The following is a 70,086-nucleotide window of genomic DNA, read 5'->3' as shown; positions in this document are numbered from 1 at the left end:
CTTATAGGCTTTGGCTGCAGTATGAAACTCGTACAGATGACATTACTGTGATAGTTGTACATACTAATGGGTTGACTAATGTAAGAGATCTTATTGTCCAAAAATTTTAGTGAATCATTTTTCTGTTTTCCTGCCTTGAATCATTTTTCTGTTTTCCTTTGGGCCAGACGTCTGTTGGCCAGGCAGCGAGTCCAAGTGCCGTTTTACGTCCACCTGTTCCACAAATTGTGGAGGCCACAGGGTCAGAGTCTCCTTCAACACTAAGCTGGAGTTCTAGGTTCAACCGTGCTAGGCATGATTTATCACGGGCACGGCTCCGTGTTATTGAAAGTTCTCTAGAGAATGGGCAATTATGGGTTCCTCCATCTCCAGCTCACAGGAAGACCTGGGAAGAAGAAGTAAACCTCCTATCCACTAATTATGTTTTTGTCTTATACACGACATAGATAATTCAATAATGGTCTCTCTCTCTCTCTCTCTCTGGAAGCAATTCCTATTGGTAACCTTTAATGGCGCTCATTTTGATGACATATATTGCAGGCACACATAGAGCGGGCATTAAATGATCACTTTCTATTCAGAAAATTAACTGATTCTCAGAGTCAAGTTTTGCTGGATTGTATGCAAAGAATCGAGGTTCAACCCGGAGCAATTGTAGTGGAACAGGTCATTTATAACATGATCCTTATTTTGGTTTGTAACATGATAGCTTTCTTTTGCTCTTTACTTGGTAAATAAGGACACAGATGTCATATTTTTTTTCTGATCTTCCAACAGCATATATAATTCGCAAGGACATATTTATTTGGGTTTATAATTGAAACCAATGAAGAGGTGACTGCTTTGAGAGTTGTGACTAATAAAATTCCATTGTGATGCGTAGTAGTGTTCTGCTCTATATATGTTAGTCAACATGTGGTTTTGTGTTCAGGTTTCTCTTACGTTCTGTTATCGAGCTCCCGTGTTTGGGCTTTCTATTATTGAAGGAAACTTGACTGTTTGTTTAGTTTCAAGCGTAACATATACCAAATTTTGCAGGGCGGTGAAGGTGACTGTTTTTATGTTGTTGGTAGTGGAGAATTTGAGGTCTTGGCTACTCAGGTTATCACTCTTCTTGTTTTATTAAGCTGTTACATTTACTAATTTAGATGTTGGCTTCGGGTTCTTTTTAGGGTTTCTAAAATTGTTGATTGACGCTAGAAATGTCATTCCTTGTTGTCTTCTTAGGGCCTAGTACATGTTTGTGGTGGAGAATACTTCTTATTTTATTTTGAAGCTAATTCCCTGTAAGTTCCTTCAGTTACAAATTTACAATGCTTATTAAGATGGTGTAAATCACAGGAAGAAAAAGATAGAGAGGTTCCAAGGGTTCTGCAACAGTATACAGCAGAAAAGCTATCATCCTTTGGAGAACTTGCACTAATGTGAGCTCTCTCTCTCTCTCCAGTTTAGTTCTCCTGAAGCTAGATTAAGTGTCAGTATCATATTTATTCTGCATTTTAAGATTTGATAGTCTAGAATATTTCGAATGACAGGTGATTGCAGACCTATTTTGACTGGTACAAAGTCTAGTGTGTTCACATAAACTCGACTCTGGTGAAGATTTTGGTGTTTTTTCATGTAGGAACATGGTTTGTTTGATGACATAATATAAACATATGGCATCATGGTCATTGATGTTTGGGCATTGAGCATTTTTTAATTAGGTTTTTGGGGCTCCCAATGGTTGATAATCCTAGATTGGAGTCTTTTTTGGGCTCTCCATCAATAAAGGAAATTAGTAATGAGGTTGGAGATTGGAAAGAGCCTTGTTCTGTGGGGGTACACTTATAGTGTAGTTTGTCTTGTCTAGCATCCCTATCTACTATTTGTCTTTGTTTATTATTTCAAATGGGTGAAGGTTGTGAGGAAGGGAAAAAGTTAAATTGGTGAATTGGGAGATGGTCTTGCTTCCCAAAAAAAAAAGGATGGTCTGGCAATTGGAAACATCTTGACAAACAATATTGCTTTCCCTTATTGAGTTATTGTGAGGATTTCTCCGTGAGGGTAATAGATTGTGATATTCCATTACTAAGAGCAGCATGAGGTTGAAGCTATCGGGTGGGATTCTCTTGTAGAATCTCCATGGAAGTCCACATCGCAAATCTTTCAATATTTTTCAAGATTATCATCCTAAGGTGGTAATGGGGACTGGGGAGAGAGTTATGTTTTGGGAGGAACTTTGGGTGGGTTTTTCCTTCCATACGTTGTCCTTATATTTTTGTCGAGTGGTATGCACCCGTCACATTTTGTTTCTATTATGTTCTCCCATGCGGCCTTAATTTCATGGAGTTTTTAACGTCTTTCAAAATCTCGATGACTGTTGGTCTTGTGTAATGGCTTCCTTGTTGGCTATTTGTTGTTTTCCTTCACATCCCGGTGTTGGTGATGGGAGGGTTTGGTGCTTCATTCCTTTTTTGGATATGGTTTTGCAAGTCCTTTTCTGATAAGATTATTGACAATCAAAGACATTCATCCTCTTCTTAAAACATAAGCAAAAACTTGAAAAGCGGAAGTGCCTCTCAAAGTAAAGGCTTTTACATAGTCTTGGGCTCATAATAGTCTCTTGGCTAATGCCACGTCTCAAAACAGAAGACATTGTGGTAATATTTGTTCCCCAATGATGTATCAAGTGTACTAGGAGTGAGGAATTATTCAATCACCTATCATTTCATTGTCCATTTTCTTGGTTATAATGCAATCAGCTATTGCCAATGCCGGCTAATTGTAGGCTGGCTCTTGCTTCTTGTTCCCCAATGCTAATGTTAAGTGAAGAGGTTTTGGAAGCAACAAGAAAGTGAAAGCTTTATTATTATTTTTATTTCTTCAATCTTTATGGCTAGAGCTAAATGCAACTTTTTGAGGGCAAGTTAGATGATATTGATTCTTCGTGGAATGTACTGTGTTATTTGTCTTCCTTTTGGGCATTGGTTTCTCCAACCTTTAAGGGGATTTTGTTAGTTTGATTAGCAGGGGATTGGAGTGCAGTGTGTGTCAGTTGTTTTTGCTTTGTATTCTATTGTATTGCTACGGGGGACGTATCACCCATTTCTTTTGTACCAAGGTTTGGCTTTTGCTAAATATCAGATTGTGTTTTGCCAATCCAAAAACACACCTTGGTTTATAATTATGCTTACCATGGTAGTATTAATCTTACTGCATGTGTGTCCTTGATATGTTTCACGTAGGTATAACAAACCACTCCAGGCTTCCGTCCGTGCTGTGACCAGTGGAACTCTTTGGGCTCTTAGAAGGGAAGACTTTCGAGGAATTCTTATGTCAGAGTTTTCAAATTTGACATCCTTGAAGTTGCTTCGATCAGTAGATCTTCTCTCGAGGTTGACGATCTTACAGCTGAGTCACATTGCAGATTCTCTTTCAGAACTTCCTTTCTCTGATGGGCAGACAATAGCCAATAGGGTACACTTTCTATTTTCAACAGAAATCATTGTGTTTTCTGTCTTGCTTTTCTCACATTCCTCCATTTGTATATATAGGATGGAGCTCTTTTAGGATTGTACATTATCCAGAAGGGGACAGTTAAAATTTTTGCTGATCAGGAAGTGATTTATAAACCAAACACCGGCAGTCTCAAATCCAACAAATCAAGTCATGACAATGAGATTCAGAGCAATAAAGAGCTGTTGGTAGAGAAGAATGAGGGGAGCTATTTTGGTGAATGGACTCTTCTTGGTGAGCACATTGGCTCAGTGAGTGCAGTTGCTGTGGGTGATGTAATATGTGCTGTTTTAACAAAAGAAAAGTTTGACTCTGTCGTTGGCCCTCTGTCAAAGCTTTCACAAGAAGATCACAAGTATGTGGTAATCTCATGAAGCTATGATCTAGTTTGTAAATATATGTGAAATAACCTAAATTGAGGAACTCTGTAAATGAAACCTTTTGCAATTTTTATACTTATTTTCTTACTCTTTGTCCTCCTGATTTGACATTACCTAGGCCAAGGGACTATGCCTTGAACTTGTCCACGGAATCCAAAGGTATTGATCCTTCTACCCTTGGGAAGGTGAACATTTCTGATTTGGTAAGGGTTCAAGACTTCAAGTCTTGCTATCATGCATGTTCTTGTAACCTTGTCACAGAAGGGGACTGGAAATTGATTTAGGATGCTGGTAATTTTGTGTAGGAGTGGAGGACGTGTTTATATTCTACTGACTGCAGCGAGATCGGGCTTGTAGTTCTCAGAGACTCAGGTTCGCTTTTGTTCCGTATACTACGAATAAAAGTTATATTGTCAAGGACATTGTGTGGTGAACGTTTAGATGCTGAAAGTAACCATGGAAGAGTCTATTAGTGTGGTGGTTGATTAAAACTGATTACTTTTTGTTCCTTTTTCCTACTTTCTCTATCTATCAGAATATTTGCTTAGCTTAAAAAGGTTTTCAAAGCATAAAATCAGAAGTCTTGGAAAGGAATCAGTGGTTCTAAAAGAGAAGAACCTAATGAAGAGTATAAACTCTTCAGCTGGTGTGCCACAGATCTTGTGTACTTGTGCTGATCAAACCTATGCTGGCATACTTTTAAATACACGCATTGCTTGTCCACTTTCTTCAATTCTTCACACCCCACTTGATGAAGCATCTGCTCAATTCTGTGCTGCCTCTGTTGTCACTGCCTTGCAAGATTTACACAAGGTTTGATGCGTGACTGTATTGCTTCCGTTCCTGAATATGCCAACGTTACGTCTGTACTTATGTAGAAATACTTCACCTATTTGTTTGAATTTCAGAATGAGGTTCTTTACAGAGGTGTGTCTCCAGATGTTCTAATGTTTGACCAGGAAGGACATTTACAGGTTGATCTCCTATCCTTTTTATGTTTTTACTGACATCTGCAGTTATGCTATGTGATACTAACTACATGATGCTTATCCTTGTTCTTTTAAAAGCGGAGGGGTAAATTGAACATAATTGTGCTTATGAATTGGTTATCTTTTGCTGTATTGTAGTTAGTGGACTTCAGATTTGGGAAGAAGCTGCCAGGTGAAAGAACCTTCACGATATGTGGCATGGCAGACTCTTTGGCTCCGGAGATAGTCCAGGGGAAAGGTCATGGTCTCCCTGCTGACTGGTATGCTGTATATATACCACATAAGTTTTGTTCAATCTATATGCTATAGTTTATCAAGTGTGGTTTGCATAGCGTTACTAGGTCTGTTGAGTTACTGGCATTGAATCTTGTCATCTCTTCATCAATGTTTGTCGTGCACTTGCTGGAAAGCTCGCCCTCTAATAGTTCCCTCCCAAATCTTTGCTTATTCAGATCCTGATCATGAATAACATTCCTTTCTTCTTTTGTCTAAATCATAAAGCTTTTGGGGTTGGCGATTTTCTGTTTATGGGGGGTAGTATGTGATCTGTAGTTGGGGCAAAAGTTACCGGGTTTCTACCTCTTATTTTAGTGTGTGCTACTGGGGCTATGTGCCTCGGCCATTAAAGTTACTTCCACCACACATTTTGAATGAACATATCTTATTGGATCATCATCTTACTCCCCTCAAATAGTTCAGTGTCTTACTTTTTTAGTTACTTCTGTTGTTTTGGGTCTTAAATATTTTTCTCCTCTGTATTCCTGTCCTGGTATATACGGAGTAGTAGTGATTGTAGTTTAGTCGTGTAACTTTGAAGCCGTACTGGAAGGTGCAGCTGGACCATGATCCTGTAGGATTTCGTTCAAGAGACTTCCGTCGCTGTACTAATCGATAAGGGAATTCCCGCTGGCAGGAAAGGGAAATGGAATTTACGGAGAGAAAGAAAGAGAATGAATATGGTCGTGTGAGTGTGGATCGTGGCATTATAGTTTTCACTTTTCATCATTTGGTCTACCCAGGGGCTCTATAACAGTGTATAGCTAAGGAGCTGACTTCAGGTCCCTCGACTTGCACAACAGACAGCTGCTGGAAAACCTGACTTAGCAAAATGACATCCTCTCTGACCAGACTCAGCCGGAGTACGACCCGCTTGTCAATGTCTTGAACCAGCCACAGTCAGAAACATTGCAGGGATTCTGAAGCTTAGGACAGGAGAAAATTCCACTGTTCTTAGATTACTTCTCTCTCTCTCTCAGCATTAGATTACTTGTGTCTCTGTCAGAGTAACAAGTCCTTGCAGGTGACTTGTGCTTCCCCAACATAACAAACCAACTATTTCTTTTCAACAAAAAGATTCATAATTAGGCCTTTCAACTGTCATTTGTATCCATGCATTTGTTTATTTCCCTTATCCTATTTCTGATCTGGTATCTTAGTACTAGTAGAAAACATGCAGGTGGGCACTGGGAGTCTTGATCTATTTCATGCTACAAGGTGAAATGCCATTTGGTTCGTGGAGAGAAAGTGAGCTCGATACATTTCCAAAGATTGCAAAAGGACAGCTAACTCTGCCCACGACTTTGAGCCCTGAAGCTGTTGATCTCATAACCAAGGTATTAAAACACTTGCATGTTTTTAGCACAGTTGTGGTATTCTCTGTTTCCCTAGCCTGTTTTCTTACGTGGAGATAGATCCATTCGTTCAGTTACTTGAAGTTGATGAAAGTACAAGACTTGGAAGCCAAGGTACACACTATGTCAAAACTCATCCTTGGTTTCATGGTGTCGACTGGGAAGGTATTACAAATGGTAGCTTCCCTATTCCGCTTGAGATTACCTCTCGTATAGCTCAACACCTGGAAACACATTCCGAAGACTTTGGAGCTTCTCCTTCGCCAAATCCATATGTAGAACAACTCAATACTCCAGAATGGCTTGAAGACTGGTAGAATAACACTCACAGTTGTTTCGACTTTTCAGACAACGGTGTAGCTTTTCACCACCTTCAGCATGGCTGATTCGAGAAGGCTGCTCCTTTGAGCTAATTTCAATGCAAGAAAAGTGGTGTGAATTCGACGACTCGATTTTTGGTGGCTGGGTTTTTGTGGGGTCAGTGATAATGGTACATTTCTTCCGGTATTTGCTTCTGCTATTTAGCTGATTAAATGGGTCAGTGAATAGAACTTTTATTTTTTCATTTCTTTCTCGTTTACCCTGGCTCCTGTAAATACATAATTATGTAAATGAAGGTTTATTTTTAGTGTTTTATATATGAAATTTTAGTTGGTTGGAAGATTGGCATGGCAAAACCGCCCCAGTTTTGGTTTGTTGCGTAAGTGGGGTTTTCTTGTAACTCGATTCACAAAAAGAAAGTGATAATTTTAAATAAATCGGATAAGTTGTACCAAAGATTCATTTAAAGGCCCGTTTGGCAGGTGGAGAAGGGTGGGGGATAAAGGTGTTGGGATAAGCTAATTTGGGTCCACTCTTATCTGGTGTTTGGTTCCTCCCTCCGGACCCGGATGGATAAGAGCATCTAGTGCATAAGCTAGCGAAACCCACCCCACCTCATGGATAAGCTTAATTATCTAAGTGGGCGTAATTACAGGCATTTGCCTCTCAAACCTTTCAAAACTTTTTTTTTTGTTGGAAAATGATTTTGTCACTTCCTTTTTTGTTAACGCCACTCCCCTACAAGTATATTTTTGCAACAAAAATACACTTGTAGGGGAGTGGCGTTGACAAAAAAGGGAGTGGCAAAATCAACAGCCTTTTTGTATTCTCATTACAAAAGACAACCAAGTAAAGGCTCACATTATGTTTTATCCAATCACTCTTATCCATCTATTTCAACTATCAGACAAACTTTTTCTTAATTCCTCGTTTAGTCCTGCTATGTGTACACACCATTTTGGTGTACACTAAATTTACACCGCTTTTTGTGGGATCCACTTCGAAATCTCACACAAATAATTAGAGCCGTTCAATTTTCTTAAAACATTTTTTAAGGGTTTCTGTAAAAAAAAATCAGCTCATTTCACATCATAAAATAGTTCCCGTCAAGGTTATAAAAAAATTGTTTGGATCAAGTACTTACAGATATTCGTTTGAGCTAATTTTATCCTGGTACCCTTAAAAACGTGTTTTAAACAAGTTGAACGGTGTGGATCATCACAATATAACCCCAGAAATGTGAGTCCGCACCTTAGGTTTGCATTTAAGGACCTTAAAATACCTTAAGATCCTTACATGAGCTTCTAATAAATACCTTAAATGTGGACCTCATAGTTTGAGGCCTTCCAGATCATATTTTGATGATCCAAACCGTTCAATTTGTTTAAAACATGGTTTTAAGGGTAATCGCGAGAAATCAACTCAAAATAGAACCGGAAATTGCTTCATCCAAACATTTTTTTTACATAGAACAGCTCCTCTCAAGCTTTATAAAAAACTATTTGGATCAAACACTTTTCGATTATATTTTAAATTGATTTCTTGCAGATATTCTTAAAAACATATTCTAAATAAGTTGAACGGTTTGAATCATCATAATATGACTTGGAAATAGGAAGTTTGTATTTTTCTTCTACTAGGACAAGTTAAGTTGTTGTAACTAAATGATTTTTTTTTAAAGCACCTCAGAAATTCTTTAGAAACTACTAGTATTCCAAAAATTCAGAACTTGAGAAATAACATGTGCCCCGCACGACCTCGAAGTCACACTATACATGCATGTATGCTGTTTACACGATGTATATATACCCCAGTCCGGTTCAAGTCAGAAAGTCCGGATTTGGGGGGGGGGGGGGGGGGGGGGGGGGCTGCCTCCTCTCCTCCCTCCTCCTCCCACCTCTCTTTCTCCTCTCCTGGCCTCCTCGCGCCTCCCCTCTCTCTTCGTCATGTTCTCCATGACCACCAGGTTGCGTGGGGCGGTTCGTTAGGACGGCGAGGGTTCCTCAGGCTTGCTCCACAGACGGATGGTGGCTCTTCTGTCCCATTGCTCTTCCTTCATCTGCTGCAGATCTATTGTTCCTGGTTCAGCGGCGAGCTTAATAAGGTGTGTGGTTGGTGTAAGGGGGTTTTCTGTTTTTCATCTGCTTTTTCCGTTTTCTCTTCTACCGGCGGGTTTCCCCAGTCTGATTCTGTATCAGTCTGGATGCTTCAGATCTGGTGGGTGATGGTGGTGGGCAAATAACCCGGCGCCTATTGAGGAATGGTCCGGTGTTGGTGGTCTTTGTGTGTCTGGATATCTGTTTTTGGGGCTGGTGGGTGTCAGTGGTGGTGTTGTTGGGGTTGGTGTGGTCTGGTGGTGTTTGTTTGGGTTGCGTAGCAGTTTCAGCTAGAAGAAGACAAGTCTTCGATCGCCGTGGTCCGGTGGTGTTCGATTCTCTTCCTGTTCAGGCCGGTGACCCTTATGGGTTTTGTCCAGGAGACTTGTTAGATTTTAGTTGATTTGTTGTATATAATTGTTTACGGGTTTGAGCTGTGGATCTCTTTAGATCCACTGTTATCTAGACCGAGATTGGTTCTTATGGACTGGCGTTATCGCGAGGCCTGCTTCGGCAGTAGGTACCTGAGATCGACGTTTATGTTGCTTTGTTCTTTCCTGTATCTGGTGGGCTTGTGATGATGAATGACTCTTTAAAAAAAAAAGACCATTGAAAATACAATCCAATGGCTAAGAGCAAAAGTCCGACCTAACACAAAATTCGTACGTCCTAGCTTATGCTCCTTGTATATCCCCATTAGTACTGAAAATTCAAAGGCGGGAACCAATTCACTCAACAGTTCATCTCGTTATCGCCAAAACCCCATACCATGGAAGTGTAGAGCCAAAGTTCGAAACCAAATCCGAGTATGCCGGAGGACGACGAGCTTTCCCTCGATGATAACATTTCCTTCTTCGACAGCCGCAAGCAGATCGATCTCATTCCCAAAATACTCATTCAGGTCTCTCTTTCTCTTTCATGAGTTGAGTTGTAGAATGTAGTTCAATAAATGATGCCGTATAGTCTGACGCTCATAATTAATTTCAATTTGAGCTTCAATTCCTTGAGTAGTTGTCTTACTAGTGTTGAACGATCATTGTCTAAGATCATGAACATGAGATCTAGACAAGGAGTTAGATCGTTTGAACAAACTAGTCCAGACTTCTAAAACAATTCGAAGCCCTAAAATATGAGTTTGAAGAGATTGAGAAATTGTGGCAGTAATTCACGAGAGAAGCTATCCATTGATCAATTTCCATTTTTCAAATGCAGGATTCACAATCTTGTTTTGATTTGTATCAAGAATTTCTGCATGTGGTTGAGAAATTGAACCATCGATGTAACCTAGATATCCATTCGCACTTAAGGCATTTTGAATCTGATTGTTCCACAACATGTAGTTGTTTGCATCTAGTTTGATAGTAACAAATGACTGAAAATTGGAGAATATAAATACCAAGGAAGTAGGCATTGTGTTGGAATATGCCATCGTTGAACGATAAAACTGTGCTCGAAGCTGAAGAAATGCTGAAACTGGTTTTGAAACTGAGGAATTCTGTAGCGAAGAACTGTGGGAAAAACCCTAGGATCGATGATGATCAGATGTCTGTCTTTTGTAGCTCTGATACCATAAAGAAAGATTCAAATCAAACACATTTACAGAGAGAAAGAACCAAAGAAAGACAGAATTTGGGTGAATTTTATTTCCTTTGAATTGACTTCCTTGATGTTAAGTTGCTGTTACAAAGACTACTTATACTACACCAGCTCACAAATGGAGAAATTGACTAGAGCTCAAAACAGACTAACGGCAGCTCACCGAAAACTAACTCACTAATGACAAAAAAATATACAGCTGGAAAATACCACAAATACAACTGGACAAACACAACTTTAAGCAACTGTCTTCATAGAACTAAGGAAGTCTCACAAAGCTTGTGTCCGTAGTTGTTCATTGATAAACGGACTGTAATAAGTTGTCCTTTAAGGCCTCTCGTCAACCTTTAAACGAGACTTTCGCTATCTGTTGCTACTACTGCCTTTAATAAGTCTCGATAAGAAGCTCTCTCTTAGCTAGTAGGAATAAGCTATGAAAGCATGGAAGAAGTTATCTATTTCTAGACGGAGAATTGATAGATGAAAACCGTCTTGTATGTGAATATCAATCCAATCTATTTCAGCTTCAATTTCTTGTCAATCGTGGTCGTTTTTCTGCGCTTATTTTTGAAAGGATGAAATTGCAGGAGCCAAATGAATTGAAAGCACGAGATCGCTAGATGAATTCGAAGGATATATTGCAAGCAATTCAGACTAAAGAAATAGTTAATTCCTATTTTCCATGTTTTCATTCTGGTTATAACTTGTAATTCATACAACTTGATGTTTTAAATCGCATTGAACAGGTGGAACTAATGTCTAACATGTATGCTTCAAGCTCTCAGTTGGGACCAGTTCAATTAGTTCATCTGAGGAGTATCCCGCTGCAGCAACTGCGGGTAAGTTGGCAATGGTATGAAATTCCGGGTCATTTCTTGTTGATGGGAAAGCTGCAGTACCTAATTATTTTGCTTTTGATTTATAGTTAAATGTTGAAACTCCATCAGAGGTGATATTCCAATGATAGCAACAACGAGATTGGCTTGGGGCATAGAGGTGAGGGAGGAGGAGGAGAGGAGGAGGAGGTGGGGGTGGTGGAGGAGGGGATAATGGTGTTGGAGGATGGGATGATGGTGATGGTCTTGATGATGCTGATGATGATAATGGAGGTGGAGGTGGAGGTGGGGGTCCTAGCCTGTTCTATTAACAATTCCTTTGTCCTGTCCTTGAGTGGCTGTTGAAGAGTTTCATAGTTTTGCAGGTACAGTTCATTTGTGTAATCCTTCTTTTTGTGGACTTTCGTTTCTTTCGAGATTGAGAGGTGTTTGAATGTTGCTGGTCTGCTGCTGCTAGTTCAGTGATACATAGTCACGAATGAAAATCGATGGAACTGATACACATTGAATCCCTTGTACCTAAGGACTAGCAGCATTCAAACACCTCAGAACCTTGAAAGAAACAAAAGTCCACAAAGAAAGAGGAATTACACAAAGGAACTGTACCTGCAAAACTATGAAACTCTTCAACAGCTACTCAAGGATAGGACAAAGGAATTGTCCAATTAAGAACAGGCTAGGACCCCACCTCCATCTCCACCATCATCATTATCATCACCAGCATCATCAAGACCACCACCATCATCCCATCCTCCAACGCCATCATCCCCTCCTCCACCACCCCCACCTCCTCCTCCTCCACCCCTACCTCTATGCCCCTAAGTTGATCTCACCGTTGCTATTCTTGGAATATCATCTTCCTCTAATGGAGTTTCAACATTTAACTACAAATCAAAAGCGAAATAATTAGGTACGGCAGCTTTCCCATCAAGAAATGACCCGGAATTTGATACCAATGCCAACTTACCCGTGGCAGCAGCAGCGGGATACTCCTCGGATGGACTAATTGAACTAGTCCCAACTGAGAGCTTGAAGCATACATGTTTTGACATCAGTTCCACCTGTTCAATGTGATTTAAAACATCAAGCTGTATGAATTACAAGTTATAACCAGAATGAAAACACGGAAAATAGGAATTAACTACTTCTCTAGTCTGAATTGCTTCCAATATATCCTTCGAATCCATCCAGCGATCCCGTGCTTTCAGTTCATTTGGTTCCTACAATTTCATCCTTTCATAAATAAATCAGAATCGATAACATAAACAACGAAGAATAGAATCTAAATCAAAATCGAATATCTGGTTGGTATGATTTGGTTACAGTGACATCACGAAAAGCAAAGGAAACCTACGCTTCGTATCTATAGTCATATGGATGAAGCTCAATTAAACTAGAGGTAGAAAACGTTAACCTAACGAGATATCGAAACAATGTTCAATCACATAATATATTGTCTGGCACAAGCGTTAACCTAACGAGATATCGAAGTCTACATTGTTCATTCACATAATATATTGTCTGGCACAAATGAACAAGTTCAATTTTGATGTAATGGACCAGTAGGTATGTACTGAGTTGAAGTTCTTCGAAAATCCTCATTTAATTGTGCAGACTTGTGATCGTAAATTACAAGTTGAAGCACAAGTAAAGTAGAAGAAGAAAATGTTCGCTATCACATGAGAAATTGAACAGCTTAAACTAAGATCTGATCGTCGTTTTATAGTTCATTCAATGAGTCAACATGATGTATCACGTTTATAAATAAATTTTACCGAAACTGAGTCGGTTGGCTGGAAATGAAACTGAAGCATCGTGCTATAACTTGACATAACGCCAAGTAAACCTATGTGTTCCAATCAACAATCATCAGAAGTTTAATGCTCATTTAAATTAAGCGCAGAAAACGTTCACGATTGACAAGAAATTGAAGCTGAAAGAGAAATTAATTGTGATAAGTCTGCACAACATCATTTAATTGAACAGCTTAAACTTAGATTTGATCATAGTTTCGAAGTTCATTAAATGATGTATCACATGCATAAACAAATTCTACCAAAATTGAATCGATTGGCAGAAAGTGAAACTGAAGTATCACACTATAACTCCATAGAGCGCGAAGTAAACCTGTTCGTTCAAATCAACAATCATCAGAAGCTTAAAGATCATATAACTTAGGCGCAGAAAAACACGTCGATCTGCGATCAACAATGAATTGAAGCAAAAACTGAAATTAATCGTGATAAGACTGTACGGCATCATTTATTGAACTACATTCCACAACCAGCCACTGAACTCATGAGAGAGAGAGAGGGAGAGAGAGAGAGAGAGAGAGAGAGAGAGAGAGAGAGAGAGAGCTCAATGAGATTTTTGGTGGTGAGATCACCTTCAGTCTTGAAGGGGGTGTGCGGGCTCATTCTTGAAGGGGGTGTGCGGGCTCATTAGATTGTTTTATTTTTGGTTTTACAATAGTTTCTTGCAAAGTGTATTGCCTACTACATTTCCTAGCGGTTGTGAGATTTTTCTAGGCCAGGTTGTGTTGCCTTTCGGGTGGGTGACTTGCTTGTCTGAGTTTCGTATGTCCTTTTGGGGATAGTGAAACTAACTTCGATGTAAGAGCATACTTACTTCAGAGGGAGAAGAAAAGAAGAACAGAGAAATTGCTGGCTTTCCCCCTATCTTCTTATCAACTTAAAAAATGGTTTGAACACTTGTAATGATCACTCTAATTTGGGCACCAAAACAATCCCATCAAATAGGCATTGATGTTTGGATCAAGAAAATAGGCATTGTTTTTCTGTATATTTCCTATCAAAAGTGTTTCTTTCGTACACATTATACAGATTCTTTCATTAAGACAGCACAGAAATAAAGGAGGTGTGTTTTGTTTTTTCTTCTCTCAAAATGTCTTTGCTCTTAATGTTTTTCATTTTCTTCCTCTATGTTGGGAATTTGAGACTATATATTTTGTGTGGTAAATCTATTGCCTGTGTTGTTTACATTACAGATCGGATATGCAAAAGTTTAGCTTTTGTTTGGAATGATATGTTTTCATAGGGGAAAGATAAATGCAAAAATAGGCAGCAATAGAATGAGAACTTCATTGCTGGTGTAGACGATCAAGCTTGACATAGTGCTGATTGGCTGGTAAAACCACAACGTGTACAAAAGACGCCCTTTACCACCAGAAAAAGGGGTGGACACCAGCTCTCTGGTGTGTGCAGATACTTTTAGAGCTGGTGCTTTTGATCAGTTGAAGCAGAATGCAATTAAAGATAAGATTCCTTTTTATGGAAGGTAAATATACGCTTTCTCTTTTTCTCAACATTTACAAGTTGAAATGTCCTGCAATGTGTTTTTAAATTGTTTGGTTTTCATTTTCTTTTTTGGAAAAAAACGCCTTATATTTTTGGGCAGAACTCGTAGTTATTATTCGTTTGATGGATTTCCCTCTTAGCAAATGTGAACCTTCTATTGTGGTTGTTTGAATAGGTTATGCAATTCCGTGGTTTAGATTTTCAATTTCGGTTGCCCCATTCATCAAAATATGTTGTTTTGTTTACAGCTATGTGGAGTCAGATCCTGTTCAGATTGCAGTCGAAGGAGTAGACAGATTCAAGAAGGAGAATCGTGATCTCATAATTGTTGATACCAGTGGACGTCACGAACAAGAAGCTGCTCTCTTCAAAGAAATGCGTCAAGTTTCTGAAGCAACAGTATTGTGTCCACAGTACTGCAGCCTCCCGTTGTTGTTTATTAGGATTGCTTATTTCTTTTCTTGAATCTCCCAGAACCCTGATCTGGCTATATTTGTTATGGATGGCAGTATTGGTCAAGCCGCATATGATCAAGCTCAAGCATTCAAGCAAAGTGTCGCAATTGGAGCTGTGATTTTAACTAAGATGGATGGTCATGCAAAAGGTGGTGGTGCATTGAGTGCGTAAGTATCATATACTATGCTTTCAACAACTCTCTTCCAAGTCATCATCTTTTTGTCCTTTTTTTGTAAGTTGAGGGATGAAATTCCTCACTTCTATGTTTTGCGCAATCAGTAGAGTTTACCTGTGTGTTTAGTGTTTACCACACTTCGGCGTGGCCTAGTTTTGTGGTTGGCTGTGAATGAATCACAACGATAACAGAAAAACTGTACTTTTTTTTTTTTTGGATCAGCAGAAAAACTGTACTTGCAGTAAGAGATTTTCTAACTGCACGGTATTTTAACTGCAACTAATTTTTCGATTAGGTTAAGACAAATCAGATGAAATTGACCATCCAAACCATTTTGGAGAAAGTGAATCTGCCAGCTAACCGTACCTTGTTTCTTTGAAACATTCACCGGCATGTCCGTCTTGTCTATGGCACCTATCCCCCTTTATATTAAACCATATACTTCAGTGAACTGCCGTAACAATATTCGATGGTGATAAATCATATTTTTTAGGTAGACCTTTCACATTTTTCCCTTCCTACATGCAGAGTGGCTGCAACAAAGAGTCCTCTAATATTCGTTGGGACTGGAGAGCATATGCATGAGTTTGAAGTTTTCAACGTTCAACCATTTGCCAAACGTCTTATGGGTGAGCACCTCCCCCTTTCCATCATAATGCTTTGTTGTTCACTTGAATTTCAATTAGGCACGGGTGACTTGTCTGGTATCATTGACAAAATTCAAGAAGTTGAAGCAAAGGATCAACACCCTGAGCATATGCTGAAAATTCTAGACGGAAATTTCACCTTGCGGATGATGTATGATCTATATCAAAGCATGCTGAAAATGGGTCCAATGGGGCAGGTTTGTTTCAGTTATTTGGTTTGTTCTGAGTTTCGTTGAAGCTTGATTGAAGATAGGCTCAATAATCATGCTCAAAGTGACAAACTCTTTCCTAATCACCTGCTAATTGCTTGACAAAACTTCACGTTTTCCTTGTTATGTGAATTATTTTGCTGCCGTTAGCGTAAGCTTTTGCAGATTAGCAATTTGTGGTGTTGCAAATTACTGGTGAACTTCATGTGATTTATTAGCTCGAGCAAGAGCTTCTTTTTGCCTCGCAGTGCACAGGCCAAATTTCTTGTCCTTTTAGTGGCAGTATTTTTGCCTTTTTACATTCACTTTTTGATAAATGAATTCTGATACAGTGGATATTTGGATCTCTCTCTCTCTCTCTCTCTCTCTCTCTCTCGATTTTGATTGTAGATGATAGATACATTATAACTTTAATGTTCTGTGTAGGCCTTGTCATTGCTTCCGGGATTTAGTGCAGAGTTGATGCGAAAAGGCCAGGAAAAGGAAAGCCAGGAAAAGATCATTCAAACGTTACATGGTTATGATGGGTTCAACGACTAAAGAAGGCAAGTGACCTTTTCTAATGTGGACCTATTGTTCTTTTGGTGGTTAAATAAACTAGTGAAACTCAACAAAGTTCCATATTCAGTCTAACTATTGAATGCTAATACATTACTGTCTTGGGTAGTACAAACTACCTACCAACCTTGCGGAATACCCCGATTAGTCTGATATTTTTTTATTTATTGTTATCTACATATAACAGAGTTGGATAATACCGACCCAAAGCTCATAAAGGACCCGAGGATTATGCGGATAGCCAGGGGTTCAGGTCGACGGGTTGCAGAAGTGATGGAAATGCTGAAGGAGCTGAACGAGTACAGGCAACGCGCCAAGATTTTGAGCCAGATGAAGGAACTCAAGATTCTGAAGAAAGGAGGAATTAATGAGTTCCTTGTCCCGCAACATGAACGCGCAAAACATGAGCCAAGTCCTTCTCCCATAGATGATGAAGCAGATTGGTGGCATGTGTGGTTTACAAAGTTTGATGAAGCAAATGGGATCTGCTCCGCTGAAGACATGATGGGAACGTTCGGATATTATCCAAAAACTACAATACAATGCCAAAACTGATTTTGTTAATGCCAAAAATCTTAGCGCGCGCATGAAAGATTTGTACTGTGAGTTGAGTACAAGGCTTTGATGCATTATCGTTTTTCATTGGAAAACTGTATATATGGAGTTGGATAAAGAAAGTTTCTTTTAATACATGACTACATTTTTGTTTAGCATGGCAATTTCTTAGTTTAGAGAGTTTGGTACATTTTACACATGGTTTTCCTAATTAGTTTTTTTTTTTTGCCAATATATATTGTATATATTAGCAGGAGTTAGTGGAGGTGTAAGAGTTAGTACAGAGGGGTCCAGAAGCTATCCATAGTCCTGGCCCCCAAAGCCCCGCCCCTCGTGGGACTCGAACCTTGGTCACCATTGGGAGGAGGGAGATGAGTTACCAACTTCACTAGAAGTGGTTCTCATTTTCCTAATTAGCTTACGCGGCTTATTCCCATAAGAGGCTCTGGTGGAATTATCATCTCAATCATGGTCATGATCAAAGTATATGTGTTGATATATGCGAACCAATTACACAGTATTTCCATCGCCTCCTTCGGCAAAAATATGATCCGTAAGACGCCTTAGGAGATTTCCATCGCCTCCTTCGGCAAAATGATCCGTAACACGGCTTAGGAGAATTATGAATTACTATCAAATTGGCTTTTTGACCTTTTTGGTCCCCAAAGTATTTCCGCTGTGTCACTTTGGTCCACAATATTTCAATTCCTAACATTGCATCCCCAAAGTATCAATTTTGTATTTAAATGGTCCCTACGGCTCACGCCGTTCATTCCCTCCGTCAAAACTAAGGGCAAAGTTGGTATTTCACCTCAAAACAGTGTCGTTTGGTTGGAAACGGCTTTTTTGGTCCCCAAAGTATTTCCGCCATGCCTATTTGGTCTCCAAAGTATTTCCGTCATGCCAATTTGGTTCTCAATATTTCAATTGCCAACATTGCATCTCCAAAGTATCAATTTTGTGTTTAAATGCTCCCTGCGGCTCACGCCGTTCTTTCCCTCCGTCAAAACCAAGGGCAAGGTTGGTATTTTACCTCAAAACAGTGTCGTTTTGTTGGAAACATAGATTTTTCTTATTCATAATTCTCTTAGGGTTCTCATTGAAAACTTTAAAGTCAAAAAAATAATTATGACTCTTTAGGATAAAATGATCAAAAAATTAAGATCTTCGCACAAGTTCCAACAGATTGAAAATTTGAACACTTAATTTTTTTTACCATATTTTTTAATATATAAACAACCTCAAAAAATCAAGTATTTCAATTTTCAACCCGTTTGAACCGGTGCGAAATTTTAATTTTCTGATCATTTTATTCTAGAGGGTCATAAAAACCAAAACCTCGGAACCCAGAGGACTAAATTGACGGAGGGAAAGAACGACGTGAGCTGCAGGGAGCATTTAAACACAAAATTGATACTTTGGAGATGAAATGTTGGCCAATTTGAATATTGGGGACCAAATTGGCATGACGAAAATATTTTGGGGACCAAATTGGCATGGTGGAAATACTTTGGGGACCAAAAAAGTCAAAAAGCCGTTTCCAACCAAACGACACCGTTTTGAGGTGAAATACCAACTTTGCCCTTGGTTTTGACGGAGGGAATGAACGGCGTGAGCCGTAGGGATCATTTAAATACAAAATTGATACTTTGGGGATGCAATGTTAGCAATTGGAATATTGGGGACCAAAGTGGCACAACGAAAATACTTTGGGGACCAAAAAAGTCAAAAAGCCCTATCTAATTCAATTGTGTAAGAATTACTCTGTGCAAGACTAACCTGCGAGGAGTTACCTGTGAGGAGAGGATTACGTTGATAACATTAATAAATGTTTTGATTTGGTAAGGATTTGTTCTTCGTATATTTTTTTGATTGCATGACGACAACTTAAACAATAAAAAAAAGAAGAAGAAGTGATTTTGCATTTGTATAATTAAACATTACAAAATTAAAATCAACTGTGTTTTATTTATTAATTCCCGTTTGATTCCATAAACTATGGCATGCATTAATTCAACGTACGTAACTTGATTTAAAAAAACAAAGTGATGATTTTCAATAGGCTGGCCAAGTTATATCTAAAATCCATGCACAAAGGACCCAAGTTTCGTACTAAAAGAAAAGGCAAAAATAGTAGGAGTAATAATTAGAAATTAAACAAGTTAAAAAAACAATTCTTCTTTTTTGTGTCATGCAATATGTTGTTTTATTCCTCATATCTTTTTTTTTTTAATCTGAAACGCAAAATTGCATTCAATAAAGCCATACGGCATCTACAATTTCCGTCCAAAACAAAGATACGTATACAACCAATCCGGATCGAACTAAAATATAATCAATAAACACATAAAGCAAAGTGTGTTTATTGATATATCGTACATAACTGTTTCTGATACAAAACTCAATATAAAATAAAGCTTTTTTTTATTTTGGTTAAACAAATTATCAAGCTTGATTTTATTTTTTGTTGAAAAAGATATCCTCTTACTCACAAATTTAAGCAAATTTTTATTTTGCTTCACGTGAATGACCCAATGTAGACAGTACATAAAAGGAATTCAAATCTTATGTCAAAAAAAAAATATTTTTTAATGCATTTTATGAACCTAGCAAGTTTGGTTGAGCCCATAAACACCCTAGTAGAGCCGCACCTGACGTTTGGGCAATTTTGTTGTGATGCAACTTTGATGGGTCTATGAGTTCCCTGTGATGAATCACTCTTGAAAGGAACCGAAACGAAAACAAATCTATATGCATTATTTTTGTTTGATTTCTACATATTTTTCTAATTTGATTTCTATGTTATAACATTTAATTCAGTGATTTGATCATTCCAGTCAAGGTTATGATCAAAACTATGATGACGTATGCAAATGCGCACATGCCTTCTTGTCCCAGGTTCCTTTTGATCTTTGTATCTAATTTCAACGATTAATAAAAATATTTTCGCCGTTTGTATAAATGATGATGTATGCAAATCAATTACGATATTATATACACGACCATCTCTTCCGTGCATTATGTTGTTCAAATTGCTGAAAGTTACTCTGTGCAAGATTTATCGATATCTCTGATGAATAATCTTGACTTTCTTCTGTTGAGATAAAAAAAAAAAAAAAAAACCGCTTAGAGAGAGTGAGCGGTGATTTGGTAGAGATCTCTCCGTTGCGTTTTTTTTTTTCTATTTATCACACGGCTATAAATCGAACAAAATAAAATGATCAATCAGACGACTACAAAAATAAAGCACGTCACGTACATAGTCTGAAACCATATAAAAAAAGTCCACTCTCATGTTATTATATAAACGTGGAAACAACTGTGCCTAAAAACACTTTCCAACAGAGTGTCTGAAAACATGATATGACTAATCTGGGTAGGTTTCACACTTGAGCTTACCAAAACCTAATTCCATATTACATGATTTCGAATTGGCATATGATCATATGCTCCTTGGGACAGACCACTGGCATGACATTATAGTTTACTATACTATTATTAATAAGTTCAGGTCAATGATAAAAAAATTACATTTTTTTTTCTTTCCTTTTTCTATTGCCTGTGAATTCCCAGATTCAGAAAAACAAAAACAAATGGAATTGAGGTCCATGGACCATGGTAATTTGCTGGGACAGTTCATATTACAATTTTTATTATTGTTTTTCTTAATAATTCAGAATGGATTCCAATAACGATCGACAATCTTATGTCGCGTGGTCAGACCGCGCGCAAACAAGAAGTCTCCTTCTACGTAGGACTATTTCGCTGAGAGGGTAACACAAACTTAATCTGCTATTAGTGTTAATAGTTTTCATTTGTATTAAAATGAGCATAAACTAGCGGCAAGGGGTTAGCCTAGTAGTCAAGGCTTCGAACATAGGAGAGTTTGCTCCCTTCTAAGGCTTCAGGTTAGAAACCTCCTAGGAGCTATTCACTCTTTTGGGGTCAGTTCATACTCCATACAGACTGCTCCGACTTTAATTAGACTCCCTGCAAGTGAACTGTTAGATTGAGCTCAAGAATTAGTCGAGGTGCATGTAAGCTGACCCGGACACTTGAGTTTAGTTTTTCAAAAGAGATCATATACTCCCTTTGGCTTGCCTTTTGAACGGCAATATTATTGATTTATCGCCAGGACTGATAGGGAACCAAGTAAAGAAAAGCCAATAAACTATAGTACTATAACATTAATATGAATTAATATGAGAAAAATGATTAAACAACCATGTTAGTCTGCTAGCTTTTAAGGGTTTTTGGTGCTCATTCTGTGCTTTTTGTGGGTGTCTGTGTATGTTCCCTATATTGTTTGTTGGTGGCTTGCCAACCTACCATTCTTTCTTGCTTATTGGTTTGGCATATGTTTTTGTTCGGGCTTGGGCAGCATTCAGCAGCGTTCAATCTCATCATCCGTCTCGACAATCAATGATTCAAATTTTAAAGAATTCTTTTGAAATCCGAACCGTCCAATAGCGTTCTGGACAACAAGATTGAGCACGCGCTATTGAATTCTGCTATCCCTAAGGAACAAAAAGCCCCCATTCCATTTTTGTAGGGGTATGTGCTAACCTAGTTGGGTTATGACTCCCTATCTTTTATGCTTGTGCGGCTAATTATCATTTAACTCGTTCAATTTTTGCATTTTTCGAGTTATTAATTTTTTTTCGTTTGGAAAGAATTATTAATCAAAGAAGAGAGTAGTTTTTTATTTGGTATCTTTGCGTTATGGGTTTACTTTGACCAAAATAAAAATCAAATTAAGTAAATCAAGCCGATGATAATTCTTTTAAACAAAATCAAAGAAAGACAAGCCAATTATAACTCTGGAAAACCAAACCAAACTAATTCTTTCGGTCGGTTCGGTTTTGTCGATTTTTATTTTTCCTCGAATTTTTTTATTGGCTTCTTCTGTAGTATCAAACATCGATTGGATTATTTCGATACGGGACGCGGTCTTCATGCAATATTGTGCGAGACTCCTGTTCCCACGTATAGATTTTGTCTGAGTTATGTACGCATAAACAGGTGAATACTAATTTAATTAGTAATTTGCGAAACGTCACCGATGAGAAAGCGAGACCTGATTTACGTTAATATGCACAAACATATATGTGGATGAATATATTGAATTTGGTATTCAACACGATGTATCAATTAATTCCGACATCAATTTCACCCTCTAGTGATTGTGAGACGATTAATTGGACCAGCACAAGAGTTGATAGCGCAAAGGTGTCGGGCCAAAACTCAAACGGAAAACTTCAAGCAAAATATAGAAGAAAAAAAAATTGAAAACAGAGATATAGAAAAAAAAAACATCCATTTTATGAAAGGATGCTGATTTCTTGGAGAGAGAGAGAGAGAGAGAGAGAGAGAGAGAGGTGGTCACAAGAATACTGGCAGGAACAACCTTAATTATAAGAAACGAAGGATATACCCCATTAGGGGAGGCACATATTAACACACTCAATAAATAACAATCTAGTAATCTCCCAAAACCCTTTCTCTCACATCTCCCCAAGAAAAAGTAATTTCCAACCCCATAATTTCCCTATGAATCAATTGATTCTCCTCTTTTCACTTCTGCTTTCTATTTTCTGCTATGTTGAAGCACAAGCACAATCACCCTCGAACCAGAACAACTCGACTTCTTCGCAAAATACATTCAACAATTTCCAGCCGAGCATTGCGGTAGTACTTGTGATCTTGGTTATATTGATTCTAGTGTCCATAGTCCTGGCTATGTACACGAAATTCGGCCGCAGGATCGGTGTACTTCCCGACAACAATCGACAAACTCTAACCGGGTTAATGAGACCGGGTGCAATATCATCCGGGATCGATAGGATAGTGATCGAGTCGCTTCCGTTTTTCAAGTTCTCTTCCCTCAAAGGGCTAAGGGGAGGGCTGGAATGCGCGGTTTGTCTCTCCAAATTCGAAGACGTTGAGGTTCTTCGGTTATTGCCCAAGTGCAAACACGCGTTTCACATCAATTGCGTCGATCAGTGGCTAGAAAACCACTCCAGTTGTCCTCTTTGCAGGCAGAAAATCAGCGTGGATGATTTAACGTACTCGAATAGTATGAGGTTTATGTCGAGCCAGTCGGAGGTGAGGGGGGACTCGAACGTGGAGCTGTTTGTTCAGAGGGAGGACAGTCGCCGACATGGGTCTTCCAGATTTAGCATTGGAGGCAGTTTTAGGATATTCGAAAAGGGTGTCGTAAAGGAAGATGAGTTGCCAATCCGAGAAGATTGCGAAGGCGTTGAGGAAGATGATAAGTTTTTCCATAAGTTCAATCACAAGATCATTATCTCCGATGCTGTTCAAACGAAAAATACTAATGCTGTGCTGAAGAGCAGGTGGAGCAATCTTAGTTCCTCCGACCTTCTGTTCTTGAATTCAGAAATGCTCGGCGATGTCTCGAGCAATAGGTTTCCTCCTCTGGATTCAAACACGCGAGAATACTCGACTACACGGGCGACTGAAGAGGGTGGAATCTCGAAGATCAAGGAGGAGATGGAGAGGAAAAGGGATTTCGAAACCAAGGTTGGTGTGTTAAACCAGAACGATTCATACCCATTATCAAGTGGAGGTAATACTTCAAATCCAAAGAGAAATTTGCATCCGAACGAGAAGAGATCGATGTCGGAGATAGCCGTTCATTCGAGATTCAAGGAAGCCAATACGAGGGGTAATGGTGTAGTCATGGAATCCTCTGTTCCTGATAATGCTGCCAAGGAGGAAAGATTGAAGAGGCTTTGGTTGCCGATTGCGCGAAGAACGGTTCAACGGTATGCTAATAGAGATAAAAAGTCTCAACAATCGGATTATAACACAAGACAATCAATGAATGTGTAGCATCAATGATTAGCTTCTCAAAATTTCTGTGTTTTAACTGATGTTTTGGAGGTTGAAGTTCTTCAATCAGTCCAAGAAATGTCTCGTTTAGGTCGCGTTATTTCGTTCGGTAGGACTAGACATATACTTTTTGTTGGATTATTTCCAGAATTTCTCATGAACTCCATAGAAAGCTTTATTTTTTATTTTTCCAAGTTATTGATTTATAGACCCATATATGTCATGTAAATTAATTATCAAATAAGATAAAAATCGTTCCTCAATTGATATCTTGATTTCCAAGTTGAAAGAGTCTCTTTCATTGGTGATGCTGTAAAAGTCAACTTCTGAATCCTATATCTACTACGAGAAAGTATCCTTAAATTGTCTTAAGTTTGAATTTTCCTATTTGGTGAGGGTTTTATATATGGGTTTCGGCCCCACTACTAATCTCGGATATATGTAAACCCTCGACTCAATATACTCAAGTTATTTTTCTTTCGATAACAATATGTCCGAGCTGATTTGCGTGCACGTCTATTAATTTCGAGGTCTTGAAGTTAGATACCGGACAAATTCTTTCGTGCCTTTTAAGGTTTGAAATATTTGACCTCCGTAGAGTTCGAACATATAATCTCATGTCAATATATACCTAGTTATTACAGGACCTAGATTTCCTGCAGTATCGTACTGGTTCAGCAAATGAGATTTGCCCGTTAGAAAATTACACCGACCATAGATGACCCTTCTAACGGAAAAATTATCCAGTGGCCACCACATGACCCACACACAAATTGTATTCCCCACACTAACGCGGTAATGTGCATGGGAAGGCTCTTGGAGCATTACTTTAGAAGCACCGTATAATTTCACCTTTAACACACAGTAATTTTTTTTTTTTTTGAAACACACAGTATTTTTCATTTCGCGGCACTTGTTTATTTTATTTTTGAACCACGACACTTATTTATTTTTTGAATCGCGACACTTGGTTAGGGGTGGGCATCGTATCGTGTTATCTTATGTTTGTGTCAGAATTCTCTAAACTATAACCCGATCTGTTTAGTTTTATGTGTTATCGTATTGTGTCATATTCGTGTTCAGTATCCAAAATATCTAATCCCAACCTGCTAATTTTGTATCGGATTCTCGAATTGTATCTAAAATTTCCAACCCTTTACTTGGTGACCTGAGTGATGTACATACGTAGTACTCCGTATTACTTTAAGGAGGCAATTTGCTACTCCAAATTAATTCAATCAGGGGGTAAATCGGTCCAACTGATCTCCCATGATCCACATGAGCAAGATCAACGTCACGTGATCCTGATTTTTGTGAGCCTCTTATGGATGATTAATTTTCAACCTTCTGATCTTCCTTGATCCACAACCTGCCATTTTTGTGCTAGCTACATGAGATAATTAAGTTCTTAAATTATTTTCGGGAATTGCCAATTGCCCATAAAATATTGCAATTTGCACAATCAGGCCACTAATTTATAAAGCATTTTTTTAGTGTCCTATAGTACATAACGTTGACATTTTTTGCTATAATAATTTTCAGATACCCACTCTTTTTATTAATGCCAGTTCACCACCAAACTCAACTTTGGCATTCTATTCTTTGTCAACAATATCCACAGTACCCATAAAAATGTTTTCACTTGGATTTTCAATATCAACCTACCTGGAACATTCCTTGTTGTAATGCCGTCGTGTCCTTAATCCTAATTTTTTTTTATTGAAAGAAATTGCCAGAAGGCGTGTCCTTAGTCCTATTGATCTTTGTTTTTGCATTTTGAAAGATTACTGAATTCTTTTTTCCGCTAATAAAAAAAATCCACATAACTGATCCAAAAAATTAACTCTAATATGTGCAAATAGCACAACCCATTTACACATAGTCAAGAGGGCCTACAAATGGAAGGGAATGTTTTAATCCTTACCAACTTGATCTTGTTGCCCCTAGTAGCAACCCACATAGTCAAGGGGCACTCTACAGTCGATGATCATAGAACTGAAGGGATATTCCAATTCTTGCCAACTTCATTTTGCTATCCCTGACAACAAACATGCGTGAACTATTTCAAGAAGTACATTTCCGGATAGTCAAAAGTCTATCTTCTGGGAGTCTTTTCACACTAATATAAGCAGCTTTTGTACCTCCAAAACTCAAATCTCTTCACACTAATTAAGGAGTTTTTTGTGTCTCATCTCAACCTCTACATATCCGTTTGGACAACATCAATAACTGGAAAAAGCATTTTATGGAGTTCATGAGAAATCCTGGCAACAATCCAGCAATATATGTGTGTGTGTGTATTATGTACAGTAACACTACCTAAACGAGACATTTCTTCGGATGATCGAAGAAATTCATGCAACCGCCAAACTATCAAAAAAACACAAAATTTGTGAGGCCAATAGTTGAAGTCACACATTCAATGATTCTCTTGTGTAAGTCATCTGTCTAAACTTATTATCCCTGTTATTAGAATACCAATGAACTGTTTTCCGCGCAATCGGCAACCAAAGCCTCTTCAATCTTTCCTCTCTGGTAGCGTTCTCAGGAACAGAGGATTCCCTAAAACTATTACTCCTCATGTTGAATTCCTTGAATCTTGGATGAACAACTATCTCCGACATCGATCTCTTCTCGTTCGGATGCAAAGTTCCTTTTGGGTTTGAAGTATCAGCACCACTTGATAATGGATATGAACTCATCTTTTCGACTCCACCCTCTTTAGTTGCCCGTGCAGTCGAGTTTTCCAGCGTGTTTGAATCGAAAGTAGAAAACCTATTGCTCGAGACATCGCCAAGCATTTCTGAATTCAAGAACAGAAGGTCGGAGGAACTAAGATTGCTCCACCTGCTCTTCAGCACAGCATCAGACATGATGATCTTGTGATTGAACTTATGCAAAAACTTGTCATTTTCGTCGACAACATCGCTTTCTTCTCGGATTGGTAACTCGTCTTCCTTTTCGACACCCTTTTCGAGTTTCCTAAAACTGCTTCCGATGCTAAACCTGGATGACGGTTGTCGACTATCCTCCCTCTGAACAAACAGCTCCACGTTCGAGTCCTCCCTCACCTCCGACTGGCTCGATAAAAACCTCAAACTGTTCGTGTAGGTTAAATCCTCGACGCTGATCCTCTGCCTGCAAAGAGGACAGCTGGAGTGGTTTTGTAGCCACCGATCGACGCAATCGATGTGAAACGCGTGTCTGCACTTGGGCAATAACCGGAGAACTTCAACGTCTTCGAATTTGGAGAGACAGACCGCGCATTCCAGCCCTCCCCTTAGCCCTCTGAGGGCAGAGAACTTGAAAAACGGAAGCGATTCGATCACTGTTCTATCGATCCCAGAAGATCGCGGATCCTGTCTTATAATTAGCCCGTCTGGAGTTTCTTGATTTGTTCGAACTGCGCTGATTCGGAGACAGAATCTTGTGTACAGAGCTAGAACTATGGATAGCAAAATCGTTAAGATCAAGAACAGAATTATTACTGTAAAGCTTAGTTGGAAATTGCCGGCTGTGTTTTGTGAAGCTGGGTTGTTCTGGTCTGAGGAAAATTGTGCTTCAGCATGGCAGAAAACAGAGAGGAGAAGTGAAGAGAGGAGAATCAAGTGATTCATTGGGAATTAATATTTGTTTTGGGAATTATGAATTCTGTTTTTACTTGGAAAGTTTGAATAAAGATTTGAGAGAAAGGGTTTTTGACATTGTATGCGGTTTGGCTAACAATCGGTTCGGACGGGATTGTCATCCCTAAGATATTGGCAGGTATAGCCTTAAAATAAATAAATAAAAAATCATTTGGGGTTTCTGTTTCGATTTTATATGATAACCAAATCGAACCAGAATATTATGACATAAATATCCAGATATAAATACCCCTATATACTGAAATACACCCACATATATACCTTTATTATGTTGTTTTGACAATGAATATTAAGTGTCTTTGAACATATGGAGTATTAGGTAGTTTTCCATTTCGATATTTTGTTAGACAATGGATTTGGGGGTCTTTGAAGCTATGGTGTAATAGTGTATTAGTTTGTCAGATTTTTTGGATACTTTTTTCTGTGTGGATATTTTGTGTCGTTCACTCTGGTAAAAATTTTGACCACCGGATTCAGTGAAAAACTATACGTAACAGGTAACCATGGTTTTAGATACGGTTTAGATAAAATGAAAGTCGCCTATTTTGGTTATGATTTTGGTTTCAGGTATATGTTTCGGTTTCGATTTTTGTTTTGCCAATAACTGAACCGAATTGCACCGTTGTCAGTCTCTCTCTCTCTCTAGAAAACCACAAGAAATTAAGTTGTTTTGAATTTTCTATCCCGACGTGAATGACGTGCCTTTGACTGGACGGGAGAAGAGATTAGTTAAGGTGCGTGCAAGTTTGTCTAGACACCCTTAACTGTCAAGAAAAAAAAGAAAAAGAAATACCTAACCACTCGTGCATAGGAACTTTTTCTTATTTGTTCTTGGAACAAAATCACGTCCCATTAGCCCCAACTAGTTGACGCAATACTCGTCACCTAATAACAGAGGAGATCCGTGCTTCGATCGTCGCCTACATTCTATTAATCTCTATGTGGGCTCAGTTCATACGGAATTTTGTCCTGCTTTAATTAGGCCCTCTGGTATTAGCCTTGGAATTGGTCTTCGATTAAATCGAGCCATTGCGCTAGAGACCGAATTATTAAGAGAAAAAAACAATCATGTCTTGTTTTTTCATTGGTGGTTTCGCAAATTGCTAACTAGACTATTATATTCACTTGATGATCTACAAATAATTCTGTCAAACGAGGGAAGTCTATAACTGTCCATTAAAAATAAGGATCGAAATAAAACTGGCCGAAGAATTTAGTTTGGTTTGGTTTGGTTTTCCAGAGTTATGGTTTGCTTCGGTTCGAAACGAACCGATACGTATAATAGTAACACATCACATGAACCCAGTAATCCTAGTAACCCTCTACCCAGTAAATTAACTAACACATCCATTGGCCGTGACCCTAATGCTATCTTTTCCAGATTTTTTTAGTCAAGTATGATACTCTCATCGTCTCAAAAAGATTGTTTGGTCCGTAAAACGAGAACATAAAAATTATTGACTTTTATCAAAAAATTCCAAAAAAGCTCATTGATATCTAGCAAATTGCGGGAAAAATTTAAAGCAATATCTTTCACCCCAACTCAAACATCACGCGTGACGCATTCTGTTGAACATTCATACTGTCTTTCACATTTTTTTTTTATGTTTTCTGCTCTTGATGAGTCTTTTTTCTCTATTGTTTTGCTATCGTAAGGTCCATGTGCTGGATTGTCACAATAAATTAGAAGTTTTTTCATGCTATTTTATGTGTTCACACTCAATAAGGAGTGTTTGTTTCTCAACAAGCATATATGCGTTAAGACGTCGTTAATAACTGAAAATAGCGTTTTATCCAAACAAACGTATATGAAATCCTGGAAATTATCCAAACCAAGGTATATCAATTCCTATTGAACACTACAAAAAAAAAAAAAAGAAGAAGACATTTCTTTGAATGATCGAAGAACTTCAACCTCCAAAACATCAATAAAACACGAACATTGAGAGGCTAATACTAGTTGAAGTTACACATTCAACGATTGTCTCGTGTAATTAGTCTGTTGAGACTTTTTATCCCTATTGTACCATTGAATTGTATTTCGCGCAATCGGCAACCAAAGCCTCTTCAATCTTTCCTCTCTGGTAGCATTCTCAGGAACAGAGGACTCCCTAACACTATTACTCCTCGTATTCACGTCCTTGAATCTTGAATGAACGGCTATCTCAGACATCGACCTTTTCTCATTCGGGCGCAATTTCCTCGTTGGATCCGAAGTATTAGCACCACTTGGTAATGGGTGTGAATCGTTCCTCTCCGTCTCCTCGTTAATCTTCGAGATTCCACCCTCTTCAGTCGCCTGCGTAGTCGAGCTTTCGTGTGTGTTTGAATCCAAAGGGGAAAACCTATTGCTTGAGACATCACCAAGCATTTCTGAATTCAAGAACAGAAGGTCGGAGGAACTAAGATTGCTCCACCTGCTCTTCAGCACAGCATCGGACATAATGATCTTGTGATTGAACTTATTCAAAAACTTGTCGTTTTCGTCCACGCCATCGCCATCTTCTTGGATTGAGAACTCGCCTTCCTTTTCAACACCCTTTTCGAGTTTCCTAAAACTGCTTCCGATGCTAAATCTCGAAGACCCGTGTCGACGACTATCCTCCCTCTGAACAAACAGCTCCACGTTCGAGTCCTCCCTCACCTCTGACCGGCTCGATGAAAACCTCAAACTGTTCGAGTAGGTTAAATCCTCGACGCTGATTCTCTGCCTGCAAAGAGGACAAGTGGAGTGGCTTTCTAGCCACTGGTCAACGCAATTGATGTGAAACGCGTGCTTGCACTTTGGCAATAACCGAAGAACTTCAATGTCTTCGAATTTGGAGAGACAAACCGCGCATTCCAGCCCTCCCCTTAACCCTCTAAGGGCAGAGAACTTGAAAAACGGGAGCGATTCAATCACTGTCTTATCGATCCCCGAAGATCGTGGACCCGGTCTAGCTAACCCGTCTGGAATTCGTTGGTTGTTGCGAACTGCGCGGGCTCTGTACCAGAATCTTGTGTATATAGCTAGAAGTACGGACAGTATAATCATGAAAATCAAGAATACGATTACCGCTGCAAAGCTTGGATCGAAATTGGCGCCGTTCTGGCCTGCGGATGGTTGTGCTTCAACATAGCAGAAAACAGAAAGGAGAAGTGGAAAGAGGAGAATCAAGTGATTCATTGGGAAGTTTGAGAAGGGCTTTGGACGTTGAGTAGGAATAGACAGGTGTTTGACGTTGAAAATTTTTCCGTTCTAAACTCAGCCCCGGAATTCTTAATCCTAGCTCTGCCACTGCACACACTCTGTTTCTCTCCCTCTCTCACACAGTTTCTCTCCCTCTCTCACACACAGAGAGAGACAGCCCGCTGACACACAGAAATCAGCATCTGGAAGAAAATGGCAATGTATACGAAATGGCTACAAAACATTAGTGATCCAGTTCATATGGGATTTTGTCCGGATTTGATGAGCCCCCTGCTGATAGCCGTGGGATTAGTCTTCGATTTAATAAACCATTGGCCTTGAGACCAAATTATTTAGAAAAAAACAATCACGTACGTCTTGCTTTTTTTCATGGGTACGTAGTAGTTCTGCAAATTGCTAACTAGAGTAGTATTCATTTGATGCACAAGGCTTATCTGCAGTCCACGTTTGTACTGCAGAGGTGCGGTTGGAGTGTTCACAACCTTCGGATGGTGTTTTGAATGGTCGAGATTTTAAAAAAAAAATTCCCGTTTTTTAAAATTTGAATCGTTGAATGCAAAGATGAACAGCTGTGATATAACTACATGGGCTCTCTACAGTTGGACTGCAGAGAAGCCGGGGTCATTTGATTATCCATTAATAACTGGGAGATTTAAAAATTCATCATTATTGTCCTCTTCACTTATGAATTCATCCTGTCCTTTTCAGCAACTTATGATTTCATCATTCTCATACTTTTAATACCGATATTGCCCTTTGAGTATTGTTAATTGTATATATTTATATATTTTAAATCATATATGTAATACAAACTTTTCAATTTCATGGTAAATTATTTGTAACATTTACCATGAAATATGTCTGTATGTTTCTATCATTTCATGGTCAATTATTTGAACCATTTACCATGAAACTATTTCATGGTTAATTATTTTGACCCTTTACTATGAAACTAGTCCGGCGAAATCTGTTAGGCCGCTGCGCGGACCAATTCATATAAGGATAGTTTGAGATGTGCAAATAATTATGTTTACATCCCAAAATTCTTGTCTATATAGGCTAAATTTTTTAGGATGAAATTATAAGTAATTTACATCTCAAAATTCTTGTCCATATAGACTGAGAATTTTAGGATGAAATCCTAAGTAATTTTCATCCCAAAATTCTTGTCTATATAGGCCGAGAATTTTAGGATGAAATTATAAGTGTTTTAGGATGAAATTATAAGTAATTTACATCCCAAAATTTTTGTCTATATAGGCCGAGAATTTTAGGATGAAATCATAAGTAATTTGCATCCCAAAATTCTTGTCTATATAGGCCGAGAATTTTAGGATGTAATTATACGTAATTAATCATGTAATGTCATGATAATTTAACCATGTAACGGTTTGAGGATGTTATGTTATATATTTTTTATGGTAATTTAGCCATGTTCCGTTGGCCAACTCGAAGAATGAAGAAAAAATACAAAAATGTGGTCAACTTATCATGTTATATTTCTAAAAATATCAATTCCTCAAATAAGTTCCATGATAAAAAATAAGTAATCAATTATATTGAAATTTACCAAATCCCATTGAATTAGGAAAATAATCCAAACTAATCCCACTAAATTGGGAAATCAATTCAATCCAATCCAACTAAATTGGAAAAATAATATAACATAGTATATGCATATCATAGTGAAAATGGTAAAAAAGGTAATTCACAAACTAAAAGAATGAAATCATAAATATGAAAAAAGGGCGGAATGAATTCTTACATAGCATGAATAAAGAGGATGTATATTTAAATATTCCCTGTCAAACGAGGAATGTATCATGTCTATAACTATGCAAGAACACCTGTCCCAAATCGAAATAATCCAATCAACGTTTGATATTATAGCTTCGTCAAAGAAACTTTTCCTAAAAAATTAGGATTATGAATTTTTTTTATTTAAGTTGAAGTAAATCGCAAGAAACCGCGATGAACCGAAACATATAATAGTAACACATGATCTCAGCAATCTTAGTAACCCGTTACCCAGTAACACCCATTGGCCGTGACCCTAATGTTATCTTTTCCTGATTCTTTTGGTCAACAAGTACGATACTCTCATCGTCGGTCAACAAGTACGATACTCTCATCGTCCCAAAAACATTGTCTGGTCCATGAAACAAGAACTTAAAAACAATCCGCTTTTATCAAAAAGGTCCGAACATTTTTTTTATACAATTAAGAAGAGCTCATTGATATCTTGCGACTTGCGAGAAAAAATTAGATCGATATCTTTCACCCCAACCAAGACATCACGGGTGACGTATTATGTCGATAATTCATATCTTTCACATGTTTTTTTTTTTTTTTCCACTCTTGACTGGCTTTTTTGTATATCATTTTGCTATTGTAAGGTCAATGTGCTGGGTTGTCACGCTAAATAAGTATTTTTTTTGTTTTTTGTTTTTTTATTGGCAAAAAAAGGTTTTCATATCATTAAGATCATATAAAACCCCTTAAAAATACAACAAAAAAAGCTCCGCATTGAGATAGTCTCGAAGAGACCAAAACCCTTATCTTTCTAGAGCTCGCAAGAACCTAATCTGCTTTCTCACCTCCCATTTTTATAAAAAAATAAATAAAAAAACAAAGTTGACAAGAAGACAACAAAAAAAAGAAGAAGAAGAAAAGCCTAACACTAATGCCTGGAACCCCATCCAAAACAAATAAGCAGTCTTTGCTTCTAAACATGTATATATGCATAGGGGTGGAAATTTCTGACACGACATCAGAACACGAAACACGATACATGAATGTGACACTGAACACGAATCTGGCATGACACTATAACACAAAAAACCAAACAGGTTGGATTAAGCTTGAAAAAATTCTGACACGAACATGAGGAAAACACAAAACTACAAAAACAAGACATTTCTTTGAATGATCGATGGACTTCAACCTCCAAAACATCAGGAAAACACAAACATTGAGAGGCAAATAGCTGAAGTTACACATTCAATGATTGTCTTGTGTAATTGGACTGTCGATACTTTCTATCTCTATTACCGTACGATTGAACCGTTTTTCGTGCGATAGGCAGCCAAAGCCTCTTCAATCTTTCCTCCTTGGTAAGCAGTTTTAGGAACAGAGGATTCCTTAACACTATTGCTCCGCGTATCGAATTCCTCGAATCTTGAACGAACAGCTATCTCTGACATCGATCTCTTCTCATTCGGTTGCAAATTCCTCGTTGGATTGGAAGTAATAGCACCACTAGATAATGGGTGTGAATCGTTCCGGCTTAATTTGCCAAACTTTGTTTCGAATTCCCTTTCGCTCCCCATCTTGTCCTTAATCTTCGAGATTCCACCTTCTTCAGTCGTCTGCGTAGTCAAGCTTTCTTGCGTGTGTGAATTCAAAGGAGAAAACCTATTGCTCGAGACATCGTCAAGCATTTCTGAATTCAAGAACAGAAGGTCAGAGGAACTAAGATTGCTCCACCTGCCCTTCAGAACAGCATCAGACATTTTTCTTTGAATGGCATCGGACATAACGATCTTGTGATTGAACTTGTGCAAAAACTTGTCATTTTCATCAACAACATCGCTATCTTCTCGGATTGGCAACTCGTCATCGTTTACAACGCCCTTCTCGAATATCCTAAAACTGTTTCCAATGCTAAATCTGGATGAGCCGTGTCGACGACTATCCTCCCTCTGAACAAACAGCTCCACGTTCGAGCCCTCTCTCACCTCCGACTGGCTCGATAAAAACCTCAAACTATTCGAGTACGTTAAATCCTCGATGCTGATTCTCTGCCTGCAAAGAGGACAACTGGAGTGGTTTTCCAGCCACTGATCGACGCAATTGATGTGAAATGCGTGCTTGCACTTTGGCAATAACCGGAGAACTTCAATGTCTTCGAATTTGGACAGACAAACCGCGCATTCCAGCCCTCCCCTTAACCCTTTAAGGGCAGAGAACTTGAAAAACGGAAGCGATTTGATCACTATCTTATCGATCCCCGAAGAGCGTGGATTCGGTCTTATTGACCCATCAACGGTTTGCTGATTGTCGTGAACTACCCTTGTTCTGTGCCAGAATTTGATGTATGTAGCCAGAAGTATGAATAGTATAAAAAAGAAAGCAAATACTGCTCCGACGCTTTCAAAATTGCCGGCTGAGGAAGATTGTGCTTCAACACAGCAGAAAATAGAATGGATAAGTGAAAAGAGGAGAATCAATCGATTCATGAGAAATTTGAGGATTGGAATTTATTTTTTAATTTTTTTGGAGAGGGGGGAGGGGGAGTTGGGGATTTGTTTGCACCTGGATGGTGTGAATAAAGATGACAGAGAAAGGATTTGGGAGATGATACAGAAGAGGGGCAACTATTGCTTGATACTATTAATTGGTTTGTTATGTGTTGAATGTTGAAATTGTAATATGTCATATGTGCCTTCCCAATTGGGTATCCTTAGTTTCTTTTAAAGTTGATCTTGCCAGTATTCTATTGACTCTCTCTCTCTCTCTCTCTCTCTCTCTCTCTCTCTCTCTCTCTCTCTCTCTCTGTGGTATCAGCATCTTGCAAAAAATGGGAGAAGTTGAATGAATATGAAGTGCGTAGCAACAATACTCATGGGATATTTTCCCGGACCAAGTATTTTATGGCACAATACACATGGTGATGAGTTTAATCCAGAGATAGTGTTGGCCTGGGACTCAGGAGTTTGGTCATTCCTAAAGTTTTAAGTTCAATTTTCGGGACGCTCTGTTCTCGATCTCAACCGGAGCCCGGAACCGGAGCCACAAATGACATACACGGTGTGTTTCAGGCCCTGGTAAAAGGGAATGGGAGGAAACCAGAAAGTATTTATATCCAAACATTATGAGAGTTGATTAGATGCGAGTCAAACCAATTCTCATACGAGCTCCTTGCTAGGAACTCATGTGGTCAGGATTAGCTTTAGATGTGACTCACGTCTAAATCTTGGATGTTGCAGAAGAACCACCTGTTGGAGTTTTTCAAAATAAATTGAATTTTAGTTTGGAGTTTTCGGAAAGGTACTAAATGAGAATTTTGTGAATGGTTGCTACACTTTTTCGCATGAGTTGTGACTTTATGTAAATGGTTGTAACACCCATTAAATTGGGGTGTGTTCATTTGAAAAGATGTGATTGTTAGGAAGGGATGTGAATCATGGGGTGCCTCCAAGAGACATGACTCTTCCTAATTGCTTGTTTAAAGGGTGCCTACTAATAGGCATGTTCTTTCCATTAATAGTCTTGAATAGACATGACCATTTCTTATGGTTGTTTGCTAGAGACACAACCTTTCACATAAGGGTGTTTATAAGTCTATAAATAGGCCATTTGTAAAGTCACTCAAGGGACCGAAAATTCCATATAGAATTGCTCTCTTTCTCTCTACACATTCTCCTCCTAGCAATGGAAACAGAGTATTAGTTCTTGGTTTTACATTTGCTTAGCGGATATTCTGTCTGTCATCGTTTGTGCAAACGCAAACAGAAAGAACCTAGAGTTCAGATTCGATTTATCTTGAAGACGGATTTGCTGTAACCCGATACACACCTTTTGGTGGGGGCAAATACTGTCTTTAGGAAAGCGTTTTCCTAACGTGACTCGAATGCTTCTACAATTCCAAATTTGAAGAGACGACGCCATCACTTTCATCATAATGAAGACCGGATTTCCAACACCACCACGGTAGTTGTTTAGTGAATTTCAAAATAACTAATGGGTTTTCATTTGTTTTTTTTTTTAAGTTTTCTTTTTATATCGAGGGAGGTTTTGTTTGAAAGGTTGCAACACCTTTTAACATAAGTTGTAACTCTGTGTGAATAGCTAGCTATAAGATAAAAATGCTTGGCTGGATACTTGATTAATCAAACTACTTGGCTGGATACTGAATTATTTGAAGGAAAAAAGAAAAACCATGATCATGGCTCGTTTTCTCACTGGTGGTTTCGAAAATCACGTACGTATTAGATGAGTACTCACTTGATAGACTCAGGGATACTGCTGAGCAGCTCCCTATCGAACGAGTGTAGAGCAGTCGATCGGACCGTTCATCTTGGCACGTGTAGTGGCCCGAATAAATGGAGCTCCATTCCGATCCCGAAGACATACCACCGAAGGCTCCGTACCGACCCCCGAGACATATTACCGACGGCACCCAAGGGTTCCGTACCAACCCCGAAGACAAACCACCGAGAGCTCCGTACTGACCCCACCAAGGGCTCCCAAGCAAGCCCTGATGAGACACAGCATCGAGAATAATCCTCACAAATGGCTGACCTGGCCATGTGCTCCGTAACCACCTTATTCGGTGCATCATCGATGACGTCATCCGAGGCGGTTACCCAAGCGTGACCTTCACGCACTAGCTTGGAGGCCAAGCAAACCAAGATCTATAAATACAAAGGGACTCTAACCTAAAGAGGTATGTCGTTCTACCCTAACTTTAGACCTAAACCTCTCTCCTTACATCTAACTTGATCGTCGGAGGGCCACTGGGCTTCCACAACCCTAGTGACTTGTTGCAGGTCCAGCGGCGGAGGCGTGGAGTAAACAGAGGAAGGAACCAGAATCCTCTCACGATCAGGATCCCGAAAGTTGGTGGAAAACGCCGATTTGATCGTCTGAAGCATGAAATAACATTGTTCATTGTACTGTTCATGTTCTTCTCGAGGTCTGTATTCTTCCTGAGGCCTATCTCTTTCCCGAGGCCGTCGACGCTCTTCCCGTCACGGCCAAACAGTCGTTAGGGAGGACGCCGTTTCTCCTTAACGGAGGCCTATCTTCTTCTCCCTAGATCTGACTTGATCGTAAGAGGGTCAATTGGCTGCCACCAGTCTTAGTAACTTTCTTGCAGGTTGAGCGGAGGACGCACAGAGCTGTAAGGAAGGAGCCAGGAGCGAAGCCCGAACCGACTGATCCAAATCTGAACCCCGATAACACGAATGACTCAGATCGAATCTAGGCGCAGAACACTTGCACCATTTCAAGAAGATCTCGTCCCCATATGGTAATTTCGGTTTTGTAAAAAAAGAACTTTTTGAAAAAGAAGGCAATTTCAAGCTCAAAAATTATGTGTTTACACAAATAATTTTCCTACCAATATGGATCTTGTTTGATAGATCTCATTAAGATCTTTTAAACGGTGCAAAAAAAATTGAAAAAATATTTTTCATTTTCATTATATTTGAGTTTGAAATTACCTCCGTTTGAAAAAAAGTTAACTTTTTAAAAAGTGGAACACCTTCTAATCCTCCTTATGTTTGTTGTTCTTCGGAAGTTCAAATTGCTTCTTTGTTTTGTTGAGGCTTGGGCCAGTATTTTTAACATTGTACAAGAGATATGTTGGTGACATTCAAGTTTTTCTCGTCATTCTCTTTAATAAATACCGATGAAATCGAATCGACCAAGAAAATTAATCTGGTTTGGTTTTTTCGAGTTATTGGTCCGGTTCAGCGTTGGATTTTATTTAAAATTAAATTCGGTTTGATTTTTATTTTGGTTGAAGTAAACCGTAAGAAACCAAAGCTACCGAAACATATAGCACTAACCCAAGACACTAGTAATCCAAGTAAACCATTATCCAAATTCTATCTTTCTCCAATTAGGTTTGATATGCCTGTTAAGCGTTGATGGCATTTTGCTAATGATCTTTTTAATTTGTTGTACTTCCTATTCTTAGTAAAAAAAAAAATTATTTTCCTTTGATGGGGAAAATATTGAGCAAAATCCGATTCTGCATAGATTGTCAAGGGTGTGAGTTTTTGAAGAATGTTTTAAGTTTCAACGGGCAATCGACGCGAAAATGGGCTTCATCTTGAACCCAAAATATTATATGAACAGTTTTATTCATAGAGCTCAACGAGTTTGATGTATTTATAAGAGAAAATTTCAAAATAAACTCTAAACTTTCATTTGTCTCATCAACACCTCAATCATAAATAATTTTTAATTAGACACTTAAGCTTTTATACCATTATGAAATTAGTCACCTGCCATTTAAATCCGTCAGACTACTTGTGGTAATTGCTTATTTGAAATATGTACTCCATGTTGACTCGTATATCAGTAACCACATGACCGAATCAAATATATACCGAAAGTTTATTCTCAGGACACTGTTTTCCGGTCATTTTTAAAGGAATAATGTACTTCGATCATTGGGTTGTTAATGTTTTATCAATTATCGCAACAAATGATACGATTGTCGAACTCTACAAAACAAACTGTGACTATTAACGGAATGAATTACATATTGAAGGCAAATCTCTCTCTTCCCTCGCAAGGTGCAAACAATAAAGAATGGGCATGAGCCTGACTCAGTAAAGATCCACGCTTCCTTAGCCGGCATAATTGTAAAGTCAAATTTTTGTTCATGGACCCGGGTGACCACCCTACCTAAGCAAAACATTTCTTCGAAAGAATGAAAAGAATTTCAACCTCCAAATCATCAACAAACGCAAATTTCGAGAGGCGGAAAATTGAAGCTACACATCCAATGATTGTCTTGTGTAATTTGAATGTCGATACTTTTTATCTCTACTAGCATACCATTGAACTGTTTTTCGCGCAATCGGCAACCAAAGCCTCTTCAATCTTTCCTCCTTGGCAGCATTTTCCGGGACAGAGGATTCCCTGACGCTGTTATTCCTCGTATCCATTTCCTTGAATCTTGAATGAACAACGATATCCGACATCGATCTCTTCTCGTTCGGATGCAAATTCCTCGATGGATTCAAAGAATTACCACCACTCGATAACAGGTATGAATCGTTCTGGTTTAATTCGCCAACCTTGGTTTCGAAATCCATTTTCATCCCCGTGCCATCCTTAATCTTCGCGATTTCACCCTCGTTAGTCGCCCATGTGGTAGAGTTTTCTTGGGTGTTTGAATCCAAAAGAGGAAACCTATTGCTTGAGACATCGCCAAGCATTTCTGAACTCAAGAAGAGAAGGTCAGAGGAACTAAGATTGCTCCACCTGCTCTTGAACACAGAATCAGACATAATAATCTTGTGGTTGAGTTTATGCAGAAACTTGTCATTTTCCTCAAGACCTTCGCAAGCTTTGCGGATTGGCAACACGTCTTCCTTTACAACAACACCCTTTTCGAATTTCCTAAAACTGCTTCCAATGCTAAATCTTGAAGACCCGTGTCGACGGCTATCCTCCCTCTGAACAAATAGCTCCACGTTCGAGTCCTCCCTCACCTCCGACTGGCTCGACAAAACCCTCGAACTATTTGAGCCCGTTAAATCCTCAACGCTGATTCTCTGCCTACAAAGAGGACAACTGGAGTGGCTTTCAAGCCACTGATCGACACAATTGATGTGAAACGCGTGTTTGCACTTTGGCAACAACCGGAGAACTTCAACGTCTTCGAATTTGGAGAGACAGACCGCGCATTCCAGCCCTCCCCTTAGCCCTCTGAGGGCAGAGAACTTGAAGAAAGGAAGCGATTCGATCACTATTCTGTCGACCCCAGAAGATCGTGGAATCGAACTCTCTAACACCTCGGGAGTTCGTCGATTGTTGCGGGCGGCCCTGGTACCGTGGCAGCATACTGTGTACATGGATAAAACTATGGTTAGGAAAAACATTATAATCAGGACCGCGAGCACTGCTGCGATGCTCGGTTGGAAATTTTGTGAAGGTGAGTCGTACTCGTCTGCGGGTAATTGTGCTTCAACATAGCAGAAAAAAGAGAGGAGAAGTGAAAAGGGGAGAATCAGTTGATTCATTGGGAATTTGGAATTTTGTTCCACTTGGATGAAGATGTGAGAGAAAGGGTTTTTGGGAGAGATTGTGTATAGAAGAGGGCTAAATAGTTTTGACAATATTGGTTTGTTGTGTATTGAGTGTCTTTATATGTGCCTTCTACAAATTGGTTTGTTATTAAATTCTTTCGACAGGTGACGGAAACGGTGGATTTTCCACTGCCGCCCATTGTTAGTCCCACCGTGTGTTTACAGTTATAGTTCTAATCTGAGTCGTTCATCTTGTAGGGCCTATAGTGTAGTATATTCACTCAAAAAATCAACTTTATAATCCTAAAGATGTCTGATTCTGTCAAGTTAAACGGTCTATGACCATCCATTTTATAAACCAAAATTTAAATTTTGATACGCCTATTAATGTCCGGTGAAGCTAATTTTTTGAAGAGCCCTACAAGATGAACGGTTCAGATTGCCAATTAACGCACCATGGGGCCCAAAACAATGGTGGTGGAAAATCCATAATTTATGCCGCCAGCGGACGAAATTTGATCTCGGTTAGTTTAATATTCTAAGGTTTTTCCTGCCAGTATTCAGTATTCTTGTGACTCTCTCTCTCTCTCTCTCTCTCTCTCTCAAAAAGTCACTAATAGGAATTTTTCTTGTTGTACAAGCCCAAATACGTGGTGACAAGTGTTTTTTATTTTTTATTTTTCTGTTTACAATATACAGTGTATGTCATCAGTTCTAAAAGATAAGTGGCGACGTCGTCAAATCCCTCTTATTTATCCGTCTCGTGCGAGAGATTGTGACATCACGAACATACTAAAGAACTTGGCCGGTCGAACTGTGGACATTAAGCCGGCAACTTTTGGTCACACCGCCCGGCCGGGTGCGTGGTCCGAACCTAATCGCACGGGTCGTGTTAAAGAATCTGCATGTAAAGGAGGTAACTTGGAGATTAAGTCAAGGAGTCCTATATAAGGTAAATTATCCAAACCCTTAGAGGTATGCCACTTTCACCTACCTAATTAAGAGCTCAATTTTACCTTCTTGATCAACGACTTACGTAACCATCGAAATGCCTTTTCAGTCTTCACCGGCCCAGTTAGGCACTGGTGGTGACCGTTCCTTTCCTTTCCTTGAAGGGACTAGGTTTGAAGATGGAGTTCAGGCCAGATCAGGACAAGTGGTTTCAAAGAAGGAATTCAGGAAGAACGCCACCCCTCATGTTACCCCTTCTGTAAGCATCCAGGTCTCATTAACCCCAACTGGATGATGCAACAGTACTCACCTAATAATTCAAGAAGTCTTTGGTCTGAGCTTGGACTCTCACCCATGTGTTATCAATTTTTGTGTCGGCCTAGTTCATACCGGGTTTTGTCCCGCTTGAATTAGGCCCCCTGCTAATAATCGATGAATAACGCTGTCAAACGAGGGAAGTCTAAAACTAGGCAACGGACTCTTGCACAATTGCAGCTTCATGAAAGAAACTTTCCGAATCGAAATAATGCAATCAATGTTTGATATTACAGCTTCGTGAAAGAAACTTTCAAAAAGCAAAATAAATCAGGCCCGATAAATTTTCAACCAAAAGAAATATTGAAAATTGCATTTCATGAGGGTTCATGAGAAACCCTGGCCGGTCATAATCCAAACAGGCGTATATGTATGTTCTTGTTGAACACAGTAACACTACCTAAACAAGAAATCTCTCCTAATGATCAAAGTTTTTCTACCTCCAAAACATCTATAAATCAAAAATTTTGAGATGCTAATAGTTGAAGTCACACATTCAGTGATTGTCTTGTGTAATTCAACCGTCGAGACTTTTTATCTCTATTAGCATACCATTGAACTGTTTTTCGCGCAATCGGCAACCAAAGCCTCTTCAATCTTTCCTCCGGGACAGCATTTTCAGGAACAGAGGATTCCCTGAAACTATTATTAGTCCTCCTATTGAATTCGTCGAATCTTGAATGAGCTACTATCTCCGATATCGATCTCTTCTCGTTTGGATGCAAATTCCTCGTCGGATTCAAAGTATTAGCACCACTTGATAGTGGGTATGAATCATCCTGGCTTTTCGTCCCCATCTCGTCCTTACTCTTCAAGATTCCACCCTCTTCGGTCGCCTGTGACGTCGGGTTTCCTTGTTTGTTCGAGTCCAAAGGCGAAAATCTGTTGCTTGAGACATCACCAAGCATTTCTGAACTCAAGAACAGAAGGTCAGAGGAGCTAAGATTGCTCCACCTGCTCTTCAACACAGCATTGGACATAATTATCTTGTGATTGAACTTATGCAAGCTCTTATCGTTTTCGCCAACGCCATCGCTGTCTTCTTGGATTGGGAATTCATCTTCCTTCACAACACCCTTTTCGAACTTCCGAAAACTGCTTCCAATGCCAAATCTCATAGACCCGTGCCGACGACTGTCCTCCCTCTGAACAAACAGCTCCACGTTCGAGTCCATCCTCCCCTCCGACTGGCTCGACAAAAACCTCATGCTATTCGTGTACGTTAAATCCTCGACGCTGATTCTCTGCCTGCAGAGAGGGCAGCTGGAGTGGTTCTCAAGCCACCGATCGACGCAATTGATGTGAAACGCGTGCTTGCACTTTGGCAACAACCGAAGAACTTCAATTTCTTCGAATTTGGAAAGACAGACCGCGCATTCCAGCCCTCCCCTCAACCCTTTAAGGGCAGAGAACTTGAAAAACGGAAGCGATTCGATCACTATCTTATCGATCCCCGAAGATCGCGGACTGGGTCTAATCAACCCGTCTGGAAAATGTTGATTGCCGTGAACTGAACCAACTCTGTAGCAGAATTTCGCGTACATAGCCGCGATTATGGTCAGTAAAAGTGTTATGGCCACGATTATGATTACTACCGCGACGCTCGGTTCGAAATTGTTGGCCGAAGGTTGCAAGAGCGGGTTGTCCTGGTCCGAGGATGATTGTGCTTCAACATAGCAAAAAATAGGAAGGAGAAGTGAAAAGAGGAAAATCAATTGATTCATGGGAAAATTTGAGCGTTGGAATCAATTGGGAATTTGTTTCCAACTGAAAGTGTGAATAATGATGTGAGAGAAAGGGTTTTGGAAGATTTATATATGGGAGAGGGGATTTTTGTTTGATGTTATTGCTTTCTTATGCATTGACTATCCTTCGTTTCTTCTAAGGTTGTTCCTGCCTGTATTCTTGTGACGGGAAAGGTTACGTTTACAATAAAATCCTACAACATAGTTACAATGTCCTTACACGACAAAATTAGAGCCCTCCATTTGTGGGCTTCAGTGCTGTCGTGTAAGGATGTTGTGGGCTCCAGTGCTGACGTGTAAGGATGTTGTTGGATTTTGTTGTAAGACTAGCATAGGATAGGAATTTTTTTGATAACTTTGGGTGTCCAGACGACTTTACGCACATCGTGATTAATCTCTGGGAATTCAATCTAATCACCATTCACGGTCAGAACATTCCCTATGGACCGAACCCCATATATAAGAGTTGAGTTTTCTAACTTGAAATTTCAAAAGGGAGTGAACTATTAAGTCCCAAGCCACGCATCATATTTGCCGGTTAAATTTGCAAGAACAACGTAGTTTGATCATTCGGTTATCGATGAGCAATCAACTTACTCGTCATGCTTGACAAAATGAAGCTTAAACAAGAATGGGAATGAGCATTACTAAGTGAAGATCCACCCTTTCTTAGCCGGCATCATTGGCAGCTCTTGGCTGATTCTTCTGAACTTAACTTATTTATTTATTTTGTGTCTTTTATTCGTCTTTTCTGAATTTTTGTTAGATTCGGGTGATTTTTTTTTTTTTTGGAATAATCATTGGTCTCGACGAGAGGAGTATAAAAAGTATAAAATTATGACCAAAAGCAAAAAAAGCTCACTAAAGACGAAAAAATTATACAACAGTTGTCTTTTGGATTTTAAGTGTTGTCTTATTTGAATTTTTTTTAACGTCGGCCCATATTTTTATACTTTTTCAATTCGTCTCATCGATACGAACGATTAACCCCTAAAATTGTGTCAAAAAGCTAAACAAAAAGTTGCGAAAAGTAAAATATACCGAAATAAATTCCAAACTTATAAATTTAAAAGAATGCAGTCTAGGTAGCTTTGGCTCTCTCTCTCTAACCTAGGTAGCTTTCGCTATCATCAAGTTGGGTCGATGATCATAAAATCGATTTATTTTTTTCTATTGCCCATGTAATTGGAATATTAAGAAAAAAGAAAACAAAGAAAGAAAAGGAATTGGGGTCTATGATGTCTGAGAATAGACCAAGAGGTGGATGGACATGCCGGCGGAATGTCTAACCTAAGTTTTAAATTTTTTTTGTTTCTCCAAGATGAACCAAGGGGGTTGGATACAGAGGCAACCGTCCTACCAAAGTTTCATTTTTTTTTTTTAATTACTCTGATATTTTTTTGTAAAAAATTACTCCATATTTTCCTAATTGTTAGTCAATTTCGTGGATTCTTGCTTTTTAATTGGACATGTTATCGTTACAATTTAATTTCAATCTCAATGTGTTATTCCACATTATTCTAAGATATTTATGAGGATAGCTTTTATGAGGATAGATATTTATGAGGATAATCATTTGAAAGACAATTATAGATATTTATGAGGATAGCTTTTGCAGATCGGTCTTTCTATTGTCAGTCCAGTATAAGCACATAAGAAGACAAGAAAAACATATATTCTTGTGTATTTTTTTACACCTTTTAATACATATTCACACACTCATTATTGTCAGCCTATTGTGCTGATTTTAGAAATTTCCTTCGAAAATAACCAATTTAAGATTCTTGATTTTCCAAGGGGACAAATTTTTTGGAATATCCCAAAACGAAAAAGGGGACTGGCACTTAGAAATGGAGGGGTATAAAATTATATAGTTTCATAGGGCTATAAATGAACTAAGCCGTTTGTGAACTGTTCGAAACTCGACTCGGTGAAGGTATTTGAATTCAATTCGTCTACTAAATGAACTGAACCCGAGCCTCAATTTTGGGCTCATTTCCTAAATGAGCCGAACATGAACCTAGCAGTGTTCGGCTCGATTAGACTCATGAACTTGGAATATATGTATATCATGGGATTTGTATGACAATTTTTTATATGTACATATTCAAAATTTTAGAACTAGTACAAGTGTAAACATTTACAATTACTAAAAACTTATTTATGTATACTTTTTATCGTTTTACATATGTATGAATGTATGTACATAGTAAAATTTTATTAGCATTTTTGGATCTATGTGAGAGCATAAATATATGATATTATTGGCTGTTTAAGACTCGTAAATAAGCTCGAGTTCGACTCAAACCTAGGCAAGCTCAGGTCGGGCTCGGTTCGTCAAATTTTCATTTAGTTCGGCTCGAGTTCGTGTTCACGTAAAAACTTAACGAACGAATCTGAACATATATTTTAATATTCGGCTCCTTTTTTTTGTGTGGCCAAAATGGTAAGAGATTTCATCAATACGATATAAACATACAACCAAGTAGGATTAACTATCTCAATTAGAGACAATAACCAGGAGGCCTAGATTCAGCTCGTTTACAATCCATACAAGTTGACCAAAAACAAAATCTTTCGGGCATCATTTTTGTAATTTAATTGACTGAATTAATATCACCTTTTGTATCGTACATGTTTTTTAAAAGAAGTAATTCTCCCGCATCATATTGAAATCCTGCTTCCGTCTCTGTGATGATGTCTGCCGTTTTGATGGAACTGTTTGTATTTTATACAAATATGTTCATTCCTTCTGTTTAATTTGCCTTTTGATCGAGACATTATTGATTTTATTGCTAGGACGGTAACAAGCCAATTAAACAGAGGTGACTAGACTATATAACTATTTTCTATAAAAAAAAAAAAAAAAATCCAGAGAGAGAGAGATTCTTCTTCATCATCCAGAATCTTAATAGACAAAGGAGATTAAGCGACTGTAAAGCTAGGTTGCTCTCGTTCGTTCTCATCAGTTTTACGCAATGCCAAGCTTTTAATATCAATTTCTATAGCAAAAGGGACCAAATTGGAATTGGTTAATTATGGAAGTTGGATTAGCATGGACTTGTTAAAACCTATTAAAACAAAAACTATAATGTGGATGTTGCTTGCAAGCAATACAAGGCCAAAGTTGAGTTTGGTAGTGAATTGGAATCAGGTACGGATGCAAGATTTCAAAATCAGGCAGACGAGCATAGACAAAAATCATAACGTGTAAATTGTGATATCGTTTTTCATCAATACTGTAATGCTGGGGAAATATAGAAACTTGACCAGGTCACATGCCGGGGCTCTTCTACCCTGATCGGTCATCCTTGATTGACATTAATAAAAACAGTTTGTGTTGTAACGATTATAGAAAATGTGAACACACTAACGCACTTGCACATGAAAGATGTGGATACTCAAAATCTTGTTAAATCATTGGCTGCCTGATTGTGCAAACTGCAATGCTTAATGGGTGTGTTGTAAAAAAAGGTTTAAGAACTTAAAATATAGTGTTGATGAAACTATTGTAATGATTTCGCTATCATAAAATCATTACAATAGGAAAAGAAAAGCATTGAGAGAGCTTCAAAAAGTACACAAGACTCTTCTAGTGCTGCTACTTATAAATCCCCGACATTGATCTCCTGTCATTCGGATTCAAAACTCTTGTTTGATTTGAAGTACTAGCACCACTTGATGAGAGGGGAACAAGGTAATGAGCACATAATTTGAATTCGCTCTCGAGGTCTGCCCTCTCTGACGCCTTCCGGCTATAAGTTGGGACATGATTCCGCTACATAACATCCCTTTAGTTTCTCGATCTTTGGAGGTATAGAGTGATGGCACACTTTCTTAATTAGAGCAACAATTTTGTGCTATATTGCCATAGAATTGTTCGTAGTTTTTTCCCGTTGAGATTATATGAGTACGGTTACTATAGATAGAGGACTAGTATAAATTTCAAGAAAAATTAGTTGGGGAGAAGTCAAGATATCATCTCATCTCTTCATAAAAAGAATGTGTAAGAGAAATTAATAGTGCTTTCTCTAATTAATAGATATACGCTTAAAGAATCAAGAGTTTTGGCTTTAATTTTCCCCGGTGGTGGTGGTATGCTAGCGGGGTGGTGGCGGTCGGCGATTGGGTGGCTATCGTGGTTGTTGAATAACTTTTGGCTAGCTAGGATTAGGTTGTGGGGCTTTCTTGGGTTGGGCTTGGTCCATTTTTTTGGGATATGGGATTTGTCCTTTTAGGTTTTTCTAGGCTTGGGCCCTTGTGTGTTTTTGGGCTTTGTCTCATTGGTTTTTTTTTCTTTGCAACCTTGATTGGATTATCCTCTTGTCTCCTCATACTTGATGTACTCTTACCAAGTTTTCTTAATAAATTTTTGCCATTTCAAAAAAAAAAGAGCATCTCCTCTCTCTCTCTCTCTCTCTCTCTCTCTCTCTCTCTCTCTCATCTTTGCACTGGTAGTCGTTGGAATAATTCTTCAAAAATTTCATACTCCCTCCTCCGTCTCAAAATAAATGACAATTTTGACATCTGTTTCTCGATCTTTTAGAAATTTGCCTATAATTAAATGCTTATTTGGAAGAAGAAGGGATGTGAGTGAAAAAAAAATATTTAAAATACAAAACCTGTAACTGAAAATCCTTCTTGTTTTTTTTATTCTACAATAGAAGCTATGGTTATTTAGAGGTAGAGGGGGAGGAGATTTTTTCAGAATTTGATTTATCGAGAAGTTGATAAATCAAGTACAACGATCATTTATCTCTTCCGCGTGCTTCCCGAGCAAAATTTTCCGAGCATATATGTATTCAATTATTATATAACCACACACACATACAAAAACACTTTACATTCACATTTTTTGGTGGGTCTCACACACACTGGAGATGTAGTGTGTGTGGATCCTCACAAATCTTATTCTGAGCATTCAAATAAAAGATTTTTGAGACTGAATGTAAATTGTAGGGTTAAGATTAACACAATCAGTACTAGAGGGATGAAGTTGAGAAATCATGCAAATTAGAAGGAATATTTCTAAAAATTACCCACTACAGAGTATGGCAGACGCAATATGGGTGTTGTTCTGTTCAAAGAAACCAAAACTTTGAACACCAATAAAAAACGAATTTTGTGTCTCAACATGTACATATGCATTAGGACTACATCAATAACTGGGAAAATAATTTTAAGAAGCTCATGAGGAATCATGGAAATAATGGAATCAAAAGAATATATATTCCCGTTGGCACAATGCAGTATAACACTACCTAAATGAGAGCTTTCGCGGATTCGTAACGGATATCTCTGGAAAAGGCAGCATGATTGAAGAACTTGAACCTCCAAAACCATCAGCAAACACAAATTTTGAGAGGCTAATGGTTGAATTTACACATTCAATGACTCTCTTGTGTTATTTGGCAGTTGAGGTTTTCTGTCTCTATCCGCATACCGTTGAACTGTTCTTTGCGCAATCGGCAACCAAAGCCTCTTCAATCTTTCCTCCTTGGCAGTATTTTCAGGAACAAAAGAATCCCCATCATTTCTAAAATCGAATTCCTTGAATCTCGAATGAACTGTGATCTCCGACATTGATCTCCTGTCATTCGGATTCAGAACTCTTGTTTCATTTGAAGTACTAGCACCACTTGATGAGGGGAACAAACCATTCTGATTTGGTTTACTGACCTTCATTTCGAAATCCCTTCTCTTCTCCATCTCCTCCTTAATCTTCGCGATTCCACCCTCTTCAGTCGCCTGTGAAGTCGAGTTTTCTTGTGCGTTTGAATCCAGAGAAGAAAACCTATTGCTTGGCACATCAGCAAGCATTTCTGAATTCAAGCGAACAAGGTCAGAGGAACAAAGATTGCTCCACCTTCTCTTTAGCACAACATCAGACATAACAATCTTGTGATTGTACTTGTGGAAGAACTTGTCATTTGCCTTAATGCCATCGCAATCTTCTCGGATTGGCAATTTCTCTTCCTTTATAATACCCTTTTCAAATATCCTAAAACTGTTTCCAATGCTAAATCTGGAAGACTTCCGGCGGCTCTCTTCCCTTTGAACAAAGAGCCCCAAGTTCGATCCTTCTCTGACACCTGCCTGGCTCGATAAAAATCTCAAACTATTCGAGTATGGCATCATAGCAACATCATCCCAGCTGATTTTGTGCCTACAAAGAGGACAACTCGAGTGCCTTTCAAGCCACAGATCAATACAATCGATGTGAAAGGCGTGTTTGCACTTGGGCAGTAACCGGAGATCTTCAACGTCTTCGAATTTGGAGAGACAAACCGCGCATTCCAGCCCTTCCCTCGACCCTCTAAGGGCAGAGAACTTGAAAAAAGGAAGCGATTCGATCACTCTTTTATCGATTCCAGAAGATCGCGAACCCGAGCTTATTAAGCCGTTCGGAGTTCTTTGATTGTTCGCTACAAGACCACCCCTGTAGCAGTATTTCGCATACATGACAAGAATAAATGTCAGTGAAAACATTACAGCCATGATTCCAGCTACTACTGCAAGACTTGGTTGGAAATTGTTGATCCCACCTTGATCTGAAGGCAAGTTGTCTCCATCTGAGGGTGATTGTGCTTCAGCATAGCAGAAAATTGAAAGAAGAAGTAACAAGAGTGAAAACAATTGATTCATAGGGAAATTTTGAGGCCTTGGAAATCTCTCTCTGCTGGATAAGCTTGAATCTTTGTGTGAAAAGAATGGTTTGGGAGATCACATATAGGGGTAAATAGTTTGAGTGTTTGACATTTTTTGTTGGGCATGGAGGTCTTTATATGTGCCTCCCCAAAAGGGTATATCCCTTCAGGTTTGGTAGTTTTTCTTGGGGGGTTATTCTAGAGCCTGTCTGTTCTTGTGTGTCTGTATCAGTTTGAATAAAATAGGACCTGGCTTCTCTGCAGTTAACTGCAAATAAGGATGTTCGGTTCAATCTGAACCATTCATATTGACAATCAATGGTTTAGATTTGTTAAATCTTTTACTGGTAAAAGATTGAAAACAAATCTGAACTTACAAATATTATTCGACGGTTGGGATCACTTGGACCGCAGCTTTAAACCGTATTAAAGCCAGATTCATAAACATGTTGTTAGATTTTTGACATGTACTAACTCACAAGTGCTGAAGAGGTGGAGATGCTAATAAGTTCTGAATATATTTGACTTCTTACTTGGTAGGCATTATTAATCAGAGAGGGTTGTATAGTGAGATAACATTGGAATAATAAAGGATCTCAAACTAGTTTATTTTGAATTGAGCTCCTTTCTAGTCCCTTTTAACAACCTGGACTGTTGTTCTGTTGGACCTTTCACGGGCCTTTCTCGAAGTCACTGTCACGATCGGTTCAGTTTACTTTTAAGAGCTCGTCGAGAATATCAGTCATGCTAAAAATCATGTTCATCTTGTATCAATTAATGCATTTTCAGCAGACATTTATTTTGAACAAACAAAGATAAGAACACTGAATTCAAATCTATTTTCTTAACATAAATGTATTCCGCAAACAATATCAATTGATATCTGATGATCCAAACTTCTTATAAGGTTGAGGTTTTCGACGAGCTCTAAAATGTAAACGGTTTTGATCATTATAATGGGCTCGAAAAAAGCCGTCGGTTTGTTGAACAGGACCCTCGAGTAACCGGAGAGGATCCTTTTCCATTAACTAGTACTTATTCAGCAACTTTGAGGTTTGGTGGTGTATTGACATCATTAATCACGTGATAAACAAAAACTGAGCTGAATAAACCTTCTTGTACAAATTACTGCTGCAGCCTGCAAATACTGACATTATTAAGGCCATGCTTTGCGAAATTATTTAATTTCGTCTTCTCCATTTAGCAAGTGGTTATAACACAACAACAAGTGATCGCTCCTCCATGAGATCACAAGTTTTATTCCCAGGAATGCTATATATTCTAAATCTTGGGGCTACTAAGGGTTATGTCCGTTCGTTAACTTCAAGGCCTCGGAATTAATCGAAGTACGCGCAAACTAGCTCTGACATCCAGTGTTATGAAAAAAAGAAGAAGGAAAGAACAGGCTCAAAATCACGATCAATCCTTTTTCAAATCCTGCTTTTTTCTTGTTGAAAAATATTGCCAGACATTATCGTTGTACTTTTAATGGAAATATAATCAAAAGTCAATGCAATTCTAGCTTCGTACACGAATCTGGTTAATTCATTTTTTTTTTTTTTTTTGGCTAAGATTAGTGTAAGCAATGAAATCACCCTCGGGAAAAAAATGAGAGCCAGTTCCCTAGGGTCAGGGATTAGAAATTAATAAAATGTAGGACGTAGTCGAGCACTTGGTCATATAATATTCCTTCGTAAAGGCATTCACCCCGTTTTCAAACCTCACCTTGCGCTCGCGCTTTTAATTTTTAAATTAACGAATTTTAATAGTTTAGAATGATTTTTGGAAGTCGCTTTCGCACTCACATGAGTAGAAGCGAGCTCTCAATCCTTGCGCCGGCGAACTTCATGAGTAGTTTAGAATGATTTTTGAAAGATACTTTCACGCTTGTGTTCAAACTTGTTATATGCCGGGAAGGATGGGACTTGAACAGAGATTACCGTTTTTTGCCCTTGTCCATACCAAAGAAGACCTTGACAATGACGGCTAGCTCAATGACGATGTCGACAGAACCTGCATCTCACAGAATTTCGTGATCGATTGATGCAGCGCAATCGTTTTTTACAAAACTATTTGCAACAAGAATTAAGAAACAATGTTTGAGTAAGAGGCACTATCTCTTTGAATAAACGAATTTGAGAATTAATCTTGATTTTTTAATAATAAAAAATAACCCACTAACCCTAAGGCTTACCTCTTTATTTACAATAATAACCTAGAAATATTAGAAAGGAAATAAAATAAAGGAAAGCTAAGAATCTAAATCTTAAAAAATAAAAAAAATAATGAAAAAGAAATAAAATCAACCTAAATAAGAAAATCTAATATTTTAGGCAATTTACACTAAACCGGAATGATTCTTACTAAAATATTAAATTCAAAAAAATAAACAAAAAGTCATTTATTTCTAGAATAACTAAAATATTGGAATGTATCATCTAAAATTGATCCTAATGCTTCTTGACAAAGCAACCTACATAATAGAAAATTAGAAATACTATATCGAAACAAACTAGGAAACTTAATACTTCTATCAAATCTTGACTAAAATAAAAAAATTCTACTAAAATACTAAATTTGAAAAATAATAAAATAAAATTCCTAGATTTCTAGATTGATTGGATTAATTGCTTTTAACTCCAAGGGGTTCAGCCAAATGGTTGTAAGAAAACAATAAGTGATCCTCCATGAGGTCACAAGTTTTATTCCCACGAAGGCCGCGCTAAACATTTCAAACCTCGAGTAAAACAGAGAGCCAGTTCCCTAGGGTTCAGGGATTCAAATTTAATAAAATGTAGGACGTAGTCGAGCACTTAGTCATATAATCCTTCATAAAGGCATTCGCCCCTATTTTCAAACCTCACTCTGCGCTTGCGCTTTTAATTTTGGATAGTGATAATGCCAAAATTATTTTTGTTGGTGCCAAAACTCAAGTGTATAGAAGTATTGTACGCTGCATATGGTATAAGTCTTTTGTGCACTAAAATTTTGGCATCAATAAAAATAGTTTTGGCATTATCATTTCCTTACAATAACGAATTTTAGAAGTTTAGAATGATTTTTGGAAGATGCTTTCACACTCGCATGAGCAGAAGCGAGCTCTCAATCCTTGCGCCGGCGAACTTTAGTAGTTTAGAATGATTTTTGAAAGATGCTTTCACACTTGTGTTCACGCTTGACTATTAATAAAAAAAAGTTTTAAACTTTTAACACTGTAAAATACTAATTATTTTGAAAATTGGAGTACTTAACACTTGTACTCCACATGGCAATCTTGCATTTATTTCAACAAATAAAAAATAAAGAAACGTCCTACCTCATCTCTTACGCCTCTCATTCCAACCCCTCTTCTTCCTCTAATTAACCTTCCTCGTCAAGTAGATTTGTTTTTTACATCTTTCTCTATTTTTAATTTTCCAAAAGGCTAGCTATTTGAACTATTTAAATAAATAGGATTTAAACATTCTAAATCAAAATATTCGTCACAAAGGTAATCCATAAAGAAAATTAATGTACAAATATTCTCCCTTTTGTGTTACATTAACTTGGCACGTAAGAATAGGAACAGGAGGAAATTAAACTCTTCTCTAAAAAAATTTCATTAAAATCCGGACCGTCCGAAACGCTTTTGGACAATCGCAATTTATTTTCTTTGTAAAGAACTTATTCACGGTCCCGCTGTGAATAAGACCCCATTCCAGAACACATTTTTAAAAAATAAGTACTTATTTCATATTTTTAAACTCAAAAATAATATAAACAAAAAATAAATTTTCAATTTTTTTTGCACCGTATTAAAGATCTCATTGAGATCTCTTAAACAAGATCCATATTACATATTTTTAGATTTCAAAAAGTTCATTATTTTTTAGCTTGAAATTACCTTCTTAAAAAATAAGTACTTATTCGGCTTTCTGGAACGGGGAAGTATCTCACAAGATATATATACCTATGTATCAACTTATTTAAGTAGGTAGCCTATCAAAAAAAAAAAACTTATTTAAGTAAGTATGACTTACGAAAAAAAAAAAGAAACTTATTTAAGTATGAATTATATATAAACATTTAGGATGGGATGAACGCTGATAACGACATTTTTTTTAATTTTAAAAATTACTATAATAATCACTTATCTGTGTATGACATGCATGGGACGTACGCTTGTATTTAATATGGAGTTGTAATACGTATTGTTAATTATCTTTTCTATGTTTGTCACGAATTGGGGGATAGTGGTGTGCGCAGCACTGTGTTGCGCACCTTCGAGCCATCGGATCGTGATCTCATCTCAGCAATGAGCAATTCTCGATCGTTGGTTGCTGAAATAAGATCCGAGCCGTCAGATGCACAATCCGACAACTTGGAGGTGTGCAGCACGGACCTCACTGTACAACACCAACCGAAATTCCGTTTGTTATTACGTTGGAATTATTGAGTGTAGGATCCATTCAAGTCTAGTTGGTGAATAATAAAGGTGATTACCTTACATGTAGCAATCTTCGAGAATGTTAACCCCAAAAGTCAGCTATGCTTGAAGTCCCAACTTTTCTAGAGAGTACTATATCTCATCCTAAAGGATAAGATGTTTGGAGTTTGTGCGATGCATCGACTCATCACGACGTGCTCAAGGTTCAATTTGCATAGGAGTAACGACAGAATCTATCACATTTGGACCCAATATATATTGTATGACTCATATTCACTTAAAAGGCTAATCCTTACAAGTGGTGAGTCATATCTTTTTTCTATTTATTCAATGTGATACTTAACATTCACACATGTTCTAACAAATCTTTCTCCCATGTGTGAACTGTACCCATTGGACCTTGATCTCTCTTTTTGCATCCACACTCCCCCTTATTATGATCAACTACTCTCAACACCCTATCTCCCGAACTAGACTTATTCCGACCCACTCCATCGATTCAGAGCTACACATCACAACACTCCATCATCGAGCTGCCTTACTTCATCGGGAGTCACCTAGGATACCCACTTCATCAATACATAACCATCCAATATAGCACTCCAATATCGAGCCACCTGAACCATCCAATACAGCACCCCCGAACACCAAATTCTTGAAAAAAGAAATACTTATGTAACGATTATATTTCACGAGTACCACGACTCAAGTTATATTGGTTCGTCAAAGCAACAATATAAGGAACATTTGCTAACCAATTACAGACCTGTTCTGTGTCACTAGACTCACCACTACCATTGTCTTAAATTTGCGGCACTACCATTGTCTTAAATTTGCGGTACAATGTAAGGAACGTATTTTCCGTTAGAGAATAAATTCCTTCCGTCGGCGGCGGAAACTATGGGTTTCCACCACTATCATTTTGGGCTCCGTGGTGCGTTAATTGTTAATCTGAACCGTTTATCTTGTAAGGCCCGTAGAATAGTATTCTCATTCAAAAAATTAGCTTCATCGAACATCGATAGGTGTATCAAAATTTAAATTTTAATTTATAAAATGGATGGTCATGGACAGTTTAACTTGACAAGATTGGACCGTCCATTTTATAAACTAAAATTAAAATTTTGATTGATATATTAATATCCAATCAAGCTGATTTTTTGCGCGAATATACTATACTATGGGCCCTACAAGATAAACAGTTCGGATTGTAACGATAATTGCATGGTGGGGTCAACAATAGGGTATGGTGGAAAACCCACCGTTTTCCACCACCAGCGAAAAGAATGTAATCACTTTTCGTTATGAAGACTTAAGAGGAGTCTTTTATATCAGGGGTATAGAGCGGGGGTTGTGCACCCAATGCGCAACACACATCTTGTCCAGGCATGATATAGACACTCTTGTTCATTTTGGATTTTAAAGGAGGTTTGAGTGGAGAGAGATAGATAAAGAAATTGGGGGACTATGCGCAAAGACTTTAAAGCCTCCAAACAAACAAGCTATGCGACCCGAGGCATACCGGCCAATGGGTTGATCCAAATTGTCGAACCGGTAGTCTAGAGCCGGTCCGTCCAATCCAGCCCACATTAGTAAGGGTTGGTATGAAATGCGGGGTTCTAACTAGCCGGCTTCATTTTGTCTCCGTGTATTGGTTTAGACCCACCCATTGTCAAAATCGTCCCTCTAGTTTAAATGAAACCCCGATTTCATCCATCTGAGAGGGAAAATGACATTTTTGCCTACGAATTTTATCTGTTCCAATCATGCCGTCAGTTAGAGGACCGAACACGAAACATAATATAAATTATAGGGTTAAAATTTACATCATTAGTACTCGAGGGATGAAATTGATATTTCATGCATACTCAGAAAACCTATTTCTAAAAATCACCCATTACAAAATTTGGCAGAATGGGTATCCCAGCTGAAGGAAACCAAATCTTCCAACGCTAAAAATATATATATCAATCTTGTTTCTCAACATGTACATACGCATTAGGAATACATCAATAACTGGGAGGAAAAATAAAAAAAAAAAAAAATTTTATGGAGTTCATGAGGAATCAAGGAAATAATGAAATCAAAAGTATATCTATTCATGTTGGTACAATGTGGTATACCAAACTAAACCGAGCCTTAAGTCTCAATCAATTAGTATAATGTAGTATAACTGTATAACACGACCTAAATGAGACCTTTCGCAGATTCATTGCGGCCATCTGTGGCAAAAGGCAGCATGATTTGAAGAACTTCAACCTCCGAACCACAAATTTTGAGAGGCTAATAGTAGGATTTACACATTCAGTTATTGTATTGTGTTATTTTGGCAGTTGGGATTTTCTGTCTTTATCCGCATACCGTTGAACTGTTCTTTGCGCAATCGGCAGCCAAATCCTCTTCAATCTTTCCTCCTTGGCAGAATTTTCAGGAACAAAAGAATCCCCACCATTTCTGACATTGAATTCCTTGAATCTTGAATGAACTGTAATCTCCGACATCGATCTCCTGTCATTCGGATTCAGAGCTCTTGTTGGATTTGAAGTAGTAGCACCACTGGATGAGAGGAACAAACCATTCTGGTTTAACTTGCCAACCATGGTTTCAAAATCCCATTTCTTCTCCATCTCCTCCTTAATCTTTGCAATTCCACTCTCTTCAGTCGCCTGTGTAGTCGAGTTTTCTTGTGTGTTTGAATCCGAAGAAGAAAACCTATCGCTCGACTCAGCAGCAAGCATTTCTGAATTCAAGAAAACAAGGTCAGCGGAACTAAGATCGCTCCACCTTCTCTTTAGCACAATATCGGACATAACAATCTTGTGATTGTACTTGTGCAAAAACTTGTCATTTGCCTTGACGCCATCGCAATCTTCTCGGATTGGCAATTTCTCTCCCTTTACAACACCCTTTTCAACTTTCCTAAAACTGTTTCCAATGTTAAACCTTGAAGACTTGCGGCGACTCTCTTCCCTTTGAACAAAGAGCTCCACGTTTGAGTCTTCTCTCACATCTGCCTGGCTCGTTAAGAATCTCAAACTATTCGAGTATAGCACCATATCAACATCATCCGCGCTGATTTTGTGCCTACAAAGAGGACAACTCGAGTGCCTTCCAAGCCACTCATCAATGCAATCGATGTGAAAGGCGTGTTTGCACTTTGGCAACAACCGAAGAACTTCAACATCTTCGAATTTGGAGAGACAAACCGCACATTCCAGCCCTTCCCTTGACCCTCTAAGGGCAGAGAACCTAAATAAAGGAAGCGATTCGATCGTTGTTTTATTGATTCCAGAAGATCGCGGACCTGAGCTTATTATGATGTTTGTAGTTTGTTGATTGTTGTGAACAAGACCACGCCTGTAGCAGTATTTTGCGTACACAATGAGAAAGAGTATCAGCGAAAACATTACAGTCATGATTCCAGCTCCTATTTCCAGACTTGATGGGAAAATGTTGATCTGATCTTGTGGAGGGAAGTTATCTTGATCTGAGGTTGATTGAGCTTCAACATAGCAGAAAACTGAAAGGAGAAGTAACAAGAGGAAAAACAATTGGTTCATAGGGAAATTTGAGGCCTTGGAAGTTTTTCTTGCCGGAATTGGGTAATCTTTGGAAAGGAATAAGAAGACTAAACGGACCAAGGAGGCAAGGACGCAACGGCAAATACCACTCAAGACCAAAAAAAACAAGGAAGGCAATACACCAACCAAAATAGCAAGGAACAAAGGAAAAGAAAAAACACCCGAACACCACCGAGCCTCAAAACCCGATCAAATCGAAGCAAGAAACGCGATCGAACCGAAAAGTTTGAATCTTGTGTGAGAGGAATGGTTTGGGAGATTTTATGAAGGGGCAAATAGTTTGAGACATTGTTTGTTGTGTATGAGCGATCTAATATGTGCTTCCCCCGGGTTTGAGACATACTCAGGTTGGCAAATCTATTTTTAAATGAGTTGTGAAATTTTTGACATTTTAGTATTCATAAGTGATGAAGAGGTGGAGGTGCTAATACGTTGGCAGGCCAGGCATTATTAACCAGAGGGGATTGTAGGGTGAGATAACATCAGAATCAACTTATAATTTAAGAGCATCTCCAGCCCATCTTTCCTCCATTCCTTCGTATCAACTATCAACCCGATTTTCAGTTCAGAAGTTTGACAAGAATCTGAACTAAAAATTGTGTGATTTAAACATGCAGTTACCAATATCCGATTTGCAGTGACTATTTGCAAGGTTGGTTAAAAATATCTTGTTCTAAGAGATGAACTATTCTGGTCATTGAAATAGGACCGGAAACATGGAGGGTTATGTTTACCCGCATTTAAAAATGGATGAACTAAATTGAACTCCTACCAGTTCAATTTTGAAGGTGGTTAAATATTGGTCAATGTTAGGGGTACGTTTATTCCCAATAAGTGGCTATGAAAACTCAAGCCTGGGCCTTGTCGGATTCAACCAAGTCCCACTTGAACCATTTCCTCAATTTTTTTTTTTTAACGGCAATTTTTTTTATTGATCTTGAAGATATTACAAGACTAATAGAAGCAAGAAAACAACATTATGTTTGGAGAATAATTCTGCCCAATCCAAGACCCAAACCAACGATTAGCAAGAAACCAATCAAAAGACACCCATATGGGACAAAGCCCACTTGAAAAGACCGAAGCCCAACACCCTAAATGAGTCTAAAATACCCAGATCAGTACATATTCAGCACATAAAAACAAAAAGCCTAAACACCCAAATTAGAAAAAATCAGCTCAATAAATGGGCCAAGTTCAGCTCAAACACCACTTCCAAACCCTAACCCATCCACAGATCTAACCCATGCCGCGGCACCAACCTTAACCCACCCACAGATCTAACTCATTGATAAAAAGAATATGTTCTCATACTTTTGCAATGTAGTTGTTGGGTTAGAACTGTTAAGTACGATAGTTTTAAAGAGAAATTTTTTACTTATGAGGATTATTTTTTACTTTTAAATTGGTAAATATTAAGAAATACAAGTAAAAATATAAGGGTTAGATCAACGGGCTTGAAAAATAAAAATGGATGAACTTTATAATATCAAATTAAGCTTGTTTAGCAATTGGACAGGTTTCGGCACACATAAGCTCCATTATTATGCAATGAAGCCCAGTTCGAACTCACCCCGGCCCCATGATGCCCTACATGCATCGTTTCGTTAACTCCGCCCGCCGGCCACATGATGCCCTACATGCATCGTTTCGTTAACTCCGCCCACCGGCCCCATGATGCCCTACATGCATCGTTTCGTTAACTCAGCCGGCCGGCCCTATGATGCCCTACGTGCATCTTTTCGTCAACGGATACAGAAACAGCAGGTATTAGTCTGTTAAAAAAAGATACAGAAACAGCAGATATTAGTCTGTTAAAAAAGAAACAGAGAACTAGGCTTCTAATTCTGTTGAAACAGTTACTTTTAGTTACCCATTTTGGAAACCAAAGTCAAGCTCAATCCGGCAGGGTTTCCTGAGACTGCACCTGGAGGATTAGATAATCTAAAGAAGGGGAAAAAAGCACTTATGTTATCAAATTGTCACGTGGGCTTGTTTGTTTCACCGGATATGAGCATCAGATTGAACTATATATATCGAAGATGGATAAATATTCGGTCTTTGGATAATTATAACATGATGTATTATTAGAGATCACAATTAATCCGGTGGTATTTTATTTCCGGTGGATTTCATATTCTTTCACCAGTACTCTTGTAAAAACAACAGACGCTATGTGGGTATATTATGTAAAATGCAAAAGAGACAACATAATTGCATCGAAAGTAGATTTTCTACTTCAAAAGTATCTGGATCTGGGTCGTTTCCATTTCGTGCATTTAGCCCGATACAGTAGAGAAGATTCATATTCATTTTGAATGTCACATGTTCCAGGAGGTCACTCGCAGCGCTCTACATTTCTTCTAGATTTTGATTCGGATGTTCATCTCGAATCAAAATTCGAGATTTTTCCTTCGTGAATATATACACAAGAAAATAAGATCCTCTTGTGTCCTTAAAAGGAATTGGGCCGTGGTATTGGACTCATCCGCTGATCCTTTCCGTGTGTACTTTGATAAATATCAGAGCGTTAACTTTGTTAGAGCTCAACGAGAACACCAATCAAGTCAAAAACCATATTCATGGAATATCCATTACTGACTGCTACATCTTAAACTAAAAAAATTGATTTTTTTTTTTTTGGTACGTCGGAAATTTAAAAAAGTGATTTTGTTATGTGTGCCAATAGCCGTGTTCTGTAATCTATATTCATACTTATATGTATCAATCAACGATGGCATCACTTTAATCAAGATAAATGAATTTTGATATAGTAAGGCACTCTATTTTTTGTGAAAGATAAATGTGTTCTGTAACCTAATTAATCGATATTCGACACACTAATTTTTTTACGTGAATGATTTTCTGGAGTAGCTCTAAAAATAAGGAGTCTAATCATGAAAATAATCAAACTTAATTTACACGATTGATCTTCTTGCTAACCTGGCTCTCATATCGAGAGTTTGGATATTGTGTGTGTATGTGTTTAAAGGGTCCATTATGTCTCTCCCTAATCAGCAATTACCCAGGTGAGTTAGTATGTGAAATTACCCTCTTGTCCTCCTTCAAAACAACCAAATCTTGCCCATCCGTTGTGGTTTGGATGCTCTAGAGAAAAGAACGAGTCTAACCATGGAAACAATATAATCAAGTGTACATATGTTCTGCTAAATACAAAACATACTATCCATCATGTAGGAGAAAATTTTCTCCTACACAAGGAAAAATTGTTGCTACTTATTTCTTTAGTTGAGGATGGCAGTCTTTACAAGCCACACAGTGCTCCACACCATTAGCTCAACGTTACCCTGGAATCATTAGCTCAACGTTACCCTGAAATAAATTCACACCTAGGAAAAATGCAAATCCCACCAACATTCAGAAGAAAACAAAAACACCCAACATTCTAAATGGAAACAAAAAGAAAAAATAGTCAAAATCAACCACGGAGTCACCCTGTGATGTGGGCCCACCACCAAGTCACGCTGAGTTGCACCAATTTACGACAAGTTGTAAGAACTCCACACTGTCACAAGCCATCCCTAAGCCAAAGCTCTATCCCGACAAGACCACCGGCGAACTCGACAACACACACCTCCGGCGACCATGAGCCGCTAAACACAGACGGCTGGAGGCTGGTGGATTAAGAGAGGAGGATGGGAGGTAACAGAGAAGGAAAGAGAGAAAAACTCCCAAATCTAAAATCAGGAGAAGAAAAACACCCACGAGGGGGTGAAATCCCTCCCCTCCCGCCGCCCTATAAGGGTGTAAAACCTTGGGGGAGGGGGGAGGGAGGAAGGCTGCGGCTAGGGTTAGAGAGAGAGATGTGTTAATTTCTTACTCATGTAGAGTATACATGTACACACATAAGACCTTAATATCCATGAAATTAGACATTCAACGATTCTCTCATGTTATTCGACTGTTGAGATCTCTTGTCTCTATCACCATACCATCGAACTGTTCTTTCCGCAATCGGCTGCCAAAGCCTCTTCAATCTCTCCTCCTTTCCACCATTTTGAGCAACAGGGGATTCCCTTGCATTGCCATTCCTCTTGAATCTTGAAAAAACAGTAATCTCCGACATCGATCTCCTGTCATTCGTGTTCAAAACTCTCGATTGATTCGAAGAATCAGCGTCACTCGATGATGGGAACGAATTATTCCGATTCAACTTACCAACCTTGGGTTCGAAACCCGTTTTCCTCCCCGTCTCCTCATTGATCTCCGATCGGATTCCGCCCTCTTCAGTCGCCCATGTCGTCGAGTTTTCTAGTGTGTTTGTATCAAGACAAGAAAACCTCTTGCGTGAGACATCGCCAAGCATTTCTGAATTCAACTTCGCAAGGTCGGAGGAACTAAGATAGCTCCACCTCTTCTTCAGCACGACATCCGACACAATGATCTTGTGGTTGAACTTATGCATGGAGCTGTCTTCTTTGTCGACAGCGCCGTCGTTTTCTCTGATTGGCAGTTCCTCGTGCTTCATAACACCGCTGCCCGATCTCCTCAAGCTGTTTCGAAATCTCGAAGACCAGGACCGACTGCTGCCTTCCCTCTGAACGTAAAGCTGCACGCCCGGGTCGTCTATCACCTGATTCACCACCTCTACCTGGCTCGACAAGAACCTCATGCTATCCGTGTACGTTATCGTAGCAAGATCATCCGCGGAGATTTTGACCCTACAGAGAGGGCAGCTCGAGTGCTTTTCCAGCCACTCGTCGATGCAACCGATGTGGAAGGCGTGCTTGCACTTTGGCAATAATCGAAGGATCTCAACGTCTTCGAATTTGGAGAGACAAACCACGCATTCCAGCCCTCTCCTCGACCCTCTAAGGGAAGAGAACCGAAAGAAAGGTATGGACTCGATCACCGTTTTATCGATCCCACGATACAGCGAATTCTGTCTCACGAATCCGTTAGGAATCTGGGGACTTTGGACGGCTTCGCGATCGTTGTGAGCATTGGCCGGCTCGTGGCAGAACTTCGCGTATACGATGAGGATGAATGTTAATGAAAACATTATAGCCATGATTCCAATTACCACTGCCAGGCTTGGTTGGAAATTGCTGCTCTGGCCCGGGGCAGATTGTGCCTGGACGAAGCAGAGAACCGAAAGGAGAAGTAAAAGGAGGAAAACCGATTGATTCATGGGGAAAATTTGAGGCTTGGAAAACATTTTCCTGGAATTGGGAGTTTGTTTCCACGAGAAAGTGTCAAATCCTGGGGCAAGAGGAATGAGTTTAGAGATTTTATATATATGTAGAGTCAAATAAGTAAAATAAGGACCTCTCCATTTCTCCCATTTTCCGTTCGAATTTTGATGATCCGAGCCGCTCAATATGTTCAGAACGTGATTTTAAGAATATCCGCGAGGACTCAGCAAAAAAAATGACCAGAAAGAGCTTCATCCGAGCAATTTTTATTTGAACCGTTCGATAAAAAACAAACAAAAACTGCTCGGATGAAGCCTTTCCGGTCATTTTTTTTGCTGATTTTTAGCGGATACCTTTAAAATCACGTTTTGAACACATTGAACGGCTTGGATCATCGAAATTCAAACGGAAAATGGAGGTCCTCATTTTATTAAGTTAAGGTGATCCTTAGGAGAATGGGACTCATATATATATGGCGTAACTAGTTTGATATCAGTTGATTACACGCAAGTGTTTTTTTAATAGACGGACACTATGGTACGCACTTATTGGAAAGACTATAATACGGTGACCACATTAATGACAATGTCAATGAAAACCAGATGAGTTTGACATTCTTACATTACTCATAAACGTGACAGATGAAATCTATTTCATCAATGTATTAATTAAGGACAACTCATCTGATATCCAAAATATAATCACCAATTATGGTTTCTATTAGCATTACTATTTTACGATAGTAAATATACATGACTATCTTTGATGATCATATTTTAAATACCATGTGAGTTATCATTTCTGCATTCATCGGAAACATAACCAGTGGAATTTGGTCAGAAATATGACTGACTGGTGGCTTTTGGTCAGAAACATGGCTGATGGGGTCTACTGCACCATCGCATCATTTGGTATACGAATATGATTACCGGTTGTGGTGACTATAGCATTTTTTTTATTAATCTCTGAAATTATTAAAAAAATTAACAGAAACAATGAGGTGACTATAGCATTGTTTCATAAATGAGGTGTAGTTGTATGTTCTTTTCTTTTTTTCTGTTGAATAAGTCATTTCTGTTAATGTATAATTAAAAAAAAAAGGGCAGCATCAGTTGCATCACTGTTCTCTTTGGAACTTAAAAAGAATTTTTCAAAAAATTCCCCCTAAATTCCCCCTACTTTCAATATTTCTCTCTCTATCTCTTTCCACTTATTACCCCTACTATTTCTCAAAAAACTTTTCAAATTCCAATCCAAACAAAAAAGCTTCCTAAAATCCTTGAAAGTCAATGAGTAGGATCAATCAAGTCTAGCTGTGCATGAAGGTGATTTTCATTGCATTAAAATATATTTGCTACTAAAGATTTATATGTTAATATAAATTCAGATAAAAACTATTTGATCCTAAAAATTTACTATTTTCCAAGACTGTTTTTCACCCTAAAGGATAACCTGTAAAGTTTAAAAATCTATTTTCTTGACTCTCACGAAAGCTAGGTGAGCTTCAGGTTGACATCATCCATTTCATTTAGAAGATACTCCATCTGTTCCTTTTAAGTGTCCACTACAATTCTGTGTATCATTTTAATGGCATATATCTCTTAATGCATATTATATTTTATGTTTTTAAAAAATCATTGTCTTATAGAAATAATTAAGATTCTTCAAACAAGATTCATATTACATATTTTTAGAAATATATATTGAGAGATATAAGCAATTGAAAATAACACGTAAAATCGTAATGGACATTTAAGAGGGACGGAGGGAGTAGAATCTTCGGGAATCATCAACCAAATCTCTTAGTCCAACAATATAAATCAACTTCGATGGAAATTCAATTTCTTGACTATAATTTATGGATGAAAGTGTCTCCTAATAATGAAAATTTTCTTCGCAGTTCAAAAGAAAAAAAGAAAGTGGCTCCTAGTTTTAAAACGCTCTTCCTTTTGCATATTTTTTATATACCACTTTCTTCACCAAAAAAGAAAAAAGAAAATAGCAACTTGATAAGGCAGAAATGCATGTCCCATGGTGATTACAAAAATTTCCCACAAGGGAAAGACTACAATACACACCTCTTAAAAGAGCGTACCATATGCACCTATTTTATGGTTCATTCATAACATTTTGGTGTGTTTCGTAATTTTTGTTCTAGAATTCATAACCTTTCAGCAGTACAATTTGTAACATTTTCATTATGATTTATAACATTTTGGTGTATCTCATAACCTTTATACGTTTCTTAACTTTTTAGCAATACGATTCGTAACATTTTCTCTATAATTCATAACATTTTTTGGAATGCATATGATACACACCCAAATAAGTGGTGTGTATTGTAGTCTTTCCCTGCAAACAAATGTCATTTGATACCACCATTTGGAATTGGAAATAAAAATAATGTTAATGCACATATGTCAAGCAAATGCTTAATGTGTGTGTGTGTGTCAAGCTAAATAAATGCATCAACGAGAACACCAATCAAGTCAAAAACCATATTTGTGGAATATCGATCCAATATTAGTCATTGCAGCATGCCAACATCTTACTAAACTAGAAAATGGATTTTGTTACGTTTGCCAATAACCCTGTTCTGTAATCATACTTATATCTATCAATCAACGATCGCAGCACATTAATCTAGATAAATGAATTTTGATCCAGTGAGCCACTCTATTTTTTGTTAAGATAATGTGTTCCGAAACCTGACTAATCGATATGTGACACACAAATTTTTTTACATAATTAATTTTCTTGACGAGCTCTGTAAAAAAACAAGGAGTCTAATCATGAAAATAATCAAATTTTACATTATTGATCTTCTCGCCAAGCTCTAGAATAAAGAACGAGTCTAATCATGAAAACAATATAATCAGAAGTACATCTGTTCCTGCTAAAAACAAAAACACACTCTATCTACACATAGGGAAGATTATTCAGTAGTCTTGGGCATCGGTAGATGGTTACCCAAACACTTTTTTCACCACGTATTTCTGTGGGATCCAGTACTAACCATATGGTTTTCACAAAAATGTGTGGTGGAGAAGGGTGTTGAGGCACCGCACAACACCACTGAATAATTACTCATAGATACATCAGACCTTAATAGAGAAAAACTTATTTACCGGCGTCCCGTGAAGAAGATTTACGGTGCTAAATCGTGCGCGTCCAAAATACTTTTGGACGGTTCGGATTGAAAATCAATTTTGACAGGTGACATTAATTTATGTTCAAAAAAAATTAATTTCTACCGGTCAAAATTGAAAACACGTCCCCCGCCGTGAATAAGTTTATCTCTAACCTTAAAATCCCTGAAACTAAACATTCAACGATTCTCTCATGTTGTTTGACTGTTGAGATTTATTGTCTCTATCACCATACCATTGAACTGTTCTTTGCGCAATCGGCAGCCAAAGCCTCTTAAATCTGTCCTTCTTTCCACCATTTTGAGCAACTGAGGATTCCCTTGCACTGCCATTCCTCTTGAATCGTGAAAATCCAGTACTTTCCGACATCGATCGCTTGTCATTCGCATTCGAAACTCCCGATCGATTCGAATAATTAGCGTCCCTCGACGATGGGAACGAATTATTCCGGTTCAACTTACCAACCTTGGGTTCGAAAACCTTTTTCCTCCCCGTCTCCTCCTTGATCTCCGAGATTCCACCCTCTTCAGTCGCCCGTCTTGTCGAGTTTTCTAGTGTGTCTATATCGAGACAAGAAAACCTCTTGCGTGAGACATCGCCAAGCATTTCTGAATTCAACTTCACGTGGTCGGACGAACTAAGATAGCTCCACCTTCTCGTTAGCACGACATCGGGCACAATGATCTTGTGATTGAGCTTATGCGTAGAGTTGTCTCTTTTGTCGGCAGCGTCATTGTTTTCTTGGACTGGCGATTCCTCTGCCTTCATAACACCCCTGCCCGATTTCCTCAAGCTGTTTCGAAAGTTAAATCTCGAAGACACGGACCGGGTACTATCTTCCCTTTGGAAGAAAAGCTCCTCGCCCGGGTCGTCTATCACCTCCGCCTGCTGGCTCGATAAGAAATTCGTGCTATCCGCGTATGTTATCGTGCCAAGATCTTCCGCGTCGATTTTGACCCTGCAGAGAGGGCAGCCCGAGTGCTTTTCGAGCCACTCGTCGATGCAGCCAATGTGGAAGGCGTGCTTGCAGTTTGGCAATAACCGAAGGATCTCAACGTCTTCGAATTTGGAGAGACAAACCGTGCATTCCAGCCCTCTCCTTGACCCTTTAAGGGAAGAGAACCTGAAGAAAGGTATGGATTCAATCACCGTTTTATCGACTCCACGATACAGTGAATTCTGTCTTACGAATCCGTTCGGAATCTGGAGATTGTTGACAGATTGGTGATCATCATTTCGAGCGTTGTCTGTCCTGCGGCAGAACTTCGCGTAGACGATGAGGATGAATGTTAGTGAAACCATTATGGACATGATTCCAATTACTATTGCCAGGCTTGGTTTGAAATTGCTTCCGGACGAGTTGTTCTGGCCCGGGGCTGATTGTACCTGGACGAAGCAGAGAACTGAAAGGAGAAGTAAAAAGAGGAAAACTAATTGATTCATGAGGAATATACGAGGCTTGGAAAACATTTTACTGGAATCTTGATGCAAGAGGAATGAGTTTGGAGATTATATATAGGTGTAACTAGTTTGATATCGGTTTGTTATACGTAGGGCTGCAAACGAGCCGAATCAAGCCCAGTTTTGAAGTGTTCAGATTCGTTCATTAAGTTTTTAAGCAAAGTCTAGTCAAGCTAGCTGGAACTCTATGAAAATTTGCCAAGCCTAGCTCGAGCCGAGCTTCTCTAAATTTGAGTCGAACTCGAATTTGTTCACGAGCATTAACAAGTCAAAAATATTAGATATTTATCCTCTCATTCAGGTCTAGAAATACAAATAATTTTTTTTATTTTGTACATAGTTCATACATAAACAAAATTATAAATATATATATATATATATATATATATATATATATATATATTAAAATGTAAGTTTATAGTACTTTTAAAGGTTTAAACATGTACAAGTTATGGATGTATACATGTACACCGGGTTCACGAGCCTAATCGAGCCGAATATTGTCAGGTTTGGGTTCAGTTCATTTATTAAACAAGCCTTAAATTGAGGTTCAGGTTCGGCTCGTTTAGTATCCAAACTGAACTCGAACGAGTCTTTACCGAGTCGAGTCTCGAGCAATTCACAAACGGCTCGATTCGTTATAATTTAGGATTAGATAAGATTTTTTTTTTGTTTTTTTGGTAGAAGAATAAGATAAGATTTTATCCATGTTATAAATTGTTTTGGTTGGTTAGTAACTAAAGTATATAGTTTTAGTTACAAATAATTTTTATTAGGTGTCTAAACATTGATCGAAATTGTGCTATAGAGACTTTTCTTTTACATATGTCTCCACCAAAAAGGTATCCTTCAGGTTTGGCAGTTTACATGCATGGCTGTGATAGTGCATGGCTATGATAGTGGGATTTGGTCAGAAATATGACTGGTGGCATTTGGTCAGAAACATGGTTGGTGGGATCTATTACACCAATGCATCATTTGGTATCCAAATATGATTACAGGGTGACTATAGCATTGTTTTTTTTTTTTTTTTAAAGCAATTTTTTTGTTTTACTAATATCTGAAATTGTTATAAAGATTGACAGAAACAAGGAGGTGATTATCACATTGTTTCATAAATGAGGTGTATTTATATTTTCTTTGCTTTTTTCTGTTGAATAATATTACCAGTCCCTATGGTCATTTCTGTTAATGGATAATTAAAAAAAAAAAACCAACATCAGTTGCATCACTATTAAAGCTTCCTAAAATCCTTGAAAGTCAATGAGTAGGATCGATCAATTCAAGTCTAGCGGTGCATGAAGGTAATTTTCATTGCATTAAAATATACTTCCTCTATCTCATTTTAAATGCTCCTTATGTAAAGTCGTGTCATTTTAGACTTTCAAAAAAAATCGTATTTTTCATAATTTTTTTGGAACTTTTTTGCACCATTTTACAGTACTCATCGAGATCTTTGAACGATGCAAAACAAAGTTAAAAATTATTTCCGAAAGTGCTTAATTTTTTTAGCTTAAAGTGACACGATCTTCCGTAGGGAGCATTTAAATTGGGACGGAGCAAGTATTTGCTACTAAGGATTTAGATGATAATTAATATAAATTCAGATAAAAACTATTTGATCTTAAAAATTTAATATTTTCCAAGAGTGTTTTTCAAGGATAACCTATAAAGTTTAAAACTATTTTCTCAACTCTCACGAAAGCTAAGCTTGCTTCAGGTTGACATCATCCATTCCATTTAGAAGATTCTAAGATAGAATCTTTGGGATATGCAATCATCAACCAAATCTCATAGTCCAACAATACAAATCAACATAAATGGAAATTCATTTTCGTGACTGTAATTAACAATGATAGTGCTTGTTGAGGTTTTGTTTTTCATTGTGGTATTTGGTTGCCTCCTTAACCTTCCTTTGGATTTAGTTCT

The 70,086-nt window shown here is 38.3% G+C and overlaps 11 protein-coding genes and 1 pseudogene across 13 annotated transcripts in view; 3 read left to right on the top strand and 9 right to left on the bottom strand.

Moving 5' to 3' along the window:
• The window catches only part of LOC131325498 (protein phosphatase 2C and cyclic nucleotide-binding/kinase domain-containing protein), a 9,701-nt gene extending 2,542 nt beyond the window's left edge, over positions 1-7,159 (top strand). The window contains exons 3-16 of one of the 3 annotated variants that reach the window (XM_058357795.1): positions 1-80; positions 168-398; positions 541-666; positions 1,039-1,101; positions 1,342-1,424; positions 3,228-3,459; positions 3,537-3,853; positions 3,997-4,081; positions 4,184-4,250; positions 4,414-4,691; positions 4,787-4,852; positions 5,006-5,127; positions 6,324-6,480; positions 6,559-7,159. The exon at positions 1-80 is cut by the window's left edge and continues 52 nt beyond it. In XM_058357795.1, coding sequence (XP_058213778.1) covers positions 1-80; positions 168-398; positions 541-666; positions 1,039-1,101; positions 1,342-1,424; positions 3,228-3,459; positions 3,537-3,853; positions 3,997-4,081; positions 4,184-4,250; positions 4,414-4,691; positions 4,787-4,852; positions 5,006-5,127; positions 6,324-6,480; positions 6,559-6,714 — 2,063 coding nt within the window. In that variant the 3' untranslated portion in view covers positions 6,715-7,159. Of the gene's footprint in view, positions 81-167; positions 399-540; positions 667-1,038; positions 1,102-1,341; positions 1,425-3,227; positions 3,460-3,536; positions 3,861-3,996; positions 4,082-4,183; positions 4,251-4,413; positions 4,692-4,786; positions 4,853-5,005; positions 5,128-6,323; positions 6,481-6,558 lie in introns of those variants that run through there. The other 2 variants (XM_058357793.1, XR_009199722.1) reach the window with 2 other exon arrangements.
• A 7,328-nt stretch (positions 7,160-14,487) lies between these two features.
• LOC131327469 (signal recognition particle subunit SRP54 2-like) lies at positions 14,488-17,365 on the top strand (annotated as a pseudogene).
• Positions 17,366-22,741: 5,376 nt separating this feature from the next.
• Positions 22,742-24,382, top strand: LOC131325497 (putative RING-H2 finger protein ATL12). The gene has a single exon (XM_058357792.1). It carries the CDS (start codon positions 22,815-22,817, stop codon positions 24,117-24,119), a length of 1,305 nt encoding a protein of 434 aa, XP_058213775.1. The 5' UTR covers positions 22,742-22,814; the 3' UTR covers positions 24,120-24,382.
• A 1,870-nt stretch (positions 24,383-26,252) lies between these two features.
• LOC131327468 (E3 ubiquitin-protein ligase ATL42-like) lies at positions 26,253-27,736 on the bottom strand. Its single transcript, XM_058360633.1, has one exon. It carries the CDS (start codon positions 27,734-27,736, stop codon positions 26,531-26,533), a length of 1,206 nt encoding a protein of 401 aa, XP_058216616.1. The 3' UTR covers positions 26,253-26,530.
• Positions 27,737-29,639: 1,903 nt separating this feature from the next.
• Positions 29,640-31,218, bottom strand: LOC131325496 (putative RING-H2 finger protein ATL12). The gene has a single exon (XM_058357791.1). It carries the CDS (start codon positions 30,930-30,932, stop codon positions 29,733-29,735), a length of 1,200 nt encoding a protein of 399 aa, XP_058213774.1. The 5' UTR covers positions 30,933-31,218; the 3' UTR covers positions 29,640-29,732.
• Positions 31,219-33,785: 2,567 nt separating this feature from the next.
• LOC131325494 (E3 ubiquitin-protein ligase ATL42-like) lies at positions 33,786-35,485 on the bottom strand. Its single transcript, XM_058357790.1, has one exon. It carries the CDS (start codon positions 35,192-35,194, stop codon positions 34,004-34,006), a length of 1,191 nt encoding a protein of 396 aa, XP_058213773.1. The 5' UTR covers positions 35,195-35,485; the 3' UTR covers positions 33,786-34,003.
• A 3,710-nt stretch (positions 35,486-39,195) lies between these two features.
• Positions 39,196-40,808, bottom strand: LOC131325493 (putative RING-H2 finger protein ATL12). The gene has a single exon (XM_058357789.1). It carries the CDS (start codon positions 40,718-40,720, stop codon positions 39,467-39,469), a length of 1,254 nt encoding a protein of 417 aa, XP_058213772.1. The 5' UTR covers positions 40,721-40,808; the 3' UTR covers positions 39,196-39,466.
• Positions 40,809-42,204: 1,396 nt separating this feature from the next.
• Positions 42,205-43,829, bottom strand: LOC131325492 (putative RING-H2 finger protein ATL12). The gene has a single exon (XM_058357788.1). It carries the CDS (start codon positions 43,714-43,716, stop codon positions 42,481-42,483), a length of 1,236 nt encoding a protein of 411 aa, XP_058213771.1. The 5' UTR covers positions 43,717-43,829; the 3' UTR covers positions 42,205-42,480.
• A 5,021-nt stretch (positions 43,830-48,850) lies between these two features.
• On the bottom strand, positions 48,851-50,519 carry LOC131325491 (E3 ubiquitin-protein ligase ATL42-like). Its single transcript, XM_058357787.1, has one exon. The coding sequence runs from the start codon at positions 50,380-50,382 to the stop codon at positions 49,117-49,119; it is 1,266 nt and encodes a 421-aa protein (XP_058213770.1). The 5' UTR covers positions 50,383-50,519; the 3' UTR covers positions 48,851-49,116.
• A 6,612-nt stretch (positions 50,520-57,131) lies between these two features.
• LOC131327467 (E3 ubiquitin-protein ligase ATL42-like) lies at positions 57,132-61,931 on the bottom strand. Its single transcript, XM_058360632.1, has 5 exons — positions 61,896-61,931; positions 61,742-61,797; positions 60,265-60,335; positions 58,847-58,975; positions 57,132-58,330 (listed from the first exon to the last, which is right to left on the bottom strand). Exons 1-5 carry the CDS (start codon positions 61,929-61,931, stop codon positions 57,132-57,134), a joined length of 1,491 nt encoding a protein of 496 aa, XP_058216615.1.
• On the bottom strand, positions 61,510-63,623 carry LOC131325490 (putative RING-H2 finger protein ATL12). The gene has a single exon (XM_058357786.1). The coding sequence runs from the start codon at positions 63,568-63,570 to the stop codon at positions 62,281-62,283; it is 1,290 nt and encodes a 429-aa protein (XP_058213769.1). The 5' UTR covers positions 63,571-63,623; the 3' UTR covers positions 61,510-62,280.
• Positions 63,624-66,373: 2,750 nt separating this feature from the next.
• Positions 66,374-68,488, bottom strand: LOC131325489 (putative RING-H2 finger protein ATL12). The gene has a single exon (XM_058357785.1). It carries the CDS (start codon positions 68,164-68,166, stop codon positions 66,868-66,870), a length of 1,299 nt encoding a protein of 432 aa, XP_058213768.1. The 5' UTR covers positions 68,167-68,488; the 3' UTR covers positions 66,374-66,867.
• Between the last annotated feature and the right edge of the window lie 1,598 nt (positions 68,489-70,086).

Source organism: Rhododendron vialii, chromosome 5a, assembly GCF_030253575.1.
Source record: "Rhododendron vialii isolate Sample 1 chromosome 5a, ASM3025357v1".
In the NCBI taxonomy this organism is placed as follows: domain Eukaryota; kingdom Viridiplantae; phylum Streptophyta; class Magnoliopsida; order Ericales; family Ericaceae; genus Rhododendron; species Rhododendron vialii.
The sequence above is the reverse complement of the archived record's forward strand: the minus strand, read 5'-3'. Positions and strand labels throughout refer to the sequence as shown.

Bases quoted from the DNA above. Each gene is read 5' to 3' on its own strand.
- LOC131325497 (XM_058357792.1), top strand. From the start codon at position 22,815: ATGAATCAATTGATTCTCCTCTTTTCACTTCTGCTTTCTATTTTCTGC.
- LOC131327468 (XM_058360633.1), bottom strand. From the start codon at position 27,736: ATGAATCACTTGATTCTCCTCTCTTCACTTCTCCTCTCTGTTTTCTGC.
- LOC131325496 (XM_058357791.1), bottom strand. From the start codon at position 30,932: ATGAATCACTTGATTCTCCTCTTTCCACTTCTCCTTTCTGTTTTCTGC.
- LOC131325494 (XM_058357790.1), bottom strand. From the start codon at position 35,194: ATGAATCGATTGATTCTCCTCTTTTCACTTATCCATTCTATTTTCTGC.
- LOC131325493 (XM_058357789.1), bottom strand. From the start codon at position 40,720: ATGAATCAACTGATTCTCCCCTTTTCACTTCTCCTCTCTTTTTTCTGC.
- LOC131325492 (XM_058357788.1), bottom strand. From the start codon at position 43,716: ATGAATCAATTGATTTTCCTCTTTTCACTTCTCCTTCCTATTTTTTGC.
- LOC131325491 (XM_058357787.1), bottom strand. From the start codon at position 50,382: ATGAATCAATTGTTTTCACTCTTGTTACTTCTTCTTTCAATTTTCTGC.
- LOC131327467 (XM_058360632.1), bottom strand. From the start codon at position 61,931: ATGGCTTGTGACAGTGTGGAGTTCTTACAACTTGTC. The intron at 61,798-61,895 runs GTAAATTGGTGC...GTTTCCATTTAG, and splicing joins TGGAGTTCTTACAACTTGTC to AATGTTGGGTGTTTTTGTTT. The intron at 58,331-58,846 runs GTTAATAATGCC...TTCTCCTTTCAG, and splicing joins TCACCCTACAATCCCCTCTG to TTTTCTGCTATGTTGAAGCT.
- LOC131325490 (XM_058357786.1), bottom strand. From the start codon at position 63,570: ATGTTTTCCAAGCCTCAAATTTTCCCCATGAATCAATCGGTTTTCCTC.
- LOC131325489 (XM_058357785.1), bottom strand. From the start codon at position 68,166: ATGTTTTCCAAGCCTCGTATATTCCTCATGAATCAATTAGTTTTCCTC.